The following is a 60,948-nucleotide window of genomic DNA, read 5'->3' as shown; positions in this document are numbered from 1 at the left end:
TGCCTGCCGTGACCCGATTTTACTGTTTTAACCCTTAACTCCCTTTGTTTGGTCTGGGTGTATTGGCCGACTATCACTGCTCCGTCTGTGTGTCGCCCTTCCATCGCCAGACAAGGAAGAGTATTTTGTTTGCTAGTCTGTCATGGCACTCTTTCTTGCTACGGTCTGTGTTATTTCTCTCTCCCTATCCCTCGTGGCATGCACCTAATGGTTCCAACTCAGCTTGCCTCTTTTGGGTAGTAAGCCATCCCAGCAGGACACCTCCCCGAAAGAGCCTGAGCCGAAACCTTCAAAATAGATTTTTCCCCTCTCCCCACCACCAAACCATGCTCTTTGATTCTTTAACCCCCCGACCTCACCATGCTCTGTATTGGCTGGGTACAGGCTGGTGGTGTCTGGGCCTTGTGCGTGCCTTCATTCAATATGTGTCCAAAACTTGCCTGTTGCCCATTCGTTTGCCGTGGGCTGGAGGCTCATCGTCCGTGTTTCTTGATCTCTTATGTGGGCTGCCTTTTGTTTTCCCGCTCCTCTCAGGAGCTGGGCTTTATTTGATGATGGGTCTTACATTTCTTTGGCCCATTCCTTGGTTTCCCTTATTTCTTGCAATGTTGTTCTGTTATTCCTGCTGTAATAACTTAATCTTGTTGGGCCTCTTTTAGGCCAACCGTTTATTCCTTCTCTCAGTAGCTTGGCATGGCCATTGGTTTGCTTTTATTTATAGGCTCCTATGTCCCTTTTGGCTTTCCCTTGGGCATCCTCGGTCCGTTTGCTTTCTTTGGGCTTCCTTGGCCCTTTTGCTAATTCTACATTCCCATGGGCTTTTCACTAACTTCATTGGGCTTCCCTAGCCCAATAACCTTATTCTCATCCTTAGGATTTATGGGCCTGCCATAAATCCCTTACTTTCTTAGTTTGCATTACTTTGGGCTTGCGGCGGCCCTTTCTCGCTTTTTTACCTCATACACTGCCCATGGGATGCTATTTCTTTCTTTCCGGGCTTCTTTGAACCCACTTGCCTCTTCAAGACCCATTTGTTTATTTCTTGGGCCTGTGATCCATTATTCCTGCCGCTTGGGCCTAATGGTTTTGCTGTCTGCTTTGTCAATTCTTTGTTGCCCTTGTTATTGGGCTTTCTCTTTCCACCTGGATTCTCACAAATGACCCTCAACAGCAGGCTTATATTATGTATATGGGCAACATGAGGGACGAGGTTTCCACATCATCTTGTTACACAAGCATGCTACAAGATGTCATCGGCAGGTTATAAAAGTAGTATAATGGCACCACCATAAACTTGCTATATTTAGTGAGAAAAAAAAGGTGGAGTCTCTGTATTTATATCTCTGTCACTTGTTTTTTTAGAATCTTATATCATGATTATATTACATATTGTTAGGTTCTAAATGTTTAGAACAATTGGTAAATTGTGAACACAAACTTGTTTAGATATAGATCTTAGAGTCTATAAGTATTATTAGACAATGCTCAAGGTGATTCAAGTCAAGATTCAAGAACATACAAGCTGCAGGAAGAAGATTTCATAATCTGTCTGGTTCGATCGATCGAAAGACAGGCTCGATCGATCGAAAGTCGTATCTGCAGAATTTTAATTAAGCCTAAACAGCAGTTCAAGCCCATTAAGGATTAGGGTTTCTAATCTACTTCTCCCAGTATATAAAAGAAACCCTAAGCACGTTTTTATGTGGCTTTTTAGAGAGAAAAGAGTGTGCCTCTTTTGTATTTAGAGTTTTGTTCCTAAAAAGCTCTCTTAGGTCTTCTACCGGTGCTATTCCTTGAAGAATCTCAAGATCCAGTATTGTAGAAGTTGTTGCCTTCTCTAGTCATCAAAGGTGCTGATAATCTAAACCTTCAAGGGTGGTCTTGGAGTCACAAACAGGAGAGTTTGTGTTGCTAAACCTTTGAGTGGGATCTCAAAGTCACAAACGGGGGTGTTTGTGTTTTGCAAAGGCCAAAGAAAGAAGGAGTCCGTGGATTCGGAGCTTGCACGTGGTCGTGTCAATAAGTTCTACTGGTGGGTAGCAATAAGAAGTTGAGCGTAGGGGCTTGTAAGTCTTATTGTATGAACTTCGATTCTTTCTAGTGGATTTGCTTTTTACCTTGAGGATAGTTAGGTTAAATCCTCCCCAGGTTTTTTACCGGTTTGGTTTTCCTGGGTTATCATATCGTTGTGTTATTTATCTTTCCGCTGCAATGCATGATATGATTGTTTGATTGTGATAACCTAGACTTGTAATTTGGACTAAGTAATCACTTGGCTAATTACCTAGGTTAATCTAATTGTGTTTTTAAGGGGTCTAAAAACTAACACATATTATTATTATTATTATTATTATTATTATTATTGTTATTATTATTATTATTATGTGATTCAATATATATGTTGCACATTCAGCATATTTTTGTCAAGTAGTTTTACCTTAAAATTATTAATATAATTTATTATATATAAAATTTTATTACCAAAGTCTCAAATAGTCTAAAACTCTACCCCTGTTAAAATTCCATTTTCATTTTCTGTTTTGATAAAATATTAATCTTAAACAATGTACTTTATGCAATACGAGTTAATTTTTCCATTTTAATTATTAGCTATTATTTTATTTTCAATCTCAATGATTTTAGCAAATTTTTAATTTAAACAAATATGATTTTTTTAACTAATCCATTAGATTCAAAAAAGTTCGAAAAAAAAAAAGTTAACAAGATCTCAATTACATAAATATACGGTTAAAGTTATCAGGCATTGTAATCCTTCTAGGCATTAATCTGTCATATGCCTGCTTTCAGCCATATTGGTCCAAAATCTTTACTATATAGCTACAAAAGGAGTTTCCATGGATTTGCAGTAGAGCTAATTGAGCAAGAAGCTCAAAAAATGGCTGGTGGGTGAACTTGATCACAATCCCCCACCCACCCACCCACCCAAAAAAAAAAATTGAAATTCATAAAAAAATTATGTAAAAATGAATATGTAGGAATGGATGGGATAGTGTCGGTGTTCCCTAACGAGAAAAAAGGGCTCCATACAACAAGGTCATGGGACTTCCTTGGCCTTCCTAAGCAAGTCGATAGACCAGCAACTAAGAGCGATGTCATTATAACAGTATTCGACACTGGAATTTGGCCGGAGTCTGATAGCTTTAATGACAGAGGATTTGGTCCACCACCTAGCAAATGGAAGGTCAAATGCCAGGCCTCAACCAATTTTACTTGCAACAAGTACATCTTTAACTTCCATCTATTGCATTTTGTATTTTATTTTATAAATTACTAACATGGCTTGTTGTAATCGGTGAATAATGAAATTGATGTTAATAGTGGAGCAAGAGTAAGTGAACGTAATATTGTTCCAATCACAAAAAGCCATGTTAGCGACAAAGGAAAAAGTTTGTGAAAAACATTGTGCCAAACACATAAATTTTCAGACAAAAGTACAACTAACAAACGTGGTTAAAATTAATGCAGTAAAATCATTGGAGCAAAATATTACCATAGTGATCAACTTTTTGAAAAAGAAGATATTCGATCTCCAAGAGATTCAGAAGGCCATGGAACACATGTTGCATCAATAGCAGCTGGGAACTTAGTGAGCAAGGCCAGCGTAAAAGGCATTGGTTTGGGAACAGCACGAGGAGGGCTTCCATCAGCACGTATTGCTGTGTACAAAGTATGTTGGTATTTTGGCTGTAATGATGCTGATATTCTTGCAGCATTCGATGATGCCATTGCTGATGGGGTTGACATAATATCTATTTCAATTGGTGGATCTTCGAGCAACTATTTTACAGATACAATTGCCATTGGTGCCTTTCATGCTATGAGAAATGGAATATTGACATCAAGTTCTGCTGGTAACCGAGGTCCAGATCTAGCAACCCTCACAAGCTTCGCACCATGGTCTCTTTCTGTGGCCGCAAGCACCATAGACCGAAAGTTCCTCACCGAGGTCCAATTAGGTAACAACAAGAAATTTGAGGTAATCAAAATAATTTATTCTACTTTTACTGTTTCACTTCCATGCCTTTCCCTTGTAAACTATAATTATTTCTAAGGATTAAAAAAAAAGTGATAAACTGCGATTGATGAAGTATAAAGTAGAACACTTGTAGTGAAACCTAGAGATTATTATTATTATTGTTGTTGTTGTTGTTGTTGTTGTTGTTGTTGTTGTATGGCAAGGGGTCCCCAAGCCCACTTGGGCCTTGAACTTCAACCCTACAATGTAGCCTATCCCCCTAACCCCTTCGTCCGAAGTTGGGCCCTAGGCCTGCTAAGGCCATGAGCCCAAGCCTCATGCCACTATGCTTGACCCAATACCCATTGGACATGCAATCTTGATTTGTACACACCATGATTAATAATCAAGGGCTTGCCTGGTCAACTACATCTTGAGCGGGAACGTGATTGCTCGAGTATACTATATCTCAACTACCTGGGATTGCCCTAGGGAATATAGCTGCCGAACAGCCCTCTTGAGCTAAGAACCAGTTCCAAAGCCACTACTACCACTCCTAACTAAACGCCCACTTAAGAGCAATGGAATTAGACCCCCTTGCCCACTAATAACCTAGAGTAATCATGACCCCTCTACCAATCTTGAGCTATAAATAAAAGATAAGAATGAGGAAGAGGGGGGTGGTGGAAAAAGGGGTTAAAGGGGACGGAGGGCTGAAGACTTAAGGAGAGCAATACGAGAGAAAGGAGAGAAGTTTGTAGGATTAAGTCGAGTTGTTGGGTCTCTAAGTTAAGAACTGCCCATAGTAGGAAATCCAAAGCCCACATTACAAATAGATTGTGAGTCCAAGAGGTGGACCAGCCCATAAGTCCCATTTTTGGCGCACACAATTATTATTATTATTATTATTGTAGGGGCAAGGGTCTGATCGTATATTGGGCCTTGGGTTTTATCTGAGGATACAAATGGGCTCGAGGAGAAGTAAATAATTATGAGATATTCTCGGACCAGGTCCCATTAGCACAGAGCAAATGAAGGGTCGTCCGAGGAATACATCCTCCTCGGACTTAATGAATAGGGTTCAAAATATATAATCCAGCAACTAAAGTGATCTTCCAAGAAGTTTCAATGACATAGATGTACTTCGGGGACACATGAGAAGGAAGAAAACCTAAAAGTATCTAAGAGAAGGCTGTCACCACCACATTAAATGCACTACAGCTACTTTTCTGGACGCATTTATGTGGAGAAGACCTCTGAACAGTGTTACTTTGGCTACCGCAACTCACAGAGAGCTAGAGAGGGTGTCTGATGGGACAAGTACTCAAGTAGAGCTTCGGATGATCAACAAGTGGAGGGTAAAGATTATTCAAAGGAGGATATATAAGGTGAAAGACTCTTTCATGGAGAGAAGAGAAAAAACAATATAACAATCTGAACTTTTCTGATATTCTAGAGTGATCATCATATACAGATTTAACCTCCTCGGACTAAAAGTTTATTGATATCAGCATCCTTGGTTTGTGCTTGACCGCCTTACAATTTAATACTAGCCGTTGTCCAACTTATTAGAACTTAGTTCTTTGACCCATTCTCTACAAATTCATTGCATTGGGCTCCTTGGACCAAGACTCCATACATTTTGGGCTTGGGCCTCAAATTGTGACCCTACAATTATTATTATTATTATTATTTGACATGTTAGAAAAGATTCTATGCAATTTTTTTTGAAAATAATAACATTAATCAAATGCTAATACATAAGAAAATTTTCCTATATCCCACTTTTTAGTGTGCTATTTTATACTTCACCAATTGCAGCCTTCCACACATCTCTAATTTTTCCTCATAAAGTAACAACAAATTAAGATAGAAAAAAAATATATAGTCACATGAATTTTTTTTTTTGAGAGAGAGAGAGTTTCAACCTATTGCGCCCGCTTCTGATAATAACTCTTTATCATCAAACCAAGACATTAATTAGTTTTTGGTTTAGACCGAGATTGAATCTCAGACTTTACCAGTTAAGTTAACTGGAATCTACTATAGGCACATGATATAGGGTAATTAATGAAACATAAAGTAAAACATTGAATGTGAGATATGGAGTTTCATTCAATTTGTAAGTGCTGAGCTAACCATTTCCTTCATGTGTAAAGCCTATGGTTTACAAATAAACTGCAAACTAATTTGAATAATTCATTTACATCATGTGTAGGGAATTTCAATTAATACATAGGAGAAAGTTAGACCCACACACGGAAACACCCCAGTGCTCTCGAGCCTTAGGCCCGTGGAAGCAGGAATTGTCCCACAGTCACTTGTTGGAGTAAAGTGACCTTCTGCCTTTGGGTTTAAGGTCAGGTGTGAGGTTTTATTGTGTTCTCTTAGGAAAATGGCAGAAGAGTTGGAGATATTATGGCAGAGACTGAAAGTTACGGAGGAAGAGGAGGAAAGCATCTCGCTGGGAGCTGATTGTACTAGAGCAACAGTGGAGAGAGGAAAGAAATGTGTGTTTATGAAGGTGTTGTCAAGGAAAGGTTTAATGATAGAGGCGCTGCGAAAAAACATCAGGATGCTCTGGAAACCAAATAAAAACATCCAGCTCTCTGTAATAGGAGAAGAACTTTTCTTGGTAGAGTTTGAAGATGAACGTGACAAAAGACGGGTCATGGACATGAGGCCGTGGCACTATGAAAAACAATTGGTGTTGTTTCAAGAGTTTGAAGGAGATAAAAACCCAAAGGATATCTTGCTGAAATGGTCTCCTTTTTGGGTGCAAATATATAATCTTCCATTGAAGAGCCGAACAAAGGAAACGGGGAAAGCCATTGGAGAAAGCATTGGGAAGTTTATTCAAGTTGATGCGGAAGAAACCGGAGTACAATGGGGTACTTGTCTAAGGGTATGGGTTGAGATAGATGTTACCCGGAAACTGATCAGAGGACGGAAAATTAATATGGAGAAAGGAGAAACAAGGTGGGTGCATTTCAAATACGAGCGCCTTCCGAATTTTTGCTACATGTGTGGGCTCTTAGAACATGATTTGAAAGATTGTTTGGAAGATTCAGGGAATGACAAAGCAGTGGGGAAGGGTGATCTCCAATATGGAGCTTGGTTGAGAGGAGAACCAATAAGAAAGGGAGGTTGGGAATTTGGTTTTGAAAAGAAGAAGGTCACCGGTGAAATGAAAAACAGAGTAAATTCCACTGAGGGTGGGCGGAATGGTATGGCTGAAGCGGATGAGGGGGCGGCGCGTGAAAATCAAGGACTGGAAGCTATCTGCATCGGGGAGGGTAGGCAGGAGCAGCAGGGTGATATGACTGGTGGGTGTGAGGTGACTACTGAGGAAAACGTGGAGAAGGGTATGGCTGAGAGCATTGGGAGAAGCCACATAGGAGAGCTAGTGGAGGTAGGAAAGGAAAACTGGGAAATTGGGAAGGGAAGTGGCGGGAAAGAGGCTTGTCAACATGGGAGGGCTGAGATATTATCTAAGACTATTCCAAAATTCGAATTTGGGCAGGGCCAGGAGACGGTAAAGAAAGATAACAATGTGGGCTTGGGCTTGGGATTAGATGAGGGTAAGGAAGGCCCTATGGCCATGCAGTATGACCCAGAGGTGGGTTGGGTAGCAAATAAGCTAGGCCCGACTAGTGGCCACTGGAAAAGGAAAGTGAGGGCTGGGCCGGATGAGGAAATGAAGGAAGTGCAGGGCCCATTGCAGAGAAAAAGAGAAGGGGACTTAATACTCAGTGAGATTGATCAGAACGTGAGAGTTTCTAAGCGAAGGAAGTGTGAAGGTTTGAGCAAGGAAGAAACAGGGGAAGAGTGCATCAAGGATGGCGGAGTGGCGGTGGCTGCAAGGCAGCACCGCCGAGCCAAATGACGGCGCTAGCATGGAACTGCCGGGGAATGGGATCAGCTCCGGCGGTTCGAGCACTCACCGACGAGGTGAAGAAAGGCGATCTAGTTTTGGTTTTTCTAGCGGAGACCAAAGCTTCTCAGAGAAGGATTAAGGGGCTCCAACGCAAACTGGGTCTAACACAGGGCATTACGGTGCCGTTCGATGGCCGGAGTGGGGGCTTGGCAATGCTTTGGAAAGAAGGAGCTGACGTGAGGTTCAAAAGCTGCTCAAATTCGCACATCGACGTGGTGGTGTGTGAGGGTAACGGAGCTTTGCCATGGCGAGCTACGGGATTTTACGGCCACCCTGATGCAGGTATGAGACCTATCTCATGGAATTTACTTGAATTATTAAATAGGCAATGCAATATGCCTTGGGTTGTGTTTGGAGATTTTAATGAAATTCTGAATTCTGATGAAAAATTAGGATGGTTAGAGAGGGATGCTAGACAGATGGAATGTTTTAGGGAGTGTTTAAGTAATTGTGGTTTGTTTGATTTGGGTTTTGTGGGTCAGAGATTCACCTGGTGTAATGGGAGAATTGGAGATCAACGAACTCTGGTTAGGCTGGATAGAATGGTAGCTAATGAGGCTTGGTTGAATTTGTTTCCGGAGGCGAAAGTAGTTCACAGATCAATGGCGGCCTCTGATCACTGTTTGTTGTCGTTATCGATTAGAATGAGAGAGACGAGGAAGGTAGCTAGGAGAAGATTTATGTTTGAAGAGATGTGGACTAGGGAAGAGGGCTGTAGAGAGGTGATTGAAAGGGCCTGGGACCCTTTGGATTGTAATCCGGAGTTGCCGATTCAAAAACGCCTGAAATGCTGCCAGTTTCAGCTCCAGAATTGGAACCGGAGAGTGTTTGGAAATGTTAATAAATCTCTAAAACAGAAGCAAAGTCGATTACAACACTTAAAAGAGCTGAATTTACTTCACGAGTCGGCAGAGGAAGTTCAAAAGTTGAAAAAGGAAATTAATGAAGTTATGCTTAGGGAGGAGATAATGTGGAATCAGAGGTCAAGGGCGCTGTGGATCAAATATGGTGATAGGAACACAAGGTTCTTTCATGCAACAGCGAACAATAGACAGAGGAAGAATAGAATTGAAGGAATAAATGATTCGGAGGGGAGGTGGAGAGAGAACGATGAGGAAGTTGAAGAGGTTATCCTGGAGTATTTTAGGGAGATTTATAGTACGACTTTCCCCACTGAGTTTGGTGCGAGTCTGGAGGCAGTAGGCAGGAGGGTGACGGAGGCCATGAATAACAACCTTTTAAAAGAATTTAAGGAAGAAGAAGTTTGGCATGCTCTCATGCAAATGCATCAGACAAAATCTCCGGGACCGGACGGTATGTCCCCAATATTCTTCCAAAAGTATTGGGATGTGATTGGCCCTCATGTAGTTCAAAGTGTTATCCATACTCTTAGAACGGGTGTTATGCCAAATGGAGTTAATGATACATACATTTGTTTGATCCCCAAAGTAAAATGCCCCCAAAAAATTACAGAATATCGTCCAATTAGTTTATGTAATGTGATATATAAACTTGTATCCAAAGTTCTTGCTAATAGGTTGAAGAAGGTCCTTCCGGATGTTGTTGACGAAGCTCAAAGCGCTTTTGTTCCTGGAAGGCAAATCATAGATAACGTTCTAGTAGCGTTCGAAGTTATGCATTGCATTAATCAAAGAAGGAAGGGGAAAGAAGGGTTAATGGCAATTAAACTCGATATGAACAAGGCGTACGATTGAGTTGAATAGGGGTATTTGGAGGCGATGATGCGAAGAATGGGTTTTTGGGAAAGATGGATATCTTTAATGATGATGTGTGTGACCACTGTTTCTTTCTCGGTGTTAATTAATAGGGAGCCAAAAGGAAGGATTGTCCCGACTAGAGGTTTTAGGCAAGGAGATCCTATTTCTCCTTACCTATTTCTTTTATGTGCGGAAGGCCTCTCGGCCATGTTGCAAAGAAATGGGAGTGGGGAGGCCGTGAGTGGGGTTCAAATATGTAGAAGGGCGCCAAGGATTTCTCATCTCCTTTTTGCGGATGATTGCATCGTCTTTGGTAAGGCATCGTTGGAAGAGGGTTTAAAAGTCACCAAAATCCTTGAAGACTATGAAAGAGAGTCCGAGCAAAAGCTAAATAAGGAGAAGACTTCCCTCTTTTTTAGTAAGAACACGTCGATGGAGGTTAAAGAAGTGGTAAAGGAGATGTTTGGGGCTGAGATAATCCACCAACACGAGAGGTACTTAGGGTTGCCTCCGTTGGTAGGAAAGGGCAAGAGGAAAGCTTTTAATCGTATAAAGGATCAAGTGGGGCGGAAAATAGCAAGCTGGAAGGGTAGGTTACTGTCCACTGCAAGCCGGGAAATTTTGATAAAGGCAGTGGCGCAAGCTACCCCGACGTATACAATGAATTGTTTTATGCTACCCGACTCCCTTTGCAGCGAGCTAAACTCTTTGGTTCGTAACTTCTGGTAGGGCCAAAGGGATAAAGAAAAGAAGCTTGCTTGGATCGCGTGGGGGAAAATGTGCAAGCCAAAAGCTGATGGGGGGATGGGTTTCAAAGACTTGAAGGCTTTTAATCTGGCTTTGTTGGCGAAACAAGGGTGGCGGCTCTCCCAAAACCCGTGCTCCCTTGCTCATAGAGTTCTAAAAGCAAGGTACTTCCCAGGTAACAGCTTCATGGAGGCACAGCTTGGCAATATGCCGTCATACACTTGGAGGAGTTTGTTGGCAGCAAGAGAGATTCTGGAGAGGGGAATGCGGTGGAGCATAGGAAATGGGCAAAAGGTGCAAATTTGGGCTGATAGATGGCTGCCAACCCCTCACTCTTTCAAGGTGATTAGTCCTAAACCTCAAGCTTTTGAAGGTGAAATGGTGGAGTCCCTAATTAATCAGTATGAGGGGGGCTGGGATAAAAATCTGGTGAGGAGTGTCTTTATCCCCCACGAACCGGAAACTATCTTAAGTATTCCAATAAGCCTCTCTCTACCTGAGGACGCTGTGACATGGGCTTGGACTCCAAATGGGAGGTTCACGGTAAGCAGTGCCTATAAGGTGGCGTGTAGCTGGTTGTGTGAAAGAAGAAGCAAAGAGGAAGCTTGTGAGGTGTCGGATCCAGGAAAGGGCAGACAGTTCTGGAATTTCCTTTGGCAGTTGCACTGTCCTAGTAAGATAAAGCAATTTTTGTGGAGGGCGTGCAAGAATATTCTCCCTACGAACTACTGCCTAAAGCTTAGGAAAATTCCCATTAAGGAGACGTGTGGGGTATGTGGAATGGTAGAGTCATCTGGGCATGCTCTATGGGATTGTGAGGCGGCGGGGGCTGTGTGGAGGGAGTCAAATATGCAGCTGCCTAAACTTAGAAATGCACACCGTGACTTCATGGAGGTTGTGTGGAAGCTTTGGGAAGGGAGAAGGGAGATAAACTGGGAGTGCTTTGCTACTACGGCTTGGTGCATTTGGAAGAATAGAAACTCCTTAAAATTTGAAGGGCGGGGCAAGGCAGTAAAGGTGATTGTCAAGGAGGCTGAGCTGCTGGTGTAGGAATTCAGATCAGGGAATATAAGGGAAAAGCTTCCTGTGGTGTTGAGAACTCAAGCATGGAGGCCGCCTAGGGAGGGGTGGTATAAAGCTAATGTGGATGGGGCAGTGTTTAAGGAGACTAACAGTTGTGGTATTGGAGTTGTGATTAGAAATGACCAAGGCCAAATTATGGGAGCTATGAGTAAGAAGCTGAATCTCCCCTTAGGAGCCGTGGAAGTTGAAGCGAAAGCTTTTGAAAAGGTATAATGCTAGCTGGGGACCTTGGTTTGAAGCAAATAATTCTAGAAGGAGATGCTCAGATTGTTACTAATGCTTTGCTGGGTAAGTGCTTGCCGCCAACCTCAATTCAAATGCTTATTTCTGGTGCTAGTCGCTGGAAGCATTGGGTTCAGGAGTGGAAAGCCAGCTATGTCCGTAGAACAGGAAATTGGGCTGCTCATGTAATGGCTCAGAATGCCAAACTTATTACTGATTGTGTAGTGTGGGTAGAAGATACCCCACCAATGATTCAATGCCAAGTGCATAGAGATGTACTTTTGATGAACCAGTGTTCAAATTAATGAAAGCTACTTGTGTTGACTATCAAAAAAAAAAATTAATACATATGACCTCAAAAATAAAACTTATCCAATAATTTATGGTGGAGATGCACCAAACAAGACACAAACAAAGTATAGTTTCTACGGCTCCAGGTAACTGAATTTTTTTTTTTTTTTTAATTATGCTTTAACTCTTTTTTGATGTATACATATAGACAAAAGGAGCAATTTTAACCATTTACCGGTCATGTGTCTATCAAACTAGTAGGTGAAATATTCCTTATTCTTCAGAAGAGTGGTTTCAATTGTCAAGAGATTTGTAACTCAATTGACACTTTTTGGTATTTTTAACGGAGAAAATTAGGATTCAAATCCCTCCATCTCTAACTATCGAATTATCAAAAAAATAAAAATCAGTATCAACTATGTTCTCATTCTAACATGGAAGTATTATAAAAAGAAAAGTTGGCAGTTAAAAAAAATGGAACTTATTGGGAAAATGCAGGTATTGCGACGAAAATTCGTTGGACAAAAATTTGGTGAAAGGTAAAATTGTACTTTGTGATGGTGAGAATTATGGGGTTGGGTAACTCTTAGCCGGTACTGTGATGCAAGGTCGACGCCCCAGCTCTGACGCTTTTGCGTTTCCCTTGCCTGCAACTTACCTTAGCTTCGAAGATGGTGCCAACATTTACTTGTACATAAATTCGACTAGGTATTAATCTAAAATACCTTAGACAATTAAGGACTTCACAACTCACAACACATACTAATCCTAATGAAGATGCACACTTTTACAGGACCCCGACTGCGACTATTCTTAAGACATTATGACCGTAAAGATCCATTTGCCCCTTACATAGCTGCATTCTCATCCAGAGGTCCAAACCTAGCAGCGCAAAGCATTCTCAAGGTAACTTCATAGTAATCACTTTTTTATATTTTGTATTATTTGAGAATTTGCAGGGAGAGAAAAATTTTTACTTTTGATATCACTTTTATTATGCATCAATCACAACTGACTATGTCAATAGTTGTGAACAAAGTTGTAAAATGTGTTACGCCCATAGAATTATCGGTATTATTTTTCATATTGAAACCTATTTTATGTTGTTTTAGCCCGATTTAGCTGCTCCTGGAGTAGACATTCTAGCTGCATGGTCCCCAATTTCCAGTGTTAGTATTGATAAGAGAGCAATTTCATATAATATAATCTCGGGGACATCAATGTCTTGCCCTCATGGTTCAGGGGCGGCTGCCTACATCAAGTCTGCTGCCTACATGGTCGCCTACAACTATCAAATCTGCTCTTATTACTACTGGTAATAACTATATTCAATTCCTAATCTTGGTAATTTTAAGGCTAAATTAATCAGTTTGTTCTAAACTTTAGTGCATAAGTGATATTATAGTCCTTTAAGTTTAAAGTTTAAGAACCAATATTGTATTTTATCATCCTCTTAATTTAAACCATAACCACAACCAATTTGGTGTATTACTTGTAGCTATCCCCATGAGTCCTGAAGAGAGCTTTGGAGCAGAATTTGCATATGGTGCGGGCAATATTAATCCACATAAGAGTGCAAATCCTGGTTTAATATATGATATTGATGCAATTGACTACATAGCTTTTTTGTGTGGACAAGGATATAGTATGAAGTTATTACAAGCTATTACCGGAGACAGTAGTAGTTGTCCCAAAGGTACTGATGGAAAAGTTTTCAATCTAAACTATTCTTCTTTTGCTCTATCCACACCATCCTCAAATTCTATAAGTCATGTTTTCAATCGGACGGTCACCAATGTTGGAACATCAACATCTACATACAAAGCTAAAGTGAGTGCCCCAACTAGACTTAGTATCAAAGTGAACCCTAGTGTTTTATCATTTACATCTCTCAAACAAAAGCTATCGTTTGCCCTTACGATTAAAGGAACAATAGATACACAAATAGTCTCTGCTTCTTTAATTTGGGATGATGGCACATTTCAAGTGAGGGGCTCCACTGTTGTGTATGAAGCATTTTGAGATTCTATATATGGAACATGTATTACCAATATTAATAAAACAAAAGCTTTGCTTTAAAAAAGATAATAAAGCAAAAGCTTTGAAGTAATATGCTCATAAAGAAGGATGAAGGCGGGGATGAAATTACCCCAAGAAAAATGGTTGTAAACCTTTGCTCAATTGCAATTAATTGTAAGTGCCCTATAAAAGATGGTCTTTTTTATCAAACACTTGTCGCAAATCTATTTATTCCGGATCGGCTTGATATAGTTTGAGACCTAAGACAAATGGTTTTTTTTTATTTATTTATTAAATGCCATTTAAACACTATTTATTTTACTATATATATATATATATATATATGTATGTATGTATGTATGTATGTATATATATGAGTAAAACTTAGGTATAGTATTTAGGTGCTGTTCCTTAGGTTCCCTTTTTAAGATTCTGTTATGTGGATTTTTTCTCATGAGATGGAAGTGTATTTTTAAGTTAAGTAGCCACATGGTTGAATTTTAAGAAGGGAACCTAAAAAACAGCACTTAAGGTACCATATCTAAGTTTTATCCTATATATATATATATATATATATACACACTTCTTGCTTTTTAATATGCAAAAATTACTAACTACATTTTTAAATTTAAGCTTTACTAACCATACTAATCCACTTAATCTTAATGTGATTTAATTGATTTTAATTATAATTTTATCAATTTTAGTTTTAAAACATATTTATTGAAAGATTCAATTAGATCCTTTCTATTCTTCTCCCATTTGTTCTTAAGTTATTTCATATCCAGATGCGTTTTTCAAGTATAGATATCAAGTATTAATCTAACTTATTAAAGACACTACTACAATTCATTCAATAACATAATCACCTAACAATCTCAATTTGCCAAAATAAAGATGATTTTAATATATATAACTTAATTAATTGTATAATAATAAATTAATATTAATTTTATATTAAAAAATCAAATATTTTGGTTTATGTATAAAATTGAACAAAAAAGACATAAAATTTCTATTTCTATTTTTTTAAAATAAGTTTTAATTTACCTTGAGTAAAGTAATACATGGTGAAGGAAAGTTGAAATCTAATTTTCAAATTTTGATTTTGAGAGAGAGAATTTTTTGAGAAATAATTACAACATACTGCTAATCCCGCAGCTTGAACCCTTTTTCCCCTAGACCTCCAAGCACTTTGTGTGTAGGGAGGTGTCAATTCAGCTACAAGGCCTTTGACGAGAGAGATTATTTGTTGTGGGTTCATATTAGAGATTGGATGGCTAATATTGACAGCTACTATTTATGATAAATACTTATAAAAAATTGAAATCTTAAATCTTGGTCATCAATGATAATTTTGTATACTTACTTAATACTATTATATTTTCTTAAACAATCTAAGATTTCAAATGAGTTGAATTTCAACGATCTCACAAATTTGGGGGCCTTCTTGTTGAAGCGGGAGAGCTCACTAAAAAAAAAAAAATTAATAAAAAAATTTTGGGGCATATATTTTTTATATTAGGGGCCTTAGGCAATGACCTAAGTCACCTTGTCCAAGGTCGGCCAGTATCCGATGAATTGGAAAGTTTAATAATAATAATAAATAAATAAATAATCAAATGCTTTAGAAGCATTGGTTTAAAAATTATTTTTAGAAGCATTTATGAGAAAATGATAAAACAATTAATTTTTTTGATAGTTTTTTTATTTTGTTTTTATATATATTTCTTATGAAAGTTGTGTTAAACATTTCCTAAAATAGTTTATTAATAATTTTTCTAAGATCACCCGTTAACATGACCTATTTTTATATAATCTATATTTATATAAAAAGTATTAACCACAAAAATATCAAATTAAAGAATTTTAGAGTATTTTTTTAGAATACTAAATATTTAACACACATGGGGAAAAAAGAGAAGGTATTAACGAAATTGACAGTGATATATATCTAAAAAGACCTAACTCTTGAATACACAACACAAATTTTAAACCTCTTTAACTTATATTCATTTAAGAGTTAGATATTATTTCAAATCCATAATATCATACAAGCCTCATCACACACACTTCGCGCGTGCAATGAGACTTTTTTTTTTAGTTTAGTGTCATGATTTTTGGTATATGCATTGCCATTGAAGTTTCAAGAATAATTGGAAATATAAAAATTATAAATAAAAACTACATTAAATCACAGTTCAAATTTTTGTAGACAAAAAAAAAACCCTGTTTTTTATTTTTTATATATAATTTTTTTGAGAATCTAATTTATAAGTGGATAAAACAATTTGAAAATCAATAAGAAAGTGACCCTATTTTGTAGGCAAGTAATGTTACAGATACAAACTATTTTACAACGTTTTTACAAATTCCTGATGTGGTAAATTCTTATTAGTTCTAATATGAGCTCATTACTAACATTACATTTATACTTACAATAACTATTTAGAAAATACTAAAACCACATCAGAAGTTTGTAAAAATGTTGTAAAATAATTTGTATCTATAACATTATTCTTTTGTAGGTAATGTTTTAGTAGAAGTTAAAGTTGTATTTTTACTAGACTGTCTTTTAATTTTGTTTCTATTTAAACATAGGACTGTAAGGGCATTTTTGAACCAAAAAAAAAAAAAAAAAATGAGGATCTTAAACAAGGAAGCCCCTTAAAAAGTAAAGTTATATTTGGTAACAGTTTTTGTTTTCTATTTTCAAAAACTTGTTTTTGGGAATAAAGGAAAAAAAAAATTCTTATATTTTTTAAATAAAAAACATGTTTGGTTAGTTTAAATTTAAAAAAAAAAAATTGAAGAAAAAATAGAAAATACTAAAATATGTTTTTACTAAAATTTGAGTTCTAATGCTAACTCATTAAATGAGACAGATTTATTAAATTAAATGTGTATTTTCATTGATTTTTGAAAATTAGAAATTGAAAACAGTATTTTGCATATTATTAGTTTCCTTCACAAATTGAATTTTGAGAACAGCTTTTGTTTTCCGTCAATTTTGGGTTGCCAAACAAGTTTTTTAATCTCAAAAATAGAAAATTGTTTTTAGAAACAGAAAATAAGGGGAAAAAACAATCACCAAACATACCCTAAGTGTTTTAGTGAAAGTTAGAAATGTATTTTTACCGTATTATCCTTTAGTTTTGGAAAGCCTTTTAAATAGTAGTATAGAATATAGATATAAAAAAATTTTCTTTAGTATTTGCACAAAAAAAAAAAAAGAGTTTTTGATTTAGTAAAATCTCCAAAGTTCACTATCGCGTACCCTTTGTACTGTGGTCACTTCACAAATATTTACTTGTGAGGTGTGGGGAGTAAAGGCCGAGATTTAAGTATTTAAGAAAGAGTTTCACATACATATACACTTAGATTAGTCTAAAGTAAAAATTTCATTTCGTAAAAAAAAAAAAAAAAAAAAAAAAAAAAAAATTCCAAAGTTCAACTCCCAAACACAAGGCGGTTCGATTCAAACCGACCGGGTTGGCGGCCCAAGTAACCCGGTCCATCCAGAGCTGTAGCATGTTGCTTGTACCATCGTGCTGGACTTTGGGCGAGTGAGTTAGAGTTCCTCTCTCTCTGTCAGTCGCTTCGAGCTTAGCTAGGGCACACATTCCCTGAAAAGAACGAAACCCTAATTCCCCAATTAAAAAAAAAAATGCCTTTCATATCAAAAATTGAACGACAATCCGATTACCACCTCTTCCCTTCCACCACTCCAATCGTCATCGACAATGGCGCTTCCTATTTCCGCATCGGGTGGGTCTCTCTAACTGTTCTCTATCATTCTCATTTGGGTTTCTCTGTGTTTCTCTGTGTGTGTGTGTGTGTGTTTTTTTTTTTTTTTTGATAATTGGAAAAAAAAAGTGTTTTAATGTTTGCCTGTGAATATTTGTAGATGGGCTGGAGAGACTGAGCCTCGTGTTATTTTCCGTAACATTGTTCAGAGGCCACGCCATAAAGCTACTGGTACCCATGTTTTTTTTTGTGTACTTAGTTTTTGTTTGGTTCCTGAGAAAGTGGCAGAAAGTAGAAAAAAAAACTGAGCCTGTACTTTCTTGATGGGTCTCCATGAGCAGTAACAAACTGATTTTAAATTGGGATTTTGGACTTTCTTTTTTTTGGGTTCTTAGGTTCTGCTTGGCTCCTGAAAATGTGGCAGAAAAGAAAGTAAAAATTGAGCCTTTTCTTGCATTCTATTCCCACCATAAAAACTGAATTGAGGGGTCTTCATTAGCTATGACAAACTGATTTTAAATTGGGGTTTTGGACAAGTTTTTTATTTTATTTTTGGTTCTTTTTAAGTTCTGGTTGGCTCCTGAGAATGTGGCAGAAAAAGAAAGTAAAAACTGAGTCTTTACTTGTATTCTATTCCAACCATATAAACTGATTTGATTTAAACTGGGGTTTTGGATTGTGATGCAGGTGAAACTGTTACTATAGTTGGTGACCATGATCCTGCACTTTTGAGATACTTTGATTGCACTCGATCTGGGCCTCGTTCGGCTTTTGATAGCAATGTTGTTTATCAATTTGAAATTATGGAATATGTAAGCTTGCTCTGTTCTGTTCTGCACTCTTTCATTTTACTAAATATTTTTATAATTATAGGTACATGGTTCTATTTTAGTTGTCTAGCTTGGGATATATGGATCTTGTTTTAGACGGGTTAATTTAATGGGAACTCCAAAATTGTATAGTAATGCAAACAACAAATTAATAAGAAAACTTGTAGACACACATGTGAAAACAAATTAAGTTACTTCAAAACTCTGGCACCTTGTTGCAATTCACATTACATTATGTAAGTTGTGAAATATCTGTGTTGGAATGTTAAATCTAGTTGGACAGGATCTTTTTTTGCTTTCTCCAAAATTCTCCCAACAGCATAGCATGGCAATCTTTGATTGAAAACCTTATAAAGAAGAGAGAGAGAGAGAGAGAGAGAGAGAGAGATTTATATGAGGAGCACAGTAACAAGTTTTGGAGTATTCTATTTCAAAACCTTTAAAATTAAGGTTCTAATGTTTTCACAAGCTGGACATGTTATGCTTTTCAGTGTCAAATACGCCAATGCATATTTTGATTATTTACAAAAAGATCTAAAGCACATTTTAACTAAGTTGTGTGTGTGTGTGTGCGCACACCTACACTCGAATGTGTGTTAAGACTTAAGAATGACAGCTTCACAAATGTTTCCTTGTTTTTGTAGATTCTTGACTTCGCCTTTGATCGATTGGGTGCAAATGGATCACAGGTATGACAAAAATGGACAATTTTTTTCCATACATTGATGCTTTAGAATTTTCATGGTAGAAGACTTATTTTTCACCAGTCTAATTAGTATTCTCAGTGGTTTTCTATAGTGCTCATGGTCTCTGTTAACATTGAGGGCTGTGGTTGTTGCCTGTCAGATTAATTGTTATTACATTCAGATTCTTTGAACTTCTTATTTTACATTGTATTTTTCCTTTAAATTTGGTAAAATTTCTGGCCTGCTTTTATGATGTTGGCCTTTAGGATTTTTCAAATGAAGTTGGTGGTTACTGGATAATTTAAAAAAAAAAAGTAAAATCAATTTGGACTTTAATTTTAATAAATCCATATTTAGTTATCTGTGGCATTCGGACACTATTGGAAATGACATGAATCAAACAGTTGAGTGTGGAATGTAAAATGTTGGTGCTAATGGCAGTCACAGTATTTGTATTTTGTACGTTGTTCTGCACATCTGACATGGTTTGATTCTAAATGGTTCGAATTGTGTAAGTAAGGTTTTAGGTATTTGTTAATATACTAACAAGACCTCTTTCTTCTTTTTATGTTCATTTGAGGGCAGAACAGATTGATCACCCTGTCCTGATCACAGAATGTGTATGCAACCCTGTTCAGTCACGAAGTAAAATGGCAGAACTTCTTTTTGAGACTTATGGAGTTCCATCTGTAGGTAATATCACTAACCAGTACATAAAACTTTAAATGCCCTTAATGGACATTTTCTACGTCCTTCCACTTCCTTTGAAATTCTTTCATGCTGGAGTTGGTCCTCTCTTTCTCCTCTAATGTGTGTACTTCTTTCCTGAAATCTGTCTTTCTTTCCACCATCTCAGCATTCGGTGTTGATGCTGCATTCAGCTATAAATATAATCAACAACTTGGGGTTTGTGGTAAAGATGGTCTTGCTTTATGCCCTGGATTTACCACAACTCATGTGATTCCGGTATGGTTTCCAGTGTTTTCATTTACTTATTCAATTAATGGATATCTTACATAAATATATATATATATATATATATATCCAGGATTCATATAGTAAACGTTTAACTATGCTTAGGATAAAATATAACAGCTTTGCATGATTGCATATAATTGATGTGTTAGTTATACGTGTTAACTCTAGTATATATTTCTCATCATGCATCATTATCGTCATCATTGTTGGTGGTAGTGTTACTACTTTCTTTACTATTTACAAGAGAGAAAAAGGAATTAAGATTACTAACACTGGTGTATTATTGTGTTTCATTTCAATTCAGTTTATTGATGGGGAACCTGTTTATAAAGGAAGCTGCCGAACTAATATTGGTGGATACCATATCACTGATTATTTGAAGCAACTACTTTCACTTAAATACCCTCATCACATGTAAGTCCAAAAATATTAAGATTCTGATTCTATTAAGTCAGTACTGCTTGTCAAAATATCTGATTATCTTGATCACATGCAACAGGGCTAGGTTTACATGGGAGAAGGTCGAAGACCTGAAGATGGAGCATTGTTATATCGCACAAGATTATTTTTCAGAAGTTCGGCTATTTCAGGTAATGTGCATAACTTTTCTCCTCCCATTTTCCTTTTAAATCTCTGACAATTAACTATAGCCTTTTTTATGCAGAAAGGGGACAAGGAAGCAGAAGATAAAACCAGGTGTTGGCAGCTTCCATGGATTCCACCACCAACTGAGGAGCCTCCTTCAGAAGAAGAGATTGCAAGAAAGGCAGCCATAAAGGAGAGACAGGGTCAACGGTTGAGAGAAATGGCTGAGGCAAAGCGGTCATCTAGGATAAATGAACTGGAAAATGAATTGCATGGTTTGGAATTTCTGTTACAGCAGCTGGAACATGTGGAAGAGCATAATATTCCTTCTTTCCTATCAGAGACTGGATATGTCTCAAAGCAGGAGATAGAATCTGCTGTTCAGAAAGTCACACAATCTTTACGGAAAGCAAAAGGTGAACCAAAGGGTGACCAAGTTGAAGCTGAGGAGAAGACAGATCCTGCTACAAATGAAAGGTTTCCTCTTATAAATATTCCTGACAACATGCTGACACCAGAGCAGGTATTCTTTTATACCAAATATCTGATCATTTTTTGTTTTTGGTAAGTTACACATGCACCCGATGGGTCTTAAATCCACGATTTCTCCCTCCATCCTATTATTATAGGAGAGGAAGTACCAGTTGAGGTATTGCTCATTCGCCAACGGCTGATCATATGCCTCGTGGTAATGAAGTTTCCGCTGGTTGTGCTTTTAATAAACCACATTAACACACACACACACATATACTACATTAAGTAAAAAACAACTATTTATGCAGCCATATTTCCTGATACGTCTGCCTGCAAGTTCTTTATATGTTGTTCTGAAGTTTGTACATAACCTGACATTTATAACACTTAGGTCATTGCTTCTATAATTTTCTGATTTTGAAAGCTAAACTTCTGATGGATATGATAATGCAACCTGGTATTGGAAACCAGCTGAATAACAACTCTACATACTCACCCTAGGGGGCTTCATTTATTTTTTATTTTATTTTTATTTGTTGGAAATTTTCCCATCGTTAACGGTAAAATTTCACCTTGCTATCGTCACTGGACAGCTTAAGGAAAAAAGGAGGCAGTTGTTTCTTAAAACGACGTCTGAAGGCCGACAGCGAGCTAAACAGAAACGCTTTGAATCAGAATTAGAACGAGAAAGGAAAAATCAACAAGATGAAGAAAAACGCTTGTATGTGCCAAACTTGGGAATTTATTTTAAAGTAATTTGTTGTGGTCAGATTTAATGAGAAAAGGGCAATTCTGTATTGTGGTCAGATTTGTTTAGTTGAATTTAGTGAAATTTTTTAGGAGAATAGAGAGACTAAGGGGGAAGAAAAGCATCTCTATCTGGATTCAAGTATCAACACTTAGGTTTTAAGAATGCTTGCTTTACTCATTACATGATAGTGTTGCAGATGATCTTATTAGGGAAATCATTTATTCGTTTTCTATACTTTGAGCATATGATCTCTCTGTTCATTGTTTTTCTCTTTCTTGTTGATGTAGAGAGAACCCAGAGCTTTATTTAGAGCAGTTGCGTGCTAAATACAAAGATCTTTCTGAGAAAGTTGAGCAGCGAAAACGACTTAAGACAAATGGTAACCATACAAATGGAAATAATTTCTCTGGAGGTGTTGGTCGTGGTGAGAGATTGAATGCAGCCCAGAGGGAAAGGATGCGCCTCTTAACTACAGCAGCCTTTGATCGAGGGAAGGGTGAGGATACATTTGGTGCCAGGGATGAAGATTGGCAACTTTACAAACTGATGAGCAAAGATAATGATGATGATGATGAGGGACCAGATCAGGATGAAGCAGAAATGGCTCGCCTCTCTTTGAGGCTCCAGGTCAGTTTTTCATTCTGTAATATTCATGTGCTACTATATGTCTGTAATAACCCTATTTTTCCTGGTCTTGATTATCTAATTCAGCTAAAAGTCTTAATGGACCAATATCGTGGCAGGAACTAGACCCAACATTTGTTCCCAAGTCAGAAATAGTAACCTCTCAACCTGTTGAAGTACCTCGATTACGTCCTCTCACCAAGGAAGATTTCCAGATCCTTCTTGGGGTTGAAAGGTTCCGATGCCCTGAAATTTTATTTCGTCCCAACTGGATAGCTGTGGATCAGGCAGGGCTAGATGAGATGACTGGTGTCTCAATAAGGAGGTTGTCACCTGTGGGCCAAGAGGTGGAGGAGAGACTGACCAATTCAATATTCATCACTGGTGGGAGTTGTCTTTTCCCTGGTATGAGCAAACGCTTGGTAGCTGGAATCCGGATGATTCGGCCATGTGGGTCACTTATAAGGGTGGTCAAAGCATCGGATCCAGTACTTGATGCATGGCGTGGGGCTGCTGCTTATGCAACTGCTCCACAGTTTCTGACACAAACTTTCAGTAGAACAGATTATTATGAGAAGGGTGAAGATTGGCTTCGCAGATATCAATTGCGGTATACATTATAATTTATTTGGCCACAGTCCATTAATATATATTGTCTTTCACATTAAATGATACTAAATCAATTAAATTCTAGACCAAGCTTCTGACCTTTTAGTGAGGTTCTGCCTCAAGTCTATTGCCACTGTTAGGCATTGATTCATACAGGGATCTTGTTCTTATTTAATTCCCAATCCATTGTCTGATCTTCTGGTGTTTGTGTAAATAATTACTTTGCCACTTGATTCTCACTCTCTGGCCCATAGTTACTGAGCTGGCGTGTATATAACTCTGAATTTCAAAACCTTGGAATTAAACTTCGATTTTTGTGTTTGGGTGGGCCAATGTTTTCAAAACCTGTTAATTGATGCCAACTTAAAAGACAGGAGTGTGCCTTTAACTTGAGTGAGATTTGAGACTGCCAAAAGGCAAGCCTGCAACTAATGTGTTTCTCCTGCATGCTTACATCCCTGGTTGTGATGGAATACTTGGATTTAGTTTCCCTTCATGCGAGCCATGGATCAAACTTATACGGGTTTCTTTTCAGGTCTTTATCGGACATAGATCATCAATATGGTTTGGGTTGGTTTCTTTTTGGGATCTTATCAAATTAATTTGCTTTTAACAATTCTAGAGTCACAACAATTTAACAACATAAGTAAAAAAATATTGTGAAAATTGTTGTCCCTACAATTTGTACAGGTTTTTATTTTATAATTTCTTTTAAGCCTTACATTTTCAAGTTATAAGTATACTTTTGTCTAGTTTCAGAAAATAGGCAAAATGTTAATCCAAACACACTTGTAAGAGGAGTTTATTTTTTTTTTTTTAATTTTTTTTATTAAATACACAAGATTTGAACTTAAGATTTATCGTTGAGACACCAAAGAGTTCATTGTTTGAATAAATGAGATTTGATTCCATGACCTTATTTGAAAATAAAAGACTACCAATTAAGTTAAAAAATAAAGTTTATATGCAAATCGCTAGTTGGAGGAATTTTTCCAAACTTAGTCAGAAATAATTTTATGAAGATGACATGTCGTATACCATGTGCAAGTCACATTACCAGTTAAAATCACCTCACCCATAGTTAGTATACTTAACTCAGTAAACCCAAACCTAAACCCTCTCTCTCTCTGCCTATACAGGACCACCATCACCACAACTATGACAAAAACACTCATTTTGAGCTCTCCCCACCCCCCCCCCCCCCCTCAGTTTTGGAGGCTAGGTTGTGGTAGAATTAAAACTTATAATTTTAAAGTTTCAAATTAAATTAAAATTATTACAAATTAAGCTTTATAGTTTTACTAATTTTAAATAAAATTCAAAAATTTTAAAATCGTATCAATTAATTGATATGATTTTAAAATACAAGGTGTGACTTAAAACTAACGAAACTATAAAGCTTAATTTGTAACAATCTTAATTTTGAGGATATAATTTGAAATTTATAAAACTGTAAAATTTGAAACTATTCCTCAAATATAGATGCTTAAAAAAGGAAATTACAAAGAAGGAAAAAAAAAGTGCAGTGCAGTGCAAGGGAGCTCCAATCAATAAAATAAAATACTAAAATAAAGCAACGGCTACTTTGGCAACCAAACCTAACAGCCAAGCCAGCTCGTACAAGCTTATCATATGATAGTATTTATGTAAAATTCGACCGTTGGGGAGGACTGTTTCACACAGCCCTAGCTCTTTCCTTTTCCAACAACGCTCCTCTCCTATAAACCCTACCATTTTTTTACCGTTGCAAATCTTGCTCCTCACTCTCACAGTCTCACACACACAAAAATCTCTTTACAAAAAGCCCTCTTTGCTTGCAGAGAGCGGCCTTTCTTTCCTTCTTTCTTTCTTTCTAGCTTTCTTTCTCATTTTCACTATTCACCATAGACAAAAAATAAAAGATTTCAAAGAAAGAAGAAGAAGACCCAGAAAATGGATTCACCTCAAGCGAAAAAAACTGGGTTGAATCTCCCGGCTGGGATGTCTGAGACATCACTACGCCTCGAGACCTTTTCGGGTTCTACTTTACGTGCCGTGACTAACTTGGGATCGCCTCGAACCATATCGAACTTGTCAGCATCCCCTTCGAAATCTTCGAGTTGCAGTGATAGGTTCATACCGTGTAGATCGTCGTCGAGGCTGCACACTTTCGGGTTGATTGATAAGGGGTCGCCGCTTAAAGAAGGCGGAAATGAGGTGTATTCGAGGTTGTTGAGAGCGGAGCTTTTTGGATCTGATTTTGGGTCTTTTTCTAATGCAGGTCCAGGGTCACCTATGAGTCCTAGCAAGAACATGTTGAGGTTCAAGACCGAGAGCTCGGGGCCTAATTCTCCTTACTCGCCTTCGATTTTAGGATATGATAATGGGTTTTCTTCAGAGACTTCCACGCCTCCCAAGCCACCTCGCAAGGTCCCCAAGACTCCCCATAAGGTATGCATTGTATGTTCTTTCTGGTTCTAATCTTTTTTGCTTGCAGGAGATATTTTGTATGGGGCAAAACTAACTTAAATCACAATTAAATTTAAGGATTTGACTTATTTGCTAATGCTACACATGATTGAATTTAATTTGAGAATCTAAGGTACAACAATGAAGGAACTGTAACTAAGTTTTGCCCTTTTGTCTCTTTCAATTTCTATGAAGGAAAAACCAAGTTCAAGCAAATTGTTTGTGTTAGGCGCAGTTAGTATTTGAAAATTTCAGCATTTGACTTAGCAACCAAGCTGACAGTTGTTTCTTAGACTAAGATGCAAATATGAGCAAATGAACTAATTGAATCTCAGCTGTGAGAGAGAGAGAGAGAGAGCAAACCTTGAATGAATTATAAAGAGAATAATGTAGTGATAGATACAGGAATAAAAAATGTGGTTGATCATTGAAGTTAAATTGTGGCAGGTTCTAGATGCTCCATCACTTCAAGATGACTTTTACTTGAACCTAGTGGATTGGTCCTCGCAAAATGTCCTTGCAGTTGGATTGGGAACCTGTGTTTATCTATGGAGTGCATCAAACAGCAAAGTAAGTTTGGTATTACTTTGTTGGGAACAAATTGAAGTAGAGTTTGGTATGGGTTGTGTGTAATATTCTATTATGCTATTTTGTTCTCAGGTAACAAAGTTGTGTGATTTGGGACCCAATGATGGTGTGTGTTCTGTCCAATGGACCCGAGAGGGTTCATACATTTCCATTGGTACAAATCTTGGTCAAGTTCAGGTAGCTAGTCCTCTAAACTTGTATATGATCCTTTAATTATCACATCTTCTTTGCAGGCTAGTATGTTCAATTAGTCTCTTATAGAGTTGAAATTAAGCTAGCATTTTGGTATACTGTTGTAGGTCTGGGATGGGACACAGTGCAAGAAAGTCCGAACCATGGGTGGGCATCAAACAAGAACAGGGGTTTTGGCATGGAATTCGCGCACATTGGCCTCCGGAAGCAGGGATCGCAACATACTTCAACATGATCTTCGGGTTCAAAATGACTTCGTTAGCAAGCTAATTGGCCACAAGTCTGAGGTGGAGCCATTGAAAATTTCCTAACTCCTCTTTTCATCAACTGAAGCCCTTAGTTCCCACCTACTTGGAGCTTCCTATACATAACTTTTATTGTCATTTAGCTTCATAGAGGATCATATCCTCTTTTAAGTGTTATAATCCAACGTTATTGATATGCTATCTTTAACATGGACCACAACTTAATGGGAGAAAACAGAGAAGTTATAGGGAAAATGGCAGTAATCTTAACCTTTCCTTAACTTCAATGCAACAGGTATGTGGGCTAAAATGGTCCCATGATGACAGGGAACTTGCATCTGGTGGCAATGATAATCAGGTATTCATCACTAACTTTTAGTTGTTTCTTATTCTTTGGAAGCCTCAATAACTAATCTGATTTCTTGCTGGTGAGCCTAGCTATTGGTCTGGAACCAGCATTCTCAGCAACCAGCTTTGAGACTAACAGAGCACACAGCTGCTGTCAAGGCCATTGCTTGGTCACCCCACCAAAGTGGCCTTCTTGCATCTGGAGGTGGAACAGCTGATAGATGTATTCGCTTCTGGAACACCACAAACGGCCACCAACTGAACAGCGTTGACACGGGGAGCCAGGTAGTTCTTTTCAATTCTTTATGCATCAGAATACCAGTTGATTTTCGTAAGGGGAAAAAAATTCTACTAGCCTTTGTAAATGCTCATAGGCAACTTATGATTTCTAATAAGGGCCAGGAGGAGAAGTGGGTGCTATTGTCAATTCAAACAACATATGATCCTGTAATGTGGAAATTTGTTCTTGAATAAATGCATGTGCTGAAGGAATACTTATATAGAGTTTGCTGCTTAACATGCAGGTTTGCAATCTTGCATGGAGTAAAAATGTGAATGAAATAGTAAGCACTCATGGGTATTCCCAGAATCAAATTATGGTGTGGAAGTATCCATCAATGACAAAGGTATTAGCTTTTTAGTCATAACATTTTCATTTTCATCATAATCTGTCAGCGAACCTTGGTATTTAACCTTTGAAATTATAGACAACTAGACTTGTCTGGTTTTTTTTATTATTATTGAAACTGTTGGATTGATTGATAGGTTGCAACTCTAACGGGACATAGTATGCGAGTGCTTTACCTTGCAATGTCACCCGATGGTCAGGTACTTCATCATTTCCTTTAAAGCATTTTTCATAGCATGTGAACCTGATTGGCAGCACAGGAGTAACACCAAACATAGATGCAAATATATTATAACGCATATAGAAATGTTTTAATTTGAACTCAATTGCCTCTTGCAGACTATAGTTACTGGTGCAGGTGATGAAACCCTCCGGTTTTGGAATGTCTTCCCATCCATGAAAACACCAGTAAGCATGACCATTGCAGACCAGACCATATTTGTTATTTGATAATAATCAAACTGCACTTTGCTATCTCTTTCTAATTCACTTCTCTTGTTTCCTATTGTGTTTTCAGACACCAGTGAGAGACACAGGTCTTTGGTCTCTTGGGCGAACCCAAATTCGATGATATTCTTTGCACACGTGAATATGTTTTGGTCTTTGGTCTCTTGGGCGAATCCAAATTTGATGATATTCTTTGCACACGTGAATATGTTTTGGTTATGAAGATGGAAAGGATAGGGCTAGTTTATACTGTATATGAAACTGTAATTTATTTGTAAGCAGCTGAGATGTGCTGAGAGATTGGCAATGATGTATTCTTATTTATTTATTTATTTTTTCCCCTTCTGCTATAAAGTTTTGAATCTGTAGAGTGTTTCCTCGTTTATAAAAATACTTGGACATCAATAACACTAGATAATTTGTACTCTCTCTCTCTCTACCCTAATGTCATTGTGTATATGTGATACTCATAGAAGCGCTAATAAAAGGTTTGACCAGGTCACAACAAGAAATGATTCTTGAACAGGTCACAATGACATGTTTATCATTTAATGAGATTTCAGTTTCCAACTTGAAAATACAAGCACCAGGCTTACTACATCCTAGAGTACACAGCAAGTAAAAATAAAATTACAATGATCTTCATCCTGATTTCTGGTGGCCTGTCTGGCACAAGAAGCCAATTATATGGAACAAATTATCTTTGTCCTTGCTGCAACCCTTGACATATCAGATAAATCTCTCTGGATGAAGATCTTGTGGCTTTTGGCCTCAACCATGATGCTTTTCTAAACAGTGGTTTGCATATCTGGCTGATTTCTGTGAAGGCAAAAGCCAGAAAGAAAGCAAGAATTATATCCAAACCCGTCAGCTGGAAAAGAACTAGATAGAGTAGATACTGCATTTATAAAATACAATCCAACCTTTCACATCTTCACTCTCTAAAAGCTTTATGACAAGATGGCCCCCTGTTAGAAGAACACCCTCATTCTCTAAATCAGAGGCTGAACCGTCCATCTCTTTTTCCTTCTGAACATTATCATCCAGTGTATGTAATGTAGCTCTACCAACAGCCAAATCAAGTGCTTGCATTCCCAACTCAACTGATAAAGCTGCATCCCTAGTTGTGATTCCAGAAACCAAGGGACACATATCTGAAAGAATCACAGAAAACCCTTTCTGCTGCACAGTAGGAAAACAAAATCAAATCTGTATCCCTACACTAGTGAAAGAGAGAGACCCCCAAAATGGTTTTCCTTGGGAGAAACTAAGATCTATCAAGTTATAAAGATCCCAGTCTATCCAAATCTTAAGATAAGATGAACACTCTCATCTCTGAAGTGTTTTTGTTTCAAAGGTTCAAACATAATAAGGCAAACAAGGTTAAGGGCCAACCTGTATTTAGACAAGAAGCAGAAAAAAACCTAGCATACATTGTGTCAAGGAATCAACAACTAGACGACGCTGCAAAGTAATCAAGCTTTCAAATATAGTGAACCCAAGGTGATGAACCATTGGATTAATTAAACCATTCTGCTTTGGGTAAATAAAAATTGAGTTTACAAAGAAATCATCTATAGAAAGCACATCCATTTCCATGTTTATCTACTAGCCCTTTGATGGGAAACATAAGGATCCAATAGATTATAGAACTTATAAAAACAAGAGCAAATGCAAGGAGGGAAGGTTTCAAACAAGGGACATCAAAAAGGTTGAACCAGGAAGCAAGTAATGAACCTAAGTAACACCCACCTCAATAAAGCTAGGACCACAGTTAAGCTTTACTTCTTTCTCTCTTTTTTTGAGAAACTGTTTACTTCTTTCTTGGCAGTGTGAGAATGGCAAAGGGTATTATGGACCTCAGATACCCCAAAAAGATAATAGCTCAAAAATCAATGAATAATCAGATAATATGTCAAAATAAAATACATGTAGAATATACCTGAGGAGAGAGAGCCCTAACTTGGTGTTTAGGCAATTTCATGACATCAGCACAAACAGTTTTAACCCTTGCATCACAGTGACGAGGAGGAACCTTAACCTTCTGTTCTGCATATACCATTATTTCACAGAATCAAAATCAAAATCATTTCTTTCAATTTCCTTTACCCATCAAAAACAGCAAAAGAATTATTGAATATTGAAGAATAAAACATAAAAAACAACACCTTAAGATCAATGCCCACAACAACCCCACCAGTTTTAAGAGGACCCAAACTCTGGCACGCTACCTACAACAACAAAATAATAGGCAGAGCAAAACACCATGAAAAGCCAAAAAAAAACAAAGACACCCTTTAAAACCCATAAAAAAAATTTAGTTTTTGAAATGGAAAAACCTGAAGCCAAGCACCAGGGGCGCAGCCGAGGTCGAGAACTGAGGAACCGGGTTTTATCAGCTTGTACTGCTTCTGCATCTGCAAAAGCTGTTCTTTCCCAAACAGAGAAAGATATCGGATGGGTGTGTGGGTGTGGAAAAAGGAACAGAAAATTTTAAAAGAGAGAGAGACAGAGAGAGAAAGGTAGTACCTTGAAGGCAGAGCGAGCAACATAGCCAAGGCGTTGAGCTTCTCTGTAGAAGAAATCTGGTGCTCCTGCACCATTCATCTCTATCTCTTTGACTCTCTGTGTTTTTTTTCCTAAAACCCCTTTTGAGGGTTTAAGGGTTTTGCAGTTTTTGGCTTTTTTTTCTGGCCAAAAAAAATGGAAGGAATTTCCATTGCCGGGATTTGAACCCGGGTCGCCTGGGTGAAAGCCAGGTATCCTAACCGGGCTGGACTACAATGGATTAGTTGGTACAGTGACTTAACATCATCAATTAAGAGCTGATGAAAAGTGTTTGTTAAGTCACAGAATTCAACCTTATTATAAACAGTATACTTTGGTCTTTTTTTTTTTTTAATGTTTTAATGTTCTTTCATACCAACACAAGGAGAATATAAAAGACTACGGAATTAAAAGACTATGGAAATTGTGAAAGAGAATTTATTATTGCATTAGTTGCCTCTTTACAAAAGAATATAGTCAAAGCAGTAGTACGAAAGAAGACAAACAAAAACAAGATAAAAAAGGATTGCATAGTACATTATCAACATGAGAAATAAAATAAAATAATTACAATTGAACATGAGAAATAAGATAAAATAATTACAAAAACCAGGACTTGGTGTCCAAGTCATGTACATGTGACTTTTACATTTTTGTGATGTAAAATGAGCTGGTAATATGAGCTATCTCTTTACTGTTTGTAAATGTCCATGATGCTTCTCAAATATATATCTTATCTCTCTATCTGATTGATAAAATTGTGATATTCTTCTTTTTCTAATAGTGGTGAAAAAACAAGGATTTGATCATCATTGATTTGACGTAGTACTTCAATGATTTAATTCAAATCCAAAATAAACCAATTATGTGGTTTGTGAGTAATGCTAAGAGACACAAAATGTTTCATAATTGTATTCAAAACTACTAGTGTATGATAAGTTGTGATTGGAATATTACTTTCACATAAGTCTACTATTAACACTAACTATTATTAGTAGCAAACACACCATGTTACCTCAATTGATGAAAAATTTTGTCTGCCTCTAGACATGTTGCACATTTATAAGCACAAATATGAGCATTAGTGTTCGGATGATAATATTTTTTGACCATCTAATTCATTTTTTTGGGGGCTTTTTTTAATGATTATGTATATGGTGAATTGGCATGGGTTAAAGACAAACTTAGCACAATGGACATTAAATCTAAAATGACCCAGATTTAATCTATTAGCATGGATGTTTCGTTACAAGGACATCAATTGCTCTGCAGATTCAGGTTTGGTCAAAGGTCCCCTTGCAATGCATATCGCTAGTTAAATACTCAGCATATAAAACCCAACATATATCTCCTCCCCAACCCTTTTTGTTTAACCAATTATTGGAACAGATAACCCATATTCAGTATCGCCAGCTACACTTTGAGAAATGCTGCTGCACATTCTACATTACATGTTAGAAACATAAAGTACAGTGAACACGAAAATTTGGAAAAGAAAGTAGTTCAAAATACACCATTTACACTAAATGTGAGAAGTTTAGTTTACAGGAAACATATTGGTTCACATCTTAATCATTGATCCTTGGGGTCTCATTACTTCACCTAAATACGTAAGACTGATATAGCTGCAATTAGGCCAACCTCCTATGTTAAGAGCATGAGTTATGCAGCGAAGGAGCAGCCTTGAAAGTTCAGTTACTATGTACTGTAAACAGCTAGTCTTATCTTGTATATATAGATATCTACGTCAAAAAACCAATTGCCTGAAAAAGTTTCCATCTATTTTACATACATTTAAAATGGAATATATTTTTGTCTCTTGAAGCACAGTAAGTATTTAAGCATTGATATGCACATATATCTTTGCAGTTAAGAATAGGTCTTCCACAGCATGATGATGAGCAGGTGGCCAAAAGATCACTCCCCAATTAACCTGCTCCAAAAACCAGAACGATTTAATCAAAATTAAGATCATCTATTACACAATATGCTAATGGCAAGACAACGCTAACAAAGATAAATTTTAATTTAACTAGAAAGCTTTAATACCTTAGCTTTGTGTATAACAATGATCATGCATTTAACAATCAGGCCTCCAAAAAGAGAGTACAAAAATATTTCGTCCCTTCCAGCCCTGTAGCAGACACTGGCTATCTTCATCAATAACAAAATCCTTGTGGTAGCGTGATTTCACCCTGTCCTTTGCAGTGTTCATCATCTCCTGATTCAAAGGAAGCTGCCTAAATCCAGCCCTCACATTCCGAAGCTGCCACTGTTTGTATGTCTCTGGCCTCTCAACCCTCTCTGAGCCCTCACAAGCTATGACATTCATTGCCTGCGGCCCATATGACTCACTCTCAAGAAGCATCCTCTCCAGATTTTCACGGGACAAGTAGGTGTCAAGCATTTCAAATAAAGTAGAGAAGTGGAAAAGAGCCTGTCGAAATCTTGAAGTAAAGAAGGGTACACCATGGGCTGCATTCACAACACCCTGTATGAAAACATGTGGATTCATCTTCCTAATCAGTTTCAAGACTACATTTCTTGGACTCTCTACCACTACTGTCTCATCAAGTAGGTATTTGAGCGAATACATAGAATTCACAACAAGCACCTCATTATTGTCAAGTTTGAGATCTTCAATTTGAATGGTGTCCCACTTTTGTGCTATTCCATTGAACTCAAATGGAACATTGAAAGTCTCTGCATAGTTTGCCAAGCGGCGCCCTGTCTCCTCAACCCTCTGTGCTGGTCGGAAACCTGGTTCTGCAAAATCAATCCCAGTAATCCGAAGCTTAAGAGGTCCACCAGGCCTTGCGGAGAGCTGTTGTATGAGGGAAGGCCATTGAAAACCATAAAGAATACCAAAATCAACAATGTGGAGTCTTGTTTCGTTCTCAACTAAATTCATAATTGTCTTACTTGAGAAGAAATCAAAAACCTTAAAAAATGGAAATGCAGTATAAAACAGATGGTAAGCTTTCAGTACATCAGCAGCTGACGTTCGCCTAGTCATAATGACTTTGTAAATCTGAGTACCAGAGCCAGCAATGCGTGCCTGAAGACCATTGGCAAAATAGTGAGCCATTCTCTGCATCCCATCCCCTACAGGAGAAGCATGCTGTCTGATCTGCTTCAGTCGCTCAGTGGCTGTCCTCTGATCATCTGCTGCAATAGCTTCTGCACAAAGTGTCAAAAGAGTTCTCAAATCCACCACACCCCTTTTACCTCCAGTCTTCCTCCGATTGGCCCTTACATTAATTGACCTTTTGGACCGATCATTTGGCTGTACGTTCTTGCTTTTCTCATTCAGCACAGCTTCACAAAGAACAGAATCATCTTCTTCAGAGTGTAGCAAAACCATATCAAACATTTCCGGACTCACAGTAGATTCAGTAGAAGTTGCTGACTGCTTGCTACTCCTTCCTTCTTCTAAATTCACATCCTCAGAATGAGGGTTATTTTTTTCCCTCAAGCCATCCAGGGAGTACAGATTCCTATCTTTCTTCTCAGCCTTACAAAAGGTATTCTTACTTTCCTCCTTCTGCTCTTTGACAAGAAATGCATTACTCTCCCAATCAATAACTAGACCATCGCCATTTGGAAGAAACTTACTCGCTTCCTCAAACCCTCTCTTAAATTGCAAAATAAACTCACTGTCATAAAGTGTTTCAGGAATAGTACTAGTGCCTTCCAACAAGCTATAAGATGGCTCAGACGTGGACAGAGGAGCAATAATTGAGGATTCATACTGAACCAAATCACAATCCCAGCCATGAATCACAAAGTTGTTATTGCTAGTACTACAACTAGAGTCACTGTGATTTAAAGTATAATATTCATCAGAGCTTTCATGGTTTTGAGCCACATAATAAGGCTGAACATTATCAGGAGAAGGTGGATACTTCTCTCCAAGAAGCTCATATAATGATTTTTCAGCAGCCTCAAGTACTTCAGACCCCTGAAGCATGTAGTCCTTCTCTTCCATATCTTCTTCCATAAGCATCTGGTTGATGTACTTGAGAACTACATCACTAAAATCATAGTCCTCATGTAAATCTACTTCTGGCTTCACACTCAAAGTAGGGGTTAAGTCACTGGGGGTTGCATCAGGTGGCCAAAATGCAAAACTTGCACAGTTTTGCTCAACAAAATTACTCTCAGTATCAGTATAAATCTCATCACTGAATTCCAATACAGAAGTGGAACCGTAGAATTCGCTCAAGGTTTGATGATCCATGACCATCTACATAAAAAGAACTAATACCCACAACACAAAAAGGTTTACCCAGAAAGTATTTTTTCCAGAACTGATTCCCTCCACTTAGATCTCCCACAGAAGTCTATTTCAAAACCCAGAATACAAAACCCTCAGCTAAATGAAATGCTACATAGAAACATGTGCAACTAGATCAAGAAAAAAAAAAAGTTGAGATCTTTGGCAATAGATTGCATCAGAAGTGTAAGTTGAACATTGAATAAAGAAAATTAACACATTAAAACAGATGACAAAATTTACAACTATTGGAACACTAGTATTTGCTACAGTTTTGAGTACAGATTTACAATGGGACCTTTGTCCTAGGAAACATCAAATCAATCTTTTCTAGCTTAACGGTTTGAAATTAAAGCAGTAGCAAGTCAACGATGAAGTACCTGAGCTCAGCTCTTCAGATTTTGTTCCAGTAAAAGTGAAACAGAAAGAGAGGCCAGCTAGACCAGGCTTTGAATTGTAAGTATGGAATTTTAAGAAAAGAAAATGAAAATGATAAAAAAAAAAAAAAAAAAGGGTTCTCTTTTGACATTACTTATAGGAAATTAGTATAAAATACAAAGTCTTTTATTTCTTATGGGATTAAATATAGAAGAAGAATGAAATAAGTATGAAGATTCCAGCAATAGTGACCCCCCAAAAAAATAAAAATCAACCAGTAGGAAACAGACGACAGGAAGAGTCATGTCAGAGCCGCACTATTTTAGTCAGAAAGCAGAAAACATCTCCTCTATATGTGTGTCAATTATAGTACTTTTGATTTTAGTTAAAGCAATCAAAGTATTCCACTTTGGATCTTCTCAACCAAAAAAAAAAAAAAAAAATTCTCTGTATATTCTTTATTCAACAAACCAATAGCTAGATGACACCTATGCCAAATTAAGAATTTTAGTCCCCGTCAGCTACTTTTAGGATCTGACTAGAATTTGATACTCAGGCTGCGTTTGTTTTGTTTTGGTGTAGATGTGTAATACATTTTTCAAATTTTTGAGTGTTTGGCCCAACTGAACATGTCAAATTACACAATGAGGTGTAAATTATTTTAAGCCTCTCAAAGGGCGTAGAACAATTTATGCCCAAATCACAACAACTCAATTGTCGTTGTTGTCACCACTCCTACGCTAATCTCATGAGACTCATGTCTCACTAATATGTGAGTCCATAGAAGAGAATTATTGTATGTGCCGGTTCTATAAGACCGATGTCTCACTAACATGTGGGTCCCATACGCATAATGAAAGAGAGAATAGGAATTGAAGAAACTGAAAATTTGTTATTCAGATGAGTAAAAGTGGTTACCAAAGTAATTAGCAACTACTTTGTATATATACACAAAACAGGGACTAACATTTCCCACCTAAAATAACTTACTAACAGATTTATCAATACAACAAATCACATTTTGACACTTGGCTTCTTTAGTACTTGACAGCTATTTCCTACTTCCCTTTTCTTCTTTTTCTGACACATGGACTCTTTTTGATCCTTTTCTGATATTTTCTTCTTTACTTTACTCATGCCACTGTTCTTTCCTTCTTCAATTTTAACACTCCCCCTCAAGTCCTGAACTGGAAGGTCAGGGACTTGAAGTAGAGCTTTAGTCTGCAATTGCTTTGGCATGAAAATATCCTTTAAGCCTAACTTCCCTGTTAATCTTGTGAAAGAATTAAAGCCTAAAGCTTTAGTGAAAACGTCAGCTTCTTGAGCATTTGTGGCCACATTAAAGGTCTTAATCATTCCTTCCAAAATCTTGTCTCGAATCAGATGGCAATCCACTTCAATATGTTTAGTCCTCTCATGGAAGACTGGATTAGTAGCTATGTATAATGTTGCTTGATTGTCATAGAAAAGCATAGCTGGTTTAGGATGTTCAATCTTCAAATCCTTGAGTAACTGAAGCACCCAAGTAATCTCACATGTTACACTAGCCATTGCTCTATATTTAGCTTCTGCTAAGGATCTTGAGACCACCCCTTGTTTATTTGATCTCCATGATATTAAAGACTCACCTAAATAGACTGCATAACCTGTCAGAGATCTCCTTGTATCAGGGCATCCAGCCTAGTCTGCATCACAGAATGATTTAATGTGCAAATTAGAATTTCTTGAGAAGAAGAGTCCCTTTCCTGGTGACCCTTTGATATAATAAAGAATTTTGTGAGCTGTAAGCAAATGAGGCTCCCTTGGCTTTGAAACAAACTGACTTAACCTATGCACAACATAGGTAATGTTAGGTCTTGTTAATGTTAAGTATAATAATCTCCCTATTAGCCTTTTGAATTGCCCAGGGTCTGCTAGTAGCTTCCCTTCATATTTTGAAAGCCTTATGTTCTGCTTCATAGGAAATCTGACTGGTTTGGATCCAAGAAAACCAGTATCTTTCAAAATTTCAAGGGCATACTTCCTTTGATTCAAGCCTATACCTTCATCAGTCCTTGCCACTTCAAGACCTAAAAAGTACCTTAAGGAACCAAGGTCTTTCAACCCAAACCTGTCATCAAGCACCTTCTTCAAACTGTCAACACAGGCAGGATTGTTTCCTTTGAGAAATATATCATCAACATATACTAAGAGCACTGTAAAAGAAGACCCTTAAGTGTGAGTAAATAATGAGTAATTAGATTTTGATTGAACAAATCCCATTTGAAGAATAGTCTTGGAGTATTTGTCAAACCATTGCCTTGATGCCTATTTGAGACCATAAAGACTCTTGTTTAATTTGCATACAATGTTCTCCCCCTTGCTATGAAAACCAAGTGGTAAGCACATATAGACATCTTCAACCAAATCACCATGCAAGAAAGCATTATTAACATCCAACTGATGAAGAAACCACACTTTCACAGCAGCCAAAGAAAGCATAATCCTAACAGATACAGATTTAGCCACAGGGGAAAAAGGTTCAGAATAGTCCAAGCCAAACTTTTGAGTAAAACCTTTAGCAACTAACCAAGCCTTATACCTTTCAATAGAGCCATCAGGGAGATATTTAACCCTATATACCCACTTACAACCAATAGGGCACTTACCAGGAGGTAAAAGAACCAAAGTCCAAGTATTATTAACCTCTAAGGCCTCTATTTCCTTATCCATAGCAACCCTTCATTCAGGATATCGAATTGCCTGATGAAAAGAGGCAGGTTCTGAATGAGTGGAATTGACTGCCATGACAAAGGAATGAAAAGTAGGGCCAATGTGAGAATAGTCCAAATAAGCTGAAAGATCATATGGCATACCAGAACTAGGCTTAGTGCTAACAGACTTGCAAGAATAATCAAAGAGATAAGAGGGAGGTTTATGAGATTTAGAGGATCCTCTAAGAGTAGGGAAAGGAGCAGTAGGTAAGGAAGAAGGTGATACATCAATGATAGGGTCAGTAGGCAAGGAAAAATGGTCAGATTGGGAAATAGAAGAGGGTAATATGTCAGTAATGGCTGCAAAAGGAATAGGTGTAGGAAGGGCAATAGGTTCTATAGCAAAATATGCAAGAAGAAAGACATTAATGTCCACAGCAGATGTGGAAGTAGTGTTTATAGCAGGTGTGGAATTAGGGTCAACAGACAAATGTGGATCAGAAGTAGGAAGAGATGAAGGGGATGCAATGTCAATAGAGTGGGAAGAACAGTCTAAAGTGCAATGAGGAAAAATCATGTCATCTAGATATGAATTGGAAGGTTCGGAAGAAAGAGCATAGGCAAATATATGCTCATAAAAATGATATTTCTAGAAATGTGAATGGAATTGGAAGTAAGGTCCAAAACTTTGTAACCCTTGATGCCATAGGGATGGCCTAAGAACACACACTTCCTAGCCCTAGGTGCAAACTTGCCCTTATTATAAGGTAAAGTAGAAATAAAGCACACAACCAAAACATTTGAGATAATTATAAGATGGTGGAGAGTTGAAAAGAAGTTCATATGGACTTTTGTTACCTAAGGACCTGGAAGGAAGCCTATTGATCAAGTAAACAGCAGTTAAAATACAATCTCCCCAAAAACACAAGGGAATCTGTGATTGAAATCTTAAAGCCCTTGCAACATTAAGAATATGTTGATACTTCCTCTCAACAACAACATTTTGTTAAGGGGTGTCAACAAATGTCAATTGATGCAAGATGCCATGAGATTGAAAGAAATCCTTAAGGTAAAACTTAGTGCCATTATCACTTCTAATAGATTTAATTTTGCAATTAAACTGAGTATTCACCATAGAAGCAAATTGTGGAAGATAAAGTTGTATTTCAGACTTGTGTTTAAGCAAATATACCCAAGTACATCTAGTAAAATCATCAATTGTTAAAAAGAACCTAAAACCATCAATAGTACTAGTAGCAAATGGACCCCAGAGATCACAATGGATCAAATCAAAAGGTTTATTGGATACATGAGTACTAGAAGCAAAAGGAAGCTTCTTTTGTTTTGAAAAATGACAAATGTCACAACAAGAAGCAGTTTTATTAGTATCTACAACATGTACAAATTGCTTCAACAAGTGAAGTTTGGAATGAGAAGGGTGTCCTAATCTATTATGCCATAAGGCTGATGAAGAAACAGAACAGCAGCAGCAAGAGCAGATGCATAAGGTCTACAATCTGAATCTTACAGCAGAAATAAGCCATTGTGTGCTTTATCTAGACCAATTGTGCTTCATTGACCAAGGTCCTGAATAAAATAACAATCACCAAGAAAAATGAGGCAACAACAAAGAGACTTAGTGAGTTTGGTAACTAAAATCGAATTGAATGTACAGAACATTAGTGAGAATTAATGTAGAAGAAACATGCACTATGTCTATATCTGTGACTTAAGCTTGTTCCCCATTTGGCAAATAGACACAAGTATGGAGAATTAAAGTGATTGTGGTCAATTGAGCAACAGAATGAACCATATGATCTGTTGCTCTAGTGTCAATGATCCAAGTATTAGACTTGTAAGCATGCCTATCAACAACTTGAGCAGCAAATATAGAATGAGAAAGATTGGGTAAAATCCAATAAGGATTACTTGAGAAATTAGATGAACAGAAGGGGGAAGATGATGTGGAAGGTAAAGGTTGTGAAATAGAAGGATAAGGTGCCATAACAGAAGCAGCTTGGTAAGCAGTTTAAGCATCATTGCCTAATCTAGAAGCCATATAAGTCTTCAGAAAATTCAGAAATTGCTCACATTGAGCCTGTGACAGTGGAACCTGTGGGCTAGCTTGCACATAAGAAACTCCAACAGAGTGACCAACATGGTTCTGTGAAGCAATATTTGATTGAATACAAGCACCAAAAGGTTCAACACCAACATTTTGTAAGACTCTAGTAGGCAAAAAACCAGAATGCAAATTTGGGGAAAGAATATCCAATCCACAATTCCCTAAGGTCTGCATTGAAGCAACCTGATTTGCCATAGCCTTGTTGCCTCCTTTTGGTTTGTAACCTAGAGGATAGCCATGGAGTTTATAGTATTTATTTGCTATATGTCCAGTAAGCCCACAATAAGTGCACAGACCTATCTTTCTTACCATTACCCCCTTTACCACCATTCTTGTGTCCTTGATGACCAAGAAAACCTTTGCTGTTATTCACATACATAGCAACAGCATCACCTGATTGAATCGTATTAAAACCTTAACCAACATTCATTCTTTTCTCTTCTTGCAAAACCAAAGAACATACTTTGCTAAGAGAAGGAAAATGCTCAATTAACAAAATCTAACTAATAATATGTCCATAACTATCATTCAGTCCCATCAAAAACCTAAAAACATGCTCCTTATGTTGAGCATCAAGTTGAGAAGACTTAGAACCACAAGTACAAGCACAAGTGCAAACTATGAAAGGCTGGTAATTAGCATATTCATCCAACAAAGCCTTAAATTTTGTGAAATAAGAACTCACTGATAGTGATCCTTGTGCAAGATGTGAAATCTCCTTCCCAAGCTCAAATAGCCTTGGAGTGTTACCCTGAGACAACCTGTCCTTAAGATCAATCTATAGATCTTTTGCATTGTTGATGTACATAACACTGGCCTTCAAATCCAGACTGAGTGAATTAGTTAACCAAGAAAGCACTGTAGTTCCTATCAAAAAAGAAAAAAAAAAAAAGAAAGAAAGCACTGTAGTATTGCATCTGCTCCAAGAATTGTACAATGGAGAAGATGAATCAAGCTCTAGAATCGATCCATCCACAAAACCAAACTTGTTTCTGGAACTCAAGGCCAAGAACATAGATCTTGCCCAACTCATGTAGTTTTCTAGACTAGTAAGAGGTTGTGAAGTAAGAATGAGACCAAGATTCTCATTCGCTGGAAGAAAGAAGGGATTATTCTCAGATTCATCTACCATTGCTACACTTGAAGAAGGCATTGAGTGCGCAGTTTGAGATTGAGTATTAGTTGTGGAATTAGAAGCCATGAATGAGAAAGAAAACGAAAACTAAACTCTGTTTGGGAGCTGAGAAAACGAAAGAAAATCTCTCAAATCAAAAAACTTGCTCTGATACCATGTAAAAGTGAAAAGGAATTGAAGAAACTGAAAAATTGTTATTCAAATGAGTAAAAGTGGTTACCAAAATAATTAGCAACTACTTTGTATATATACACAAAACAGGGACTAACATTTTCCGCCTAAAATAACTAACTAACAAATTTATCAATACAACAAATCACATTTTGACATTGGGCTTGTTTATTACTTGACAGCTGTTTCCAACTTCCATTTTCTTCTTTTTCTGACACATGGACTCCCTTTGATCTTTTTTTGTTATTTTCTTCTTTACTTTGCTCATGCCACTATTCTTTCCTTCTTCAATTTTAACAAACACAAACCAAACATGTTATTGTTGTCGCTCCCCCCCCCCCCCCCCCCAAAACAACCAAAGTCACTCTTTTCATATTTAATCAATAAGATTTTCTCTCTTTCTCTCTCTCATGCAATCGCCCAATCTACTTTTTTCTCTTGTTGACATCACCATAGAAAATCCAAAACTTCTAGACTTCTTCTTATTAAACTCCTTCAAGAATGACATGTCTACTTCAAACTAGAACTCTATGATCTCAATGCATGCATTGGTACAAGGCAAAGATGAAAGGACTCTGTGGTTTCACTTTCAACAAACATGCATTTTTTAAATTTCTTGGTTAAAGGTATAACATGAAGATGCATGACATAGACCTAGAATTAGAACAAGAAAGATGTTTTTGAGTTTTGAAAACAAAGGCTCTAAAGATGCTCAATGGTATGGCACCCTTCTCAGGTTAAAAATTTGTGTTTCACTTGTATTTATAAGTAGGTTAAGATTGTTAATAGTTTTGTAACTCAATGGTATTATTTGGTCTCCTTTATAAGGAGAACCCTGGTTCAAATTCCGTTCTTTACTTATTGTAATTATTGAATTATTAAAAAAAATAAGTAGGTTATAATAGCACAATACAACTTTCTCCTATTGGAATTAGACAAACAAAGTCTGACTCATGTGAGGGACAAACAAATTTTCAAGTTGAGATTTTTCAAGTTGCAGATCTTCAACTCAAAAAGCTTTTGTTTCTTCACATATGCTCAAGTGTTACAAACCCTAAGGACAGTGGCGATGCCACGTTCATGTCAGGGTGTTCCCAAGAACACCCTGACCTGAAAAAAAAATTATATATAATAATTAAATTTTTTTTTATTTGTTTACCCTCTAAATAAAAATTAGAAACACCCTCAAAAAAAATTTCAAGCAAGCCCACCAGGAAAAAAAAAGCCCAAAAAAATTTTGAACTAAAATCTGAAAAAAAAAATAATAATAATAATAATAAATAAAAATTGTAACAGGCAAGCCCACTAAGAAAAAAAAAAGCCTAATATACTGAAAACAGAAACCCATGGATTCTCAAAAAAAAAAAAAAAAAAAAAAAAAAAAAAAAAACTGATCGGTGCAAGCCCAGCAAAGAGCAAAACCCAGGCCACGGATTCTCAACAAATATAATAATAATACCCAATCATTTTTTTAAACTAAAACAATTCCTAACCTAATAAGAACCTCACGTCCTCACTTGAATCACTTCTCAACAGCAGCAACAACAAATCAGCAAGGCATTGAAGGCAGCGATTCTAAAAAAAAAAAAAGACTCAACAAGGCAGCAACAGCAAGACTGAACGCCCAGAGCAGCTCTGCGACGACGAGATCGGAGATTGACTTGGCCCAAATCGGAGATTGCGAGATCGGCGACAACAAAAGCGAGATCGGGGACGACAAAAGCGAGATCAGGAAATAAGAACCTCAACCTTCAACGTGCGGCGCCACCCCTAACCTCAAGCAAGTATTTCAATTCTCTCTCCTTTTTTGGTTTTCCCTATCTCATCTCTACTCTGATTCTCTCTCTCTCTCTCTCTCTCTCCCTCTCTCTCTCTCTCTCTCTCTCTCTCTCTCACGCTCTCTCTCTCTCTCTCTCATATAGTCTGACTTGTGAGTCTTGTGACTTAGACTTATCTTTTGACAATATAATTGCTTAGCTTTTGTCTTTTTATGTAAGTGTATGTAAATATAAAAAATATGTAATTTTTTTGAAATTGCTGATCGGCTCTTGTCTGAGTTGTCTCTTAGTGTGGGGTGGATAGGGCTGTGGCATTGAATTGGGGTAGTGGTTTGTGGTCCCTTACAAGTAAGTGAATACACATTATAAAAGACCAAAAAAAAATAATAATAAAAAAATAAAATAAAACCCTATGTTAAGCAGTTTTGCAGTGTAATATTATTTAATTACATATTTATGTTTTAATATTCTAAAATAGTAATTGTTATGTAATAACTAAATGATTTGAGTGTCAAAAAAGAAAAACTAAATGATTTGTTTTATTTGAGGTTTACTTATTTGGATCAATAATTTTATGTTGTATAAGAAAATATAAATATATATTATTTTTAATTTTTTTTAGAAACCTCGAAACATCCTGAAACAGTACGTTGAAATAAATCAGTACCAAAATATTCCGTTCCACTAAACAAATCGAAATAGGGTCTAAAACAGAATTCATAACATTGCTTTCAAGCAAAAAGAAAAAGCTAAAAAAAAAAAAAAAAATTGAACTAAAATCTAAAAAGAAAAAAATTGTAACAGAGAATCTGAAGAAAAGAAATTGTAACAGAGCAAGCCCACTCAAGAACACCCTGAGAAAAATTCATGGAGTTGCCACTGCCTAAGGAAAAATACAATGTCAACAGATATTACCAATCATAAATAGTAACAAAGTTATATCCATGTTCTTTGAGAAGAAACTTCGTTTACACCAATACTGGTCTTCGACACAATAGGATTTGAAGCATGTTTGAGGCCAACATTGGTCTTAAACACCATACAAAATCAATTAAGCAAAAATAAACAACATTTCAGGTGTAATGTATATTGTAAAATTTTGGGTCATTGATCTTTCTTTGCTGGAGTTTCTATGTTGGATAATGAATGAATTATTTACCAAAATTTTATCTAAGAAGAATAATCTTCAGTTGAAATGCATCAATATCATGGTAAAGCATAAGTCATTTAAAAAATTTTAAATGACGTGGCACCATAAAAAATAAAATAAAACCTAAACCGTAATTTTTTCTATTCTACTTAAATATATTCAAACTAGGTCGTCCATCGTTAATCGCTTCCATGGCCTCTAAAATGGTAGGTGATATTATGTGTATAATATAATATTGAGATCGGTATCACTCATGTGAGATTCTCCTTTATATGAAAATCTTATATGCAACTAGTATACAAATAATAAAATTCTAAATGAATTATGGAGTAAGCATGATTCAATTAAGACAAATTAGGATCATCTTTACAAAATCTAAAACCTTTTTATTTTTATTTATACTGCCATCCCATGACCCATTAAAGTTTATTTATTTTCTTTTTATTATTATTGTAAGGACCTGATTCGAGTTCCTTAACCCAAAGGTTAGTGGACTTAGGCCGACAAAGCCCAAAACAATGAATTTGTAGAGAGTGGATTGGAAAAACTGGGTTTTAATGATTCAAACCAATACTAAGGTAGATTGAAATGACAAAAGGATGAAAATAGACGGGTTTATGTTGAAGAAAAACGTCCTCCGCAATATCTGAAGAGCATAACTCTTATATATTGCTCTTAGGTTTGATTACAAGATTGGTTCCTAATTGCTACAATATTTTCCCTTTGATTTCTCGATCTCTTTCCATGGTGAGTTCCTTCCATTATATAGTTCCCTTTAAACGATCTTGGCCTTCCACTTGATGACCATCCAAGTCTCCACTTGAGTGCCTGTCCCATCGGACACCCCTTTAGGCTCCTTTACGTGTTGGGGCAGCCAATATAGCCTTGTTCAGGGGTCTTCTCCACATTAATGCAGCCAATAATTAGCTGCAGAGCCTTTAATGTGGTGATATCAGTTTTCTCTCTAGATATTTTAGGACTTCCCTGTACACTTCATTTTTGCAATGCTTATCCGTGCCTGCAAAATTTCCGAGAACGTCCCTCTAGATGGCATACCACCTATTCGGACCTCGGCTTTGATTTTCCAAGGTGACATTCGTCCTCGGCCTATACTTCTGTGCCATTATGGCCAACACGGACCTCAGCATCTGCTAACACGGACTCCCTTCATAATGTTTACCCTTTCTTGGACAGTCTCAATCCTCGGCTCGGGCTTTAGGCCTAGTTTGTACAGGGGTAATGGGCTCCTGGGCCCAATATCCCTATAATTATTATATTTTTTTTTGGGACCAAGGCCTATTTCATATATGAATTTTTTTTTTATCAAATTATTTCATATATGTGATCAACAATCTTATTGTTAATTCCCTTTTAAAAAAAAAGTCCACTTCTAACTCAACAACCATATAAAAGTTCTTAAACAGGTACAAGTACAAAGCCCACCACAGTATACCCATTGTCCATTTATATCAAAAACATTATTCAAAACGAGCATGATTCTTTTGATTCCTTTTCTCTACAGATTGGTTAATTATAAAAAGATAAATCAATCCCCTAAAAGTAAGCAATAATATGATTAAAGGTTTGAAGAAGGGAGACATGAACAGAGACATGAAGATAGGTATCAAATGATAGCACATCAGTATGAGGACACTTGATTTTTTTTTTTTTTTGGTGTGGGGGGGGGGTGGGGAAGGTATTTCTTTTCTTTTTACCTAAGAATATGAGGACAACTATTTCATTTCTTGGATGTAGAATCAAGTATGTCTAGAAGAAAAAAAAGTATGTCCCTATCACAGTGCTCACATGTGACACAACATGGCTTCACACGTTTGTGGGAGAAAGCCTAGCATAAATTAAAGTACATCCTACTTGCATTTGTATTTTCTAATTCTCGAATCCAAAAGCTTTTGCTAATTTTTATTAATACTACTTAGTGCCCGTTTGTTTCAACTTTTTCAGCCCAAAAATCACGTTTTGAAAAAAGCCAGCCCAAATGTCCGTTTGGTTAGTATAAAACGCAACTTTTTGGAAAAAGTTATGTTTTACACTTGTGAAGAGAACGCGCAATCCTTGAAAGAAGCTCTTCAGGTCCATTTTGCCAAAAGTCCATGCGCATTTTGATATATCTGTTGGGGTGAGTTGGGCAATTACCAAATTGCCCTTCAATAAAGGATGCTCATGTCTTCAGAGTCTCACGCACAGTTCCTCATTCCTCTCATCTCATCTCTCTGCTTTGCGCAAAGCCAGCTTCCTCATGCCTCTCATCTCTTCTCTCAGCTCTGCCCTCTTCGTGCTACTACAAGCCTCTCCTTGCGCGTAAGTCTCTCTTTTCTTTTGTCATCCGTTGAAAATCTTCTTCCTCTTCTTCTTCTTTCTTCGTCTTCTTCAATGGGCATTCCTCTATTTTTTTTTTTTTTTAAAAAAAAAAAATTATTTGTCTAATCTGATCTGAGAAATACATTTTGAAGGTAGAGTTTTGATCAACAAAACACCAAGCAACACCGATCTGCTACCAAAAACCACTAGGTACCAACACTGATCTGAAATTTTTTTTTTTTTTTACCTATCAAAAAAAAATTTTCAGATCTTGCATGCTTTGTTCTTGCTAAAGATCTATTTGTTCTCTTGTCGGGTATTGAAAAAAGTTTGTGGGTACAAGCTTTGTAATTTTTTTTTATTTTGTGGATGCTCTGTCTTTCTAAGTTATGCAATATCTGAAAAAATAAAAAATCGGAATTGGGTATTTTAGTTCCAACCCCCCTTTCTCTATTCAAGACTTCAAGTCACTTTGGATTGAGATCTGATTTTTTAAGTTTAGCATGATTTGCGTATTTTAGTTTTCATTTCAGGTTTCACATCTTTGGAATTGGAATTGGGTATTTTAGTTCCTGTGGAGCAATACAGATGTTAGGTATTTCAGTAGGGTTTAAATTCAATAGAGTAGTTTTTCATGTTGGGTATTTCATCTTATCCATTTTTATTGACCTGATTTCTTACATATAGCTGTGAGGAACACAAAACAGAGTAGATGTGTACTATACTTTTAATTGGCCTTACCATTATGGTAACAAGCACAAACTCTCTCTCATTCATCTCCAAATGGTAAATGGGAAAGGCTGGGTATAGGTCTTTTGTTTATTTTATCACTTGTGCATGCTGATGTTGAAATGTTATTGAATACTTTTGATGCAAATACAGATAATGTTTGTTGCTTAAACATTACAGAGAAGTCTTTAATTGGCCTTACCATTATGTTAGTGTGTCACATCTTAATGTTAGGAGTGTGTAGGTGTCACAAAATGTGGGATTTGTTTAGTGTTCACTATTTCTTTTAATTTATATATTTTAGCTATTTATTTTTTATTCTCCTGTTACCTGTGCTGCAAACAGTAATGCATGTGTGTAAATAAATTTATTAGAAATATAAAGAATGAGAAAGAAAGAAAGTATTTTCAGAAGAAATACAAATATTTTTCATGCTGGTTGTCACAGAAGAATAGAAGAATTTTTCTAGTTGACTTTAACTTGATTATGGCAGAGCTTGTTACGTCATACATAACGTTTTCATTCTCATTTCTCACTCAATTATGTTTTCCAGGAATTTGAGAATATTATCATGTTTTTTTGATTGATTGTGCAACACATTACATGAATCTCACATTCTAATGGGTATCACATTACCATTACCCCAATGCATGGTGGACTAAGATGAAGATCAGCTTTAAAACAATCTAAAGAGGCTGAATATGTTACCAATAAATTCATTAAGAAAATTTAATCCCTATTCCTGAGATTGTTTATTGAAAGAAATGACAATTAGCTCTCAAAAGAGTTATTTGATTGTAATGCAGCCCAAATATAGTCACCAGTGACTGAATAGTTTAAACCAATATGGATAATTATAATGGTACTCATGAGAGTGGCCATTTTATGGAACTATTAATGGATGGGGATTACAAAAACTATTGTGATGATCATGATGGTGGTGATTATAACAATGCTGACAATAATGATGATAGTGATAACAATGATGATGATGATGGTGAGAGTAGTGACAGTGATGATGACAGTGATGGTGATATATAGTTGTCTTTATTTTATTTTATAATATCATGTAGTACAATTTAAACTTGGGTTATTGGTATGTATTTTATCATCTTTTTTACATTTTTATGTTGTACATTTTAAACTTGGGTTATTGGTATGTATTTTATATCTTTTACATTTATATGTAGTACAATTTAAACTTGGATTATTGGTGTATATTTTATCATCTTTTTACATTTTCATTTTGTGCTTCATGATGATGAAAATTATTTGGATTTAATTAATATTGATAAGAAGTCATTAATGGTAATAACAAATAATTATGACACTAAAAAAGAAAAATTGCCCGAACATTATTAAAATAATACCTATAATATATTATTATTATTATTATTTAGTAAGTATATGAAGTAGTTGATTTAAGTATGAAATAAACTCCCTTATATATACATTGTCATTTTTGGTAATTTATCCCTCAAACTGCAACTTTTATAAGTGCTAGCCAAACACTCAACTTTTTCAAAAAGCAATTTTTAACAGTTTTTACCAGACACTCAGCTTTTTAAAAAAACACTTTTTCATTATGCACTTTATGAAAACTCAACTTTTTCAAAAAACCCAACTTCAAAAAGCTGAACCAAACTCACCTTTACTCTCTTAATTCACGAATATTTTTAAATACCACATTATGTAGAAAAAAATAGTAATAAAAAAATGATTTTTCCATTAACTAACCAATAAATAAAGGACTTGTGTCTGGTGCTCTGAGTGTAATCCACTCGACGGGATATAGACATGACACGTGCTTGACTGATTCTTTCACTTATCATGTTAGAATGAGAATTTTACGGTGTGATTATCAACATTTATATAGTGAATCTAATGCTTTTTGCTTTGTAAGATGTTTATTGGGAACATGTCTAGAACATAGTTCAAACTTGATATATCAAAAACACTTCTTGGATGTAGAATCAAGTATGTCTAGAAGAAGAAAAAGTATGTCCCTTTCACAATGCTCACATGTGACACAACGTGGCTTCACACATTTGTGGGAGAGCCCTAAAGTACATCCTACTTGCATTTGTATTTTCTAATTCTCGAATCCAAAAGCTTTTGCTAATTTTTATTAATACTACTTACTCTCTTAATTCTCAAATATTTTTTAATACCACTTTATGTAGAAAAAAATAATAAAAATTAAAAAAAAATTTGATTTTTCCATTAACTAAGCAATAAATGAAGGACCTATGTCTAGTGCTCTGAGTGTAATCCACTCAACAGGATATAGACATGACATGTGCTTGACTGATTCTTTCACTTATCATGTTAGAATGAGAATTTTACGGTGTGATTGTCAACATTTATACAGTGAATCTAATGCTTTATGCTTTGTACGATGTTTACTCATCGGACCATGTCTAGAACATAGTTCAAACTTGATATATCAAAAACACTTCTAATGGTCCCTATTTTTAGGTTTTTTATTTTTTATTTTAATAATGAGCTTATAAAATAACAATGATAAGATAAAATAAAACCTTGCCAAAAGAAAATTACGAGTAGAATTGAAAATTCGTTCAATTCTACCACCAGTTTTAATCATTTACAAATACTTCAATAGTATATAGTACCCTTTTTAAGTATTCGCAAAAACATTTGTATAAAGCTAAGGAAAGTTTATATTTCCATGAAGCTTTATGTTATTGCTCTGTTCATAATTTATCGTTGATTAATTCAAATCCAAACTCTCTAACACCATTTCTTTTTTCTTTTCTTTTTTTAGCTGAATAATACTTTTCATTCGTTTATGCACATCTTAATCATTGTCCCTTAGGGTCTCATTGCACCACCTAAATACGTACGACTGATAGAGCTGCAATCACCCTCCTATGTTAGAATTTAGAAAACAAAGGAGCAGCCTTGAAAGTTCAGTTACTATATGTATTGTAAACAGCTAGTCCTGTCTTGTATGTACATCAAAAGCCAATTGTCCCATCTTTATTGACACATTACTTTTACAATGGAATAACTAAGCATCGATATGCACATATATCTTTGCAGTTAAGAATAGGTCTTCCATAGCATGATGATGACCAGGTGGCCAAAAGATCACTCCCCAATTAATTAACCTGCTCCAAAAAAAAATGCTATATGATCAATATTAAGATCATCTATTATACAAAACACTAATGACAAAACAACACTAACAAAGATAAATTGTATGTCTCCGGCCTCTCGATCCTCTCTATGCCCTCACAAGCAGTGACATTCGTTACTTGCGGCCAATATGACTCATTCTCAAGATGCATCCTCTTCAGCTCACGGGACATGTCGATCTCAAGCATTTCAAACAAAGTAGAGAAGTAGAAAGGAGTCTGTCGAAATCTTGAAGTAAAGAAGGGTACACCATGGGCTGCATTCACAACCCCCTGTATGAAAACATGTGGATTCATCTTCCTGATCAGATTCAAGACAGCATTTCTTGGACTCTACCACTACAGTTTACTCAAGTAGGTGTTTGAGCTTAAACATACAATTCACGACAAGTACCTCATTATTGTCAATTTTGAGATCTTCAATTTGAATAGTGTCCCACTTTTTTGCTTTTGCATTGAACTCAAATTTGAAAATTGAAAGTCTCGAATAGTTTGACAAACAAAAGTTATGCACAAAAAAACTGAAAGCTAGATTATGCATGGAGATAAAAAGCAAAAAGTAAATATATTTTTGCCAAGCAGTTGCATATAACATTTCTCTCACATCTAGACGAGTCTCACCCTTATGAGATTCACCTTTTTATATGAATGTTACATGCAATTGTTATACAAATAATAAATTCTAAATGAAATATGGAACAAGCATGGTTCATTTAAAACAGATTAAAACCATTATTCAGAATCTAAAACCTTTTTATTTTATTTTCTTTTGGATTTATACTACCATCCCAAGTGCCATGGCCCATGGCATTTTAAGTCTTTTTCATACATGAAATTTTTTTATGGAAATATTTTATATATATGATCAACAGTCTTATTGTTATTAAATAAAAAATAAAAAATTGTTCCACTTCTAACTCAACCACCATATGAGAGACACAACACAACATGCCCATTGATATCAGAAAAATTAATCAAAACAAGCATAACACTTTCGATTCCTTTTCATATTGGTTAATTTTAAAAAGATAAATCAATCTCCTAAAAGTAAACAATAAAAGGTTCGAAGGGTCTACCAATAGACCCAAAAGAAAAAGAAAAACGAAGAAATAGGAACTATGACAGACAGACAGGAAGAGTGGGGAGACAACAACAGGAGAAAGTATCTGATTTCACATCAGTACGATGATACCCAATTCGTATTCTTTTTAGTGAATATATATAAGAGGACAATTATTTCGATTCTCGAATGTTTTATGTCCTTTCTCACAGTGCTCGCATGTGACACAACATGATTCACAATTGCAAATGCTTTTTGCTAATGTTTAATATTTTCTCTTGTAAACTCTTTTTTTGGCCCTTTTTCATTAAACGAGGCATCCAAGATTTTTAATTACCCCTTTATGTAGAAAAAATATATATGTATAGATTTTTAAATACCCAATTGATTCTTCCGTTAACCAGGCAATAAAACAAAGGACTTGTGTTTGGCACTTTACATCTAATCTATTGGAGATTCTCCAAAAAAAAAAATATTTATATAAAAAAAAAGTCTAATTTATTGGACGGAAATCACAAGATACAGACACGACATGTGCTATATTGATTCTTCCAATTTATCACGCAAGGTATGAGAATTTTGCGGTGTGATTATCAACTTCCATACAGTGAGTTTAATACTTTTTGCTTTGTATGATATTTATTGGGACCATGTCTAGGCTTAAGTTCAACTTGATGTATCAAAAGTCAAAACTTCACCAATGGTCTCTACCTTTAGTCTCCATTTGGAAACATCTTATCTAGTTTTTTGCTAAAAGTATAGTTGTATCTTAAAAAAATTTGAAAAAAAAAAAAAAAAAGAGAGAGAAAAAAGGGGAAAAAGTAACATTGTAAAAAGTTGTACATTAGAACTAAAAGCTAAAAACTGAAGCTGATACCAAACAAGCTCTTAGTGGATTTTTTTTAAATAAATATTTTAAATGATAAATTCTCCACTTATAAAATGACAAGATATAGAATAAAACCTTACCAAAAGAAAAGTACCAGTAGAATTGAAAATTGGTTCAATATTTATGTAACTCAAGGACATCTAACTAATCTCAAGACTAGGAAAGTGATAAAGTGATAAATAAATAATTTTCAAGTAAAAAAAAAAATATTGTTTAACTAATCTCAAGACCAGCTCAATTCTACCACTAGTAAATTCCATCATTTTTAAAGTTTTGTCTAATTAATAATTTCTTCATCCAACCTTATAGTAAGGGAATGTGGAAAGAATTCAAATTAACAATTTATTATTTTCGCCCGTCGAAATTTTGTTTTTACTTTAAAAAATTGACTTAATTTTGCAAAATTAAATGGAACTGTTATTGTGGGAGAGGGAGTAATAGTATATACTAAAAGCCTTAGTTTATAAATTAAGAAGAAAGTAGTGAACTAAATTCGTTGAAAGATGTTTGGTGAATTGCCTAAAAGGCATATAGTCAACTGGATATCAACGAATTCTTACATTACCCCCATTGACATCAATAACACAAGATAATTTGTAATCTCTTTCTCTCTCGGCAGCCTAATCTATATATATATATATATATATATATATATATATATATATATATATAAAAGTTGAAGCGTAGTAATTATTGTTGCTACGCTCCTGTTGAGCCACCTCATTTGCCACATCATTAGTCTTTTTCATATTTATTTTTTAAATTTAATTTTTTTACAACATTAATTTTATAAATTATATTGACTTTACAAATTCATTTTAGACGGTTTTAGCTTTACAAATTCATTTTAGGCAGTTTTAACTTTATATATTCATTTACTTTAATTTAGATGTTATAACTAAATAATAAATCAATGAAAAATCAACACAAAAGTGTTGTCTACATATATTCCTCTTAGGCGGTTTTAAATTTAAATATTATTTCGCCCTTCTATCTTCTTTATTTTGGCTCTTCTTATTCTCATCATCTTATTATAAATTTGCCACTCGATTTCTTCCATTCTATGCATATGTTTCCTATACAAAAAAGGCTCCCTCTCAATTTTTTTTTTTTTCATTTTTTTTTTTGGATTTTTTTATTATTATTTTCCTTGCATTTCTACCTTAGATTGATGAATGTTTGTGTTTTTTAGAATTCTACTTTTGATTGCTTATAACTGAAAAATGAAATCAATGAAGAATAAAAAATATTTAAAAAAAAAAAACTGTCTATTAAAAATGTATTCACAGGTCTTGCTTAATTATTGATGGTAGAAAAGATACAACTTGATAGCTACCCATAGGAGAATCTCCAACACTAAATACTTTTAATGAATGGTATTTTTTGTTGATCTAATTTGGAAAAAAAATCATATTATAATATTTTATATTTGTGTTGTTGTCAGGTTTTAGCTTATTTGGAAAACTACAAGATAGTTTAGACAAGCTGATGAAGAATAATTAGTTCAGTTGAAGACAATGATCTTTGTGCAATTTCCTTTCACTGTTTAAAAATATTTATTTTAACAAATTAGTAGTAAATTGTTATGTATTTTTTATATGATGTTCTTAGATGCTTGGGTAATTGTTTTAAGTGTTTACGAATATTTTATGTTATTCTTCATCTTCCTTATCTTATTAGTGTATTCTTTGATATTTTTAAGAAAACAAATTCAATTTTGTGTTTAAAATTATTTATTTATCCATTTATTTTTCACATACTGGATTAGAAGTTAGATTAGATTATGACAGCATTAATACAATACTTCTTCTTTTTTCAAAAAAAATTCTCTACTTTTTTCCCCTTTGGAATTGTACTTGTTTGATTTTTTTAAAAGGAAAAATGGTTACAATCTTTTATTTTTCCCTTTCTTTTTTATTTTAAATTGTAGTTTTGATGAGTTTTATTAACTTTTTTTAGTTACGTTTCTCGGTGTTTTTGATTGTATGGTAGAAAAAATGGGTTTGAGAAAGTTTATATAAAACTAAAAGAATAATTTCCAAATTTTATATACTTTTTGATGATACAAAAAATATTATAAAGAAATTTTATTAAAAAATTAATATTTTCACTAACTTACTTTTTGAATTCTTGAGAAAAATTGTATTGTTTTTAATTTGGTACGATAGAAATTATAAATATTACATTTGTGATTGTCGCTATAATAAATGAAAATATAATTATGAATTACATTATTATTTATTAAATTAGTTCAAATCGAAAAATATATATTAATGAGACCACTCTAAAATTATTATCACGCACAAAACGTGGGGTCCGCGACTAGTTTCATTCATTATTGGTAACCTAATGGAATCAAAGCTTATGCACAAAGAAGCAGCCTTGAAAGTTCAGTAACTATTTATTGTAACTAGCTAGTCCTATCTTGTATACATAGCTATGTAAATTAAAAATCAATTGCCTACAAAATTTCCCATCTTTGTTACACAACTTTTATAATTGAATATATCTGTGTCTTGAAACACAGTAAGTATCCAAGCATCCATATGCACATATATCTGTAAAATTAAGAATAGGCCTTTTATAGAAAGATAATGAGCAGGAGGTAAAAAGATCACTCCCAAAATCAACCTGCTTCCAAAAACAGTGGTATAATCAATATTAAGATTATCTATCATACAAAACACTAATGGCAAGATAACACTAGCAAAGATAAATTTAAAATTTAACCAGAAAACTTAAATACCTTAGCTTTGTGTGTAAGAAATCCAAGGCAAAATCATAGACAACAAAGGGCTGCAAGTTGAACACTAGCTAGGAGTATTCCATGTTGCCTTAGTTGAACAACAATGATAATGCATTTAACAATCAGGCCTCCAAAAAGAGAGTGCATAAATATTCTGTCCCTTCCAGCCCTGAAGCAGCCACTGGCTGTCTTCTTCAATAACAAAATCCTTATGGTAGCATGATTTCAGCCAGTCCCTAGCTGTGTTCATCATCTCCTGATTCAAGTGCAGCTGCCTAAATCCAGCCCTCAGATGCCGAAGCTGCCACTGTTTGTATGTCTCCGGCCTCTCAATTCTCTCTGAGCCCTCACAAGCAATGACATTCATTGCCTTCCGCCCACATGACTCACTCTCAATAACCATCCTCTCTTGACTCTCAAGGGGCAAGTAGGTATCAAGCATTTCAAAAAAATCAGAGAAGTGGAAAAGAGCCTGTTGAAATCTTGAAGTAAAGAAGGGTCCACCATAGGCTGCATTCTCAACCCCCTGTATGAAAACATGTGGATTCATCTTCCTGATCAGGTTCAAGACAAGCTGTCTTGGACTCTCTACCACCACTGTCTCACCAAGTAGGTAATTGAGCTTATTCATACAATTCACAACAAGAACCTCATTATTGTCAAGTTTGAGATCTTCAATTTGAATGGTGTCCCACCTTTGCGCTATTGCATTGAACTCAAATTGAACATTGAGGGTCTCTGCACAGTGTGCCAAGCGGAGCCCTGTCTCCTCAACCCTTTGTGCTGGTCGGAAACCTGGTAATGCAAAATCAATTCCAGTAATCCGAAGCTTAGGAGCTCCAACAGGCCTTGCTGAGAGCTGTTGTATGAGGGAAGGCCATCGCAAACCATAAAGAATACCAAAATCAACAATGTGGAGTCTTGTTTCGTTCTCAACTAAATTCATAATTGTCTTACTTGAGAAGAGATTGATAATCTTATAAAATGGAAATGCAGTATAATACAGTTGGTGAGCTTTCCATACATCTGCAGCTGACGTTCGCCTAGTCATAAGAGCTTTGTAAATCTGAGTACCAGAGCCATCAATGCGAGCCTGAAGACCATTGGCAAAATAGTGAGCCATTCTCTGCATTCCATCCCCTACAGGAGAAGCATGCTGTCTGGTCTGCTTCAGTGGCTTGGTGGCTGTCCTTTGATCATCTTCTGCAACAGCTTCTGCACAAAGTGTCAAAAGAGTTCTCAAATCCACCACACCCCTTTGGCCTCCAGTGTTCCTCCAATTGGCCCTTACACTATTTGACCCCTTGGACTGAGCATTTGGCTGTACATTCTTGCTTTTTTCATCCTGCGCAGTTTCACAAGGAACAGAATCAACTTCTTTGGAGTGTAGCAAAGTCATATCAAACATTTGCTGAATCACAGTAGATTCAGTAAAAGCTGCTGACTGCTTTCTAGTATACTTTATACTCCTCCCCTCTTCTAAATTCACATCCTCAGAATGAGGGTTCCTTTTTGCCCTCAAACCATCAAGGGAGTACAAATTCCCATCTTCCTTCTCAACCATACATACGACATTCTTAGTTTCCTCCTCCTGCTCTTTGACAAGAAACGTATTACTCTGACTATCTCCTTTTGGAAGAAACTTCCTCGCTTCATCAAACCCTCTCTTAAATTGCAAAGTGAACTCACTGTCAAAAAGTGCTTCAGGAATATTGCAAGTGCCTTCTAACAAGCTATAAATTGAATCAGACGTAAACTGAGGAGTATTATTTGAGGATTCATACTGAACCAAATCATAATCCCAGCCATGAATCACGAAGTTGTTACTGCTAGCGCTACAACTAGAGTCACTGTGATTTAAAGCATGATATTCATCTGAGATTTCATGGTTTTGATCCACATAGGGCCGACCATTATCAGAAGAAGGTGGATACTTCTCTCCAAGAAGCTCATAGAATGATTTTTCAGCAGCCTCAAGTGCTGTAGACCTCTGATGCACGTGGTCCTTCTCTTCCATATCTTCCTCCAAAAGTATCTGGTTGATGTGCTTGAGAAATACATCACTAAAATCATAGTCCTCGTGTAAATTTACCTCTGGCTTCTCACTCAAAGTAGGGGTTATGTTACTGGGGATTGCATTGGGTGGCGAAAGTGCAAAACTTGCACTGTTTTGATCAGCAAACTTACTATCAGTCTCAATCTCATTACTGAATTTCAATCCAGTAGTGGTACCATAGGATTTGCTCAAGGGTTGATGATCCATGACCATCTACTTAACAAGAACTAATACCCAACAGCAACAACAACACCAAAGCCTTAGTCCCAAAATTTGGGGTCAGTCAGGGATCCTTAGCCAATTAGATTGGGTTGATCACATGAATTCTTTTCCTCCATTCTATTCTATCTAAAGCCATGCTCTCCCTTTCTTCCCTAATTGAAATGTCTTTTTTGGTTACTTCTACTAATAACCCCAACACAATAATGTTTATCCAGAAAGTATTTTTTCCAGAACTGGTTCCCTCTACTTAAATCCTACAGAAGTCTATTTCAAAACCCAGAATACAAAACCCTCAGCAAAATGAAATGCTACATAGAAAACCAGTGCAACTGGATCAAGGGAGAGGGGGAAAAAAGCTGAGAACTTTGGCAATAGATTACAACAGAATTGTGTGTGGAAAATTGAATAAAGGAAATGAACACATTAAAACAGATGACAAAATCTACACCTATTGGAACACTATTTGCTACAGTTTGAGGCCAGAATTACAATAAGACATCACTAAAATTAAACCCCAAAAGATAGGACCTTTACTGCTTTAGTCCTAGGAAGCATCAAACCACTCATTTCTTACTCAAAGGTTTGAAATTAAAGCACTAGCAAGTCAACGATAAAGTGAACCAGAAAGAGAGGTAAGCTAGACCACGCTCCATTTTAAAATATGAGAATAAATTCATATAGGATGGTGTGTAAAATGCCACCTTTGGTGGTACTGGTATCTATTCTATTATATGTAAAATTACAATGCGGCAAACTATCATTGGAGGGTGTAAAAGGCTCCATCCGGTTTGAATTCATTCTCTTAAAGTATAGATTATATTCCTCCAAATAAATTTTTTTATGGGATCCAAAGAGTTAATTATTTGTATATATAATCCTATAGTTTTTTTTTCCATCTTAACCCCAATTTTATAATACTAGTCCCCACTCTGACCTAGTGAATATGACATGAGCACAATTCTTTCATTTCTTGAATGTGATATATCCCTATCACAATGATCGCATTTGACATAGCATGGTCTACACGTACGGAGTCCACATGTTTGTGGGAGAGGGAGACCCTAGCATAACTTAAAGCACACGCTCCTTGCATTAGTATAGCAATTCGCGAATGTAAAAACTTGATTAGTATAATACAAACACGACACATGCCTGATTAATTCTTCTATTTACTGTGTTAAATACGAGAATTTTCAAGATTAGGTAAGTGATAAATACAAAATTTTCAAGCAAACGTAAATGTTGCTTACTAACTGGCTCAATGTCATGCTAAAGACCTTCAAGCCAAGTAACAATCTCACCCTAATGGTAGTCTAGATCTGGGATTCAATTTCCTTGTCTTTTACCTAGCAAAAAACTATCTGAATTTAAAGTCAATCCTTGCAAACAAAAACAACTAAAACTAGAAAAAAAAAGGAAACAATGACTCTCTTGTTTCTAATTCCTAGGCAAAAATCAAGGATAGAGGAGATGAGAGCGTTACCCTCAAGGTTAAATGATGACTTAAGAGCAATAAAGTTATCTTCCTTACAAGAATGATTAACTTTCCAATCAATAAAAGAATTTAAATTCAATCCGGTCCTAGCAATGATGGGTTCAAAAGCCTAAAGAGGAGAGAGGTTGAGGAGTTCCAGAGTAGTTGAATTGCATTGAGTACATACCCTTCACAAATTGCAAAATAAAATCCATAGTTGTTGCTTTATGCACTGCTAGATTCATAGGCTGGTTTAGCTTATGCTATAGGGAGATCTTGGTCTTTAGCAATCTTTGCCCATAGAACAAAGACATGTCCTTCTGCTATAGGGAGATCTTGGTCTTTACGTTTCTTTTCTTTTTTGAGAAGATCACACTGTTTGACTTTGATCATGAAACTAAAGTATATCAAATTTTCATGTAACTATTAAAATGAATGCATCATTTCATAATAATAATATAAAATGAATGTATCATGGTTGGACCTTTTGGTTTTTCAAATGACCTCACCAGTCATTTTGTTACCATTATTAGATTCCTCTAAAAAATAAATAAATAAAAAGCCTCTAAACCTCATATAAGATCTTTCTCAAAAAAATAAATAAATAAAACCTCATATAAGTAATAAGTTCACGCATTTTTTATTCTCAACAAAAATAATAATTAAGAAAAAAAGTTCACGCATTTTACTATTGCATGCAAAGTCAAAGATGCCTACATTTTTTAATTCCATAGTACTTCTGAATCAAAATAAGCAATTTAACATTTATGCAAGTAAACTACTCTCAATAATACATTGGCGTTCCCATCAAAAAAATAAATAAATAATACATTGGCGTGACATTAAAGAAATTTAAATTAAGCTATATATCTAGTGAACCTTGACCTTTCAGAAAGCAACTAAAGCAAAGTGGTTTCATGATCTCTCTTTTTTCAATTAGTTCTCTTCCCTATCATCCTGTATTTTAAGTCTAATCAGGGGCGGAGCCAAAGGGGGGCCAGGGGGGTGCCCTGGCTTCTCCTAAAATTGTCATGTAATCTTAATTCTTAAGTAGTTTCTCACTGGCATAGAGAAAAAAACTAAAAAAGGACTCCCACTTCGTTGAAATTTGAAAATGATTCTGACACAGGAAAAGAAAGTAAAAAAAAGTTTTCTCAAACATCAAACAGTATGACCTTTTCACCTATTTTACTGTTTATGTAAGTAGCTTTTGTCTTGTCCAAGTTTGACAAGTGTTTCACTTTTTTTTCTTTTCTTTTTTTTTTTTACCATTTTCATTATTAATGATATTTTTACAGTATTTTATTGTTGAGTGATGCTAGAGATACTACAAATTTTATTACTTATATCTTAAAAATTGGTATGTCACCAATAACAAAAAAAAAAAAAATTCAAACATTTATTCATTATATATTGTTTAAGTAACACTAATCACATTTATTTTGTTATATATTGGTGCGGTGGTCACTCCACAAGTATAAGTGCTTGTGGTGTGTGGGGGACAAGGGCTGGGGTTCAAGTCTCCAAAAGAGAGCTTCACACACATATATACTTAGATTAAGCTAGAGTAGAAATTTTATCTTGTATAAAAAACAAAATGGATTTGGTTTATCTCCAATACTTTTTAATTGGACATGTCCTTTTATTTTAAATATACAATGGTAAGTGGTAGGGGTTTTAATCTCCACAATTTTATTTAATTAGTGGATGATATGACAATTTCTCATTAAAATAAAAGGATATTTCAGTTAAAAAAGTATTAGAAGTAAGTCAAACCCTTTCAAAATAATGTTTTTTTGACATTTTCATATTGCCCAAGCTGTATAGTTTTATGAGAAATGTTAACAGATGTCCTAAGGGTAATAGTTT

The 60,948-nt window shown here is 35.8% G+C and overlaps 5 protein-coding genes, 1 non-coding gene and 1 pseudogene across 13 annotated transcripts; 3 read left to right on the top strand and 4 right to left on the bottom strand.

The window, feature by feature from the left end:
• Positions 1-1,111: 1,111 nt before the first annotated feature.
• LOC126696589 (cucumisin-like) lies at positions 1,112-13,996 on the top strand (annotated as a pseudogene).
• Positions 13,997-17,551: 3,555 nt separating this feature from the next.
• On the top strand, positions 17,552-23,471 carry LOC126697529 (actin-related protein 5). Of its 2 annotated transcripts, XM_050394563.1 has the most exons (12): positions 17,552-17,761; positions 17,901-17,971; positions 18,428-18,552; positions 19,215-19,259; positions 19,847-19,949; positions 20,113-20,222; positions 20,539-20,648; positions 20,734-20,824; positions 20,899-21,342; positions 21,887-22,014; positions 22,332-22,671; positions 22,788-23,471. In XM_050394563.1, the coding sequence occupies exons 1-12, from the start codon at positions 17,661-17,663 to the stop codon at positions 23,289-23,291; spliced, it is 2,172 nt and encodes a 723-aa protein (XP_050250520.1). In that variant the 5' UTR covers positions 17,552-17,660; the 3' UTR covers positions 23,292-23,471. The 2 variants fall into 2 exon arrangements, with proteins under 2 accessions (XP_050250520.1, XP_050250521.1); XM_050394564.1 differs by lacking the exons at positions 17,552-17,761; positions 17,901-17,971 and having other exon boundaries at positions 18,449-18,552; positions 19,842-19,949.
• A 1,503-nt stretch (positions 23,472-24,974) lies between these two features.
• Positions 24,975-29,257, top strand: LOC126697527 (protein FIZZY-RELATED 3). Of its 2 annotated transcripts, none has more exons than XM_050394559.1 (10): positions 24,975-25,707; positions 26,173-26,295; positions 26,386-26,490; positions 26,613-26,792; positions 27,046-27,108; positions 27,189-27,383; positions 27,623-27,724; positions 27,864-27,926; positions 28,066-28,157; positions 29,190-29,257. In XM_050394559.1, exons 1-10 carry the CDS (start codon positions 25,210-25,212, stop codon positions 29,227-29,229), a joined length of 1,461 nt encoding a protein of 486 aa, XP_050250516.1. In that variant the 5' UTR covers positions 24,975-25,209; the 3' UTR covers positions 29,230-29,257. The 2 variants fall into 2 exon arrangements, with proteins under 2 accessions (XP_050250516.1, XP_050250517.1); XM_050394560.1 differs by lacking the exon at positions 29,190-29,257 and adding an exon at positions 28,244-28,602 and having other exon boundaries at positions 24,979-25,707; positions 28,066-28,134.
• LOC126697528 (uncharacterized) lies at positions 28,686-31,016 on the bottom strand. 2 transcript variants are annotated; one of them, XM_050394561.1, is made up of 6 exons: positions 30,703-31,016; positions 30,513-30,599; positions 30,342-30,404; positions 30,116-30,217; positions 29,097-29,355; positions 28,686-28,992 (listed from the first exon to the last, which is right to left on the bottom strand). In XM_050394561.1, exons 1-6 carry the CDS (start codon positions 30,778-30,780, stop codon positions 28,871-28,873), a joined length of 711 nt encoding a protein of 236 aa, XP_050250518.1. In that variant the 5' UTR covers positions 30,781-31,016; the 3' UTR covers positions 28,686-28,870. The 2 variants fall into 2 exon arrangements, with proteins under 2 accessions (XP_050250518.1, XP_050250519.1); XM_050394562.1 differs by having other exon boundaries at positions 29,097-29,352; positions 30,703-31,015.
• TRNAE-UUC (transfer RNA glutamic acid (anticodon UUC)) lies at positions 30,888-30,961 on the bottom strand. The gene has a single exon. It is a non-coding gene; the product is annotated as a tRNA-Glu (tRNA).
• A 1,189-nt stretch (positions 31,017-32,205) lies between the features above and the next one.
• LOC126697525 (scarecrow-like protein 14) lies at positions 32,206-35,483 on the bottom strand. Of its 5 annotated transcripts, none has more exons than XM_050394553.1 (3): positions 35,377-35,483; positions 32,770-35,107; positions 32,206-32,653 (listed from the first exon to the last, which is right to left on the bottom strand). In XM_050394553.1, the coding sequence occupies exon 2, from the start codon at positions 34,964-34,966 to the stop codon at positions 32,801-32,803; it is 2,166 nt and encodes a 721-aa protein (XP_050250510.1). In that variant the 5' UTR covers positions 34,967-35,107; positions 35,377-35,483; the 3' UTR covers positions 32,206-32,653; positions 32,770-32,800. The 5 variants fall into 5 exon arrangements, with proteins under 5 accessions (XP_050250510.1, XP_050250514.1, XP_050250513.1 ...); XM_050394557.1 differs by having other exon boundaries at positions 32,770-33,211; positions 33,335-35,457; XM_050394556.1 differs by having other exon boundaries at positions 32,770-33,544; positions 33,662-35,457.
• A 19,567-nt stretch (positions 35,484-55,050) lies between these two features.
• Positions 55,051-58,147, bottom strand: LOC126697524 (scarecrow-like protein 9). Its single transcript, XM_050394552.1, has 2 exons — positions 55,328-58,147; positions 55,051-55,212 (listed from the first exon to the last, which is right to left on the bottom strand). The coding sequence occupies exon 1, from the start codon at positions 57,594-57,596 to the stop codon at positions 55,443-55,445; it is 2,154 nt and encodes a 717-aa protein (XP_050250509.1). The 5' UTR covers positions 57,597-58,147; the 3' UTR covers positions 55,051-55,212; positions 55,328-55,442.
• Positions 58,148-60,948: the final 2,801 nt, after the last annotated feature.

Source organism: Quercus robur, chromosome 8, assembly GCF_932294415.1.
Source record: "Quercus robur chromosome 8, dhQueRobu3.1, whole genome shotgun sequence".
Taxonomy (NCBI): Eukaryota; Viridiplantae; Streptophyta; class Magnoliopsida; order Fagales; family Fagaceae; genus Quercus; species Quercus robur.
The sequence above is the reverse complement of the archived record's forward strand: the minus strand, read 5'-3'. Positions and strand labels throughout refer to the sequence as shown.

Bases quoted from the DNA above. Each gene is read 5' to 3' on its own strand.
- LOC126697529 (XM_050394563.1), top strand. From the start codon at position 17,661: ATGCCTTTCATATCAAAAATTGAACGACAATCCGATTACCACCTCTTC. The intron at 18,553-19,214 runs GTAAGCTTGCTC...TTGTTTTTGTAG, and splicing joins AATTTGAAATTATGGAATAT to ATTCTTGACTTCGCCTTTGA. The intron at 22,015-22,331 runs GTATGTGCCAAA...TTGTTGATGTAG, and splicing joins CAAGATGAAGAAAAACGCTT to AGAGAACCCAGAGCTTTATT.
- LOC126697527 (XM_050394559.1), top strand. From the start codon at position 25,210: ATGGATTCACCTCAAGCGAAAAAAACTGGGTTGAATCTCCCGGCTGGG. The intron at 26,793-27,045 runs GTGGAGCCATTG...TCAATGCAACAG, and splicing joins TAATTGGCCACAAGTCTGAG to GTATGTGGGCTAAAATGGTC. The intron at 27,384-27,622 runs GTAGTTCTTTTC...CTTAACATGCAG, and splicing joins GCGTTGACACGGGGAGCCAG to GTTTGCAATCTTGCATGGAG.
- LOC126697528 (XM_050394561.1), bottom strand. From the start codon at position 30,780: ATGAATGGTGCAGGAGCACCAGATTTCTTCTACAGAGAAGCTCAACGC. The intron at 30,600-30,702 runs GTACTACCTTTC...GGGAAAGAACAG, and splicing joins TTGCTCGCTCTGCCTTCAAG to CTTTTGCAGATGCAGAAGCA. The intron at 30,405-30,512 runs GTTTTTCCATTT...TTGTTGTTGTAG, and splicing joins CCCCTGGTGCTTGGCTTCAG to GTAGCGTGCCAGAGTTTGGG.
- LOC126697525 (XM_050394553.1), bottom strand. From the start codon at position 34,966: ATGGTCATGGATCATCAAACCTTGAGCGAATTCTACGGTTCCACTTCT.
- LOC126697524 (XM_050394552.1), bottom strand. From the start codon at position 57,596: ATGGTCATGGATCATCAACCCTTGAGCAAATCCTATGGTACCACTACT.